General features: G+C 35.1%; 1 protein-coding gene and 2 pseudogenes across 3 annotated transcripts; 2 read left to right on the forward strand and 1 right to left on the reverse strand.

The window, feature by feature from the left end:
- The first annotated feature begins 3,011 nt into the window (after positions 1 to 3,011).
- LOC143541322 (uncharacterized) lies at positions 3,012 to 6,447 on the forward strand (annotated as a pseudogene). The gene is made up of 4 exons (XR_013136743.1): positions 3,012 to 3,042; positions 3,132 to 3,213; positions 5,017 to 5,925; positions 6,043 to 6,447. The product of XR_013136743.1 is annotated as an uncharacterized LOC143541322 (transcript).
- An 11,043-nt stretch (positions 6,448 to 17,490) lies between these two features.
- LOC143541318 (signal peptidase complex subunit 3A-like) lies at positions 17,491 to 19,649 on the forward strand. Its single transcript, XM_077034170.1, has 6 exons — positions 17,491 to 17,636; positions 17,700 to 17,747; positions 18,406 to 18,468; positions 18,565 to 18,618; positions 18,684 to 18,770; positions 19,400 to 19,649. Exons 1-6 carry the CDS (start codon positions 17,511 to 17,513, stop codon positions 19,523 to 19,525), a joined length of 504 nt encoding a protein of 167 aa, XP_076890285.1. The 5' UTR covers positions 17,491 to 17,510; the 3' UTR covers positions 19,526 to 19,649.
- An 11,043-nt stretch (positions 19,650 to 30,692) lies between these two features.
- Positions 30,693 to 33,868, reverse strand: LOC143541319 (eukaryotic translation initiation factor 3 subunit H-like; annotated as a pseudogene). The gene is made up of 11 exons (XR_013136742.1): positions 33,833 to 33,868; positions 33,320 to 33,436; positions 33,140 to 33,243; positions 32,550 to 32,617; positions 32,347 to 32,480; positions 32,202 to 32,250; positions 31,602 to 31,673; positions 31,397 to 31,498; positions 31,242 to 31,309; positions 30,994 to 31,145; positions 30,693 to 30,919 (listed from the first exon to the last, which is right to left on the reverse strand). The product of XR_013136742.1 is annotated as a eukaryotic translation initiation factor 3 subunit H-like (transcript).
- Between the last annotated feature and the right edge of the window lie 38,221 nt (positions 33,869 to 72,089).

Genomic DNA, 72,089 nt, shown 5'->3' on the forward strand with positions numbered 1-72,089 from the left:
AAAAATTACAGAATTTTTTATGCACCGAGTCGACTTTTTACACATGTGTAACGGACGTAAAAGTTAGTGTAATCACTTACATATTTATTCTCTCTCCTAAGTTAACTTTTTTGCCAAATTTAATCTCAACCACATATGCCAATCAATTTAATTAAATGTGTGGCCTAGAATTGTGTTCTTAAAACTCAACATGGTTCTCGAAATATCCCTCCCCTATATAAATATATATATAGGGGTGGGTTCTAGTGAAAACTCCTCTTAAAGAGAAAACTTAAAAATTTCTAAAAAACTATTTTTAACTTTTTTAAAAAAAAAATTTTGAAGTTTCTTTTTTTTCATTATTCTTATATGTTGTTATTGGTTACAAAAAAAAAACCTTGTCGGTAACCTCGTTGGTATAGTGCGCATTTGTAATAGTGTGTTTTGCATATATGCAAAAGTGTTTGTATTGCATAGAATACAACACTATTGCACATATTTGATACACACTATTGTATATATGCAATATAAGACTAATACACACATCGAATACACATTAGTACGTATGTGTAATACAACATTAACGCACATGTGCACCACATCGACTTTTATTTTATTATTATTATTTTTTTCATATAATACAACTATACTACACATATACAATACACAAATATTGAATATATACAATAAAACACTATTAAACTCAAAAATACATAGTAGTACACATGTGTAATACAACGGTATCGCACAGTAATGCGTATGTGCATTACAGCAGTTTTTTTTATTTTTTTTATTTTTTTTATATTTTTCGAGTGAAATATAAGAAAATATAAGAATAATGGCTAGACAGAATTTTGAAAATATTTTTTTATTTTTAATTAAAAATAATTCTTTAGGAGTTTTTAGTTTTCCCTCTAAATGTGAGTTTTCTCTTGATCCTCTCCCTATATATATATAGGGTTTAATAATAATAATACAAGACTTTTAATAATAATAAAGATATAATAATACCATGGATACAAGGACTTGGTCAAACCCGAACCCGTGATCCGACTCGTCTAACAACCCGTGACCCGCCTCAAGTAAAAGAATATGAGATGAAGATGAGCCAAACACACGAACCTGAACTTGCTTAAAGAAACGTTGCCTCGTAGACGCGTTAAGAACGTAAACCGATAATAATGAAATGAGTATATATATATGTGTGTGTGTGTGTGTGTGTGTGATAATAAACATCCTTAAGAATGCAAATTAATAAAGCCGGTTCGTTAATAAAATAAATTTAAGCATAATAAACTAACACGATCGGTTAATACATGTCGGTTCGGTTAACTCAAAAGTTAACCCCGTTAACTTAAGAAATGAATGACAAGAGATTATAGAGGATTAATACATGTATATTATTAAGCAGTTAGCCACGCACAACTCAAGGGAATTACTATCAACGGTGAACATAACAGGATCCGGGTGAGTTCTAGCCCCTTTCTCTGTGACGTTTTTCGGGGCTGTGTGCATACTCCTATGTGAAAGTTAATACACTTGTCCTAAGTGAAAGTGTATGATATGTGTATAATTATATATTGAATGTTGTATGAATGTGCGTATATAAATATTATTATTATATATGCAATTGAAAGATGTGTAGTATGCACGTATGATAGGAAACGTATGAAGTAAACGGATGGACGACTGATGGGACATGTATGGTTGTATGGTTAAGCGAGACAAAGGGACCAGACCCTATTAATATCTGGGATAGAAGGGACTAGACCCTAATAATATCTAAGATTGTGATAGAGGTATCAGACCCTAATAATATCTGAGATTGCGATAAATGGACTCGACCCTAATAATATCTGGGATAGTAGGGACCAGACCCTAATAATATCTGAAATTAGAGGGACCGACCCTATTAATATCTGGGACAGAAGGGATCAGACCCTTGAAAATATTTGAGATTGAGAGACCAAACCCTAATAATATCCGAGATAGTAGAGGTAGCATAGTTTACGGTATACCCTAGGAAAATAGGAAAGAAAGTGTGTAAATACGTATGTATGCACGTAAAGTATATATAAATGAGTATAGCAAGTAAAGTACGAAATACGTATCTCCGGACGCGTATAAGTATGGACGTGAATGTATTGTATGTTAATTGATTAACTAGAACTCACTCAGCGTAGCTGACTTTTAGTATGTACGCAGGTGAGTAGGATGAGACAAGTCGCACGGGGGAACACGTGGCAAATAAAAGAAGACTGGCATCGAAGAAAATAAGAGTCACGTGCTATTTATATTTATATTAAGACTTATGTTATTTCAGTTTAAAGATAAGTATTTATGTTATGTATGAATGGTTGACTTTATTTCCGCGAAATGTTTTAATTAACTATGTTTTCCGAATTATGTGAATGAGTAAATCCAACCAGCATGAAAGTAGGGCCCCCGGGGCCGGGGCCTTAAATTTACAATGACCGGAAATTTTTTCGTGATTTAAAAATATCCCTTCGCCACATGGTTTTATATCCGCATTTCAATATTTGATTTCTCGCCTTTAAAATATTTTTTTGGCTTACTATTTATGTTTATGAATTTGTGCTGATACCACTTATACTAACTGAATTTGTGTTGATTCGCACTTCGCAGCTGTAACGCCGATTTTTTTGGTTCTACATATGATATAATTTATTGTATTTTGGAATTGACGGGTTTATTTCTTTTGTTTAGTTTCAATGCCGTAACTTGATACAAACTGACTTCTCGTCAATTTGCAACGAGTTTATAGTTTAACTTTTTCTAGTTATGTGTTTTTGTTCAATTTAACGGCCTGTCACAAAACACAGGTCCTAAATCCTAGTTTAATATTTATTTATGGGTAACAAATATATACAATAAAATTTTCATTGATGGAAAAGAATTAATATTCTGCGGGGCCCACTTCAATGGCTTTATATTAAGCCGAGATTTGTTTATTTAATTTCGCATCCATCTCCGCTTTTTAAGTTTTCAAAATCCCTCCGAATGACCAACAAGATGAACAAGCAAGACTCCATGAAGCTTCAGGTACATAGTTAACGTCAACTTCCGACTATTATTGACCTCTGTTTAAGTCATATTATATATTACTAACCACTATTATGATTTTGATGCAGACCTGTGTCCTTAAAGTGAATGCTCCGTGCGCATGTGATGGCTGTAAGCAGAAAATCAAAACCGTCCTGAAAAAAATCGACGGTTAGTTATTAATTCATCTCTCCTTTTTATTATTATTATTATTATTATTATTATTATTATTATTATTTTTATTTTACTATGTTTTCTGTCACTTGAATGACTTGATTTATGTGTTAGTTAAGGATTTGTTTGTTAATAACCTAGTCGAAGAAAATTACTCGTGTTTAAACTAGGGTTTGATGATTTTGTAGTCGAATGTGGTAAAGAAAATTGGGTTAATTGGATGAATTCACTAAAATTACATGATTACAATTTACATGCTTAGAGGCAAACCGGGGTCAGAACTTTTTTTTTTCTTTAGGGTAAATTTATTTGTTTTCGTTCGAAAATTGTTACATATGGTATAAATTTACTCGTTTTCATCTTAAAATTTTGATTATTAATTTATAGTATTAGACCTGTGCTCGGTGGGGGTGACTGTTGAAAGAAATAACGACCTCCAAATTTTTACAGTGAAAAAAGTTGACTTAGAATATGTGCATAGTTTTAACAATGTATACATAGTTGCTTAGATGACTTGTAACGTAGCTTCGCTTCGAATGAAACTCACATCAAAACATAATAAAAATAAAAATTTCACAGTGATATATTTTTAATTTTGTAAAACATCATGTTTTGAAAGCTATAAAAATAATAAACAAACGGGTAAAACATATGATCGGGACACGGGTGCGGTTGAGGAAAGAATTATATGAAATATATTTGAAAAAACTATAGGATTTCAATGGTTTTTTTCCTTTTAAGTGGAAGATGATAATTTTATAAAATATTTTGCTGATTGTAATATTATTTAGTTGTTTTTAATAACCTTTGACTACGAAAATTACTTCGTGTTCAGAGTAGATTTTAATGATTTTTTTTGTTTTAATTTGTGAAGATATTTTGGTAAATTGGATAAATAATTTAAAATTGAAATAGTATATGGAGAATCTTAAAGTTTTGATGTGACAAATCTTGGTCCGTGGACCGATCTTGCCGCTGCGACACGCTCCTGACATGATCATCTCGATCTACTACTTGCACTTTAATATTAGTATATGTACTTTATTTCTCTACTCTTTTGTATTTTTCTTGTTTATAATCCTACAAACAAATTATAATTTACTGGATAATATTTACTCCATGAACAAATTGTACTTTCCGTCTAAAAGGGTATTTTCTAAACGTTGATATCGGGTTTAACCGTCTAGGTCATGCAAATCGACATGATTGGTCAATTTTTTGGTATTTAACGGTTTGATTCACGGTTTAAAATTTGAACTTTAGGTCTACCTTTATGATTTAACTTTTAAACAATTGGAATATGCAGTTGTGTAATCATCTGTTATTTTTTAAAGTATAAAATGTATATTAATGATTTGAAAATGAGAACTATTTAACTTTTTTATGCAACAAACGGACAAATTATCTTCTTTTTGTTCATCTTAATGTTTTTTATTCTTTGGAGAACACAGCGCAAAAGACAAATGCTATTAGGTGGACAATAAAGTAGTACTAAAACAAAATAGATTGGGGACGGAGGAATGAAAGCGATCGCTAGTTCGAAAGTGGAACCAAAATGTTTGCTTTTAGGCAAAACAAGACTATTGCTTTAGTTCTTTTTTCTCTTTTAACTTTTGACCATTTGACCACATTTTTTCATCAACAAAATTAGTGTAATTATTTTAAACTTATGTTTTATATTATTTATTATAGGGTTTTCATGTAATAAGAAAAAACAATAAGTTATTTTAGTATAGTTAATTAATTGTTGATGCATAAATAAAAAATTTAAACTAATGCTTTGAAATTAAATTTTTTCAGGGGTGGAAAAAACAAACATTGATCTTGAGCAAGCGAAGGTCACTGTTTATGGGAATGCAGATCCACTCACACTTATAAAGAAGCTTAACAAGTCTGGTAAACATGCTGAACTATGGGGCCCACAGAAAGGCGGTGGCAGTGGTGGTGGCGATGGAGGGAAAGGTAACAAACAAACGCAAGCAACAAATAATAAAGGGCTCAAGGATTTTAATCCATCTAACAAGAATCAGAAATATGCGAAATTTGATTTAGTGATTGATGGTGGTGGTGGTGGTGAACGATTTAACGATGAGGATGGTGATAGTTCTGATGGGAATGATCATAAAAAGCCCAATAAAATGATGACGGGTCCGGGTGTGGGCGGGTATGGGCTCGGTGGGCCAGATGGAATGATGAATGGGAAGAATGGACCAAGTGGAGGGTTTGATTTGCCAGTGCAGTTGAAGGGAAAGGGTGGAAATAATGATGCTAAAAAAGGAAATGGCGGGAAAAAGGGTGGCAACGGCAGTGATGATGGAGGAAAAGGTGGTAAGAAGAGTAAAGGCGGAGGCGGGTAGTGGTGGTTTTTTTGGAGGTATGATTTGTAAGGCGCTTTTTGGTGGTGGTAAAAAGAAACAAGGTGTCTCAAATCCTAAGGGCAGCAAGAAAGGTGGCGGTGGGGAAATGAAGGATGGCGGGTTGGACAAGAAAGGAGGTGGAAAACCCGAGGGTAAATTTAGTAGCGATAAGCAAAATGAGTTTTTTGAGTTCAGCAAGCCAGGAAACGGTGGTGGTCGTGGTGGGCGGAATATGGGCCACAATGGTGGCAATGGTGGCTGGAACAATAATCAAATGGGTGGTAATCCAATGATGGCCCAAATGGGAAACTACCCAATGGGCCAAATGGGTGGTCATCCAATGGGCCGAATGGGAGGTTATCCAATCCAAATAGGTGGTAATCCAATGATGGCCCAAATGGGAAACTACCCAATGGGTGGTCATCCAATGGACCGAATGGGTGGTTATCCAATGCAAATGGGTGGTTACCCAATGGGCCAAATGGCAATGACCCCGATGGGATACCGCAGTCAAGGGATGGATAACGGTAGTGTCTACAACCAACAACAATGTCAACAACAGTATCATCAACAGCAACACATGCAGTCAATGATGATGATGAATCAACCCAAGGTGAATATGTGCCCTCAAATGATGTATGGTCAGCCGCGGCCTTCAGCCTATGGACCGCCAATGGGACCACCCATGAATGATGGTATGACGCATATGTTTAGCGATGAGAACACCGATGGGTGTAGCATCATGTAAGGTCTAGGAGTATTTCTATGCGTTTTAGTTAATTTCAGTTTATAGGAGGTAGGAAGGGTATTTTAGTTTATGCTATGCTGATATTTATTTATGTTTGGAAGATAAAAAGTTTTGTCTAATGAAGATTTCATGTTATTGGTTAAGAAAATAATAACCAAATTGAATGCATGGAGCTCTTTATAACTCAAAAGTACCAAAGAATATTGGCACAATATGTGTTAAATATTTATTTATAAGATAAAACCAAGCTTACACATGTAAGGTTTATCCTTGTAATTTCAAGGAAGTAGGGTATGCATACCATCAGGTCTAACTGGTTCGGCTATCAAAGTAACAACTTGGGACACTTAATGGGGCCAATTTTGACATTGCTTGAATAGAGGTACACAAATCGGGTTTTTCTAATACCCGGGTTCGGGTATGATCGTTTACTTACAGAATCCGGGTAGGGTACGGGTATTGAAGAGAAAAAGCAACCCTGTATACTTGGGGAGGATAATTGGGTTCGGGTATAGCCAGGCATATACTTTAAAAATTCATGTATTCTATCGGGTATTAAAAAATTCGTATTGGGTATAGGCTATAATCGAGTATGGTTTCAGGTGTAGGTATTGAGCTCAAAATGCATACCCTATCCACACCATATGGGTAGGGTAAGGTTGGTTTCGGTTTCGGATAAAAATACTCGGGTATATAAAAACCGGTTCCAGGTACTTTTTTTCGGGTGTGATTTCAGATAAAAGCTTTTTATGCACCTCTAGCTTGAACTTCCCATCAAACAAAAAGGAACTTCAATTTCAATAGACAATCACAACAGGTGTAGTATTTTTACAAAATTAATAATATCTTGTGTTTATTTATTTATTTTTTAGTTTATTAGGTTGTTTGTTTATTGTTTATTGGAAAATTAGATTTAATAATCCAAACTATCAATAATTGGCCAATATTAATTCTAACTAACAATATGACTAATGGTAATCTCAACTTTCAGTTTTATTACCAAATAACAATCTCAATCTAAAAAGACCATTAACTTTGTTAAATTTTGATAGTGTGATGTGGCTGTGACTTGCATTTTTTTTTAAATATATTTGGATACAAATCATCATTGTACTAAGTATATTCCACCAATAGCAAAGCTATGGTAGGGTCTGAGGATGGTAAGATGTAGACAGCCTTACCTCTACCCCGTAGGAATAGAGAGGCTGCTTCCGGTGAGACCTCCGGCTCGATAGTAGTTTTGCATCAAGCCTTGGACATAAGGCACATAACAGTCAACCATCGGCACACCGGTCGATTGATGCATGTACCCTTGTCTTTTGGCTATCAACGCCACCACATGATGCCTGATTAACCTTCCGCCACTTTTAAGGTTATTTTCACGATATTAGTAAAATAACGTCAAAATTAGTGCAATTTCACTTTTGCCCACCCCGAAGGTTCACACATCATCATCATCATCATCATCGTACTCAGTATATCCCACCAATAGCAATGCTATGGTAGGGTCTGAGGAGGGTAAGATGTAGACAGCCTTACCTCTATCCCTATGGGATAGAGAGGCTGCTTCCGGTGAGACCCCCGGCTCGATAGTAGTTTTGCATCAAGCCTTGGACATAAGGCACATAGCACTCAATCATCGGGACACCGGCTGATCGGTGCATGTGCCCTTGTCTTTCGGCTATCAACGCCACCACATGATGCCTGATTAACCTTCCGCCACTTTTAACGTTATTTTCACGAGATTAGTAAAATAACGTTAAAATTAGTGCAATTTTACTTTTGCCCACCCGAGGGTTCACACATATATACATTATATGCGCGCACCGCAAGCAGGGCGTCGAAGGTTCACACATATATACATTATATGCGCGCACCGCAAGCAGGGCGTTTATTACATGAATGATCCTTTGATTTACACAAATTAGAGATTGGATACATTGTTTTCCTTTATTACACCTTTAGACACGAAACAACCAACATATTTAATATGAGCTCCCAACAGGGTTACCTTCTCTCTTTTTTTAATTGTACGGAAATGACAATATTACCCTTACACTTTAAAAATATAAGAAATAAAAGTACACACCCCCCTCCCCACTCCATCTTCTTTCTCTAGCGAGCTCGGTTACCATTTTAGGGTCTTTTTCGGTTTCGGGTCGGTCTCGAGTTTACTCGAGTCGGTCCGGTTAGTCTCTTATACACACCCCTAGACGTTACACGAAATTTTCTCTGTACTAAGTTAATAGAAACAAACTAGGGTTATAGTCTTTTAAGTTTTATAATTATCACTTGTTATTACTATTTAAACATTGATACTATTTCCACCTTTTAGTATATTAAATGAATTGATACATTCGTTTAAAATAATTAATTTTCCACTTTTAATATTTTAAATCAATTATAACATTGGTTTAATATCATTAATATTAACAATATAATTATGCCCTATTATACACATGCAATGTAACATCGATATTTCCAATTGAACAATCGTGTACCAACAAAGCCTGAAGACATAACAATATAATTATGCCCTATTATACACATGCAATGTAACATCGATATTTCCAATTGAACAATCGTGTACCAACAAAGCATGAAGACATAATAGAGCTACATAAATGTACTTCAAAAGAGTTTGATAACATTAATACCAACTTCTGGTATCTAAGTTTAACCAAGCTACAGCATTATTATAAAAGAAGTCAAATACGAGAAAAAGTAGTTAAATAGAGGTTATGAAGACAACCAGACGAGAAAGACCATCTCATAAAAGAATAGAAATAAACTAAGGTAGCGTTTGTTATGCAGGAATGACAGTGAGAATGGAATAATTTATTGCGTAGAAATGAAAAAAGTGGTATTTGGTTGCTCAATAGAATGGAATCACCAATTACACATGGAATCTTATTCTATCAAAATCATTCCTTCCCACCCCCTTCTTTTTTTTCATTCCATTCCTCCTTCACCCTACATTCTTAACAACGCCACCACCTAACAACAACCATCACCACTACCATCGGCACCATCAACACTTCCGCCGCCACCACCACCACCACCAGCATTACCACCGCTGCCAACAACGCTTTCGTAACCACCGTAACCATTGTCACCACCGCTGCCTGACCATCACCGCCACCACCACTGTCGTTGCCTGCCCACCACCACTGTACCATTGCCATCACTACCAGTGCTAACACTGCCTGACCATCTCCACCCCTGCCACCTGACCGCCACCACCATCGCCATTTTTGTCGCTGGAGCTACCATCGTCGCTATTGTAGTTTTTTTTTGTAAAAAGTATTTTGAGATATGAGTGTTTTTATTATTTGTATTTCATTCCTACAATTATATTTTGGATACCAAACAACAAAAAGTAATAATTCATTTTATTCATATGGGTTAACCAAGCAAGACAAAGGAATGGTAATGATCCATTTCATTCCCTTTTCCATTCCATTCCTTCTCCCATTTCATTCCCCCTTCATCCCATTACCTCCAACCAAGCATACCCTTAAGTTATAACAATTTTCAAATCCATTATCCTGATGTAATGAATTTCGTCAATAACTTATATGAAGGATTTGTTTCTCTTTTAAAAAAAGTAAAGATTTATTTCCAACTTTAATTTGTTAGACACATTGATTTGTATCATTATAATATAATAATAGGGGAAATTTCCAAAATAGCCATTTTTAGAGAGAAAAGTCTGAAAATAACCCTTTTTTCCTGATAATTTTCTAGAATTTGAACTTGGGAGACGCATTGGGAAAAATAAATATTGTGAGGGATGTAACACCCCGGCTTAAAGCGGAAACGCTCGAGTGTGACGTACAGATTGTTCAAACACACGTGACACTATTTGGTGACAATAATAACATTAATTCATTTAAAGCATCATGTAACACAATGTTTGAAAGTAACAATACAAATCCAAATTACAATCAAAATAATAATTTTGTTTATTAAATAACTTAAATATTCTAAGTGTCTTCTCGTCTTCAACCTCTAACAATAGTACCTGTAAAATATATATAAAATATGGTCAACTAACTTAATAGTTGGTGAGTTTCCCACAAGTTTGAATAAATACATAAAAACCTTGCAATTCCATTAAACTTGTGATAATTAAACTACTTCGCATGCAATGTCATTTCCAGTTGGCAACAGCCAACGTACTTGGATCGGGGGTCCCTTTTCCACTCATAACAAAATGGTCCTGAATGCAAAGGGGGCGTATGATCATACTTATTGAGGCAACCACTTGCTGAGCACATAATCAAGTAAGCACATATAACACACAAGTCCACGATATGAATTGCAGTTTAATAGCCGAGTATAAAATCGATTTGCGTTTAATAGGATATATATGCTACCCCCAAAAGTAAAAGCGTTAAAAAGGGGGGTGTGAGGAACTCACCATAAAGATTGAAACGAAAGGGATATGAGTAACTTGAAAGCGTTGAAAATGACCACAACCGAACACGTCACGTAAGCCGAAGCAAGGGATCCGCACTAACTAAATTGAGTAAAAACGAGACTTAATCGGTAATCGTACGGGGTTGGTTATTGCATACCTTGTAAGGTGTTATTTTATATTATTTTTTATATTTTTGATTATTTTATTATTGTTTAAGCTTTAACGAAAGGTTGGTTGTTAATATTAATTAAGCACTTTAATGGCAAGAAAACGAAGTTTATATGCTCGCAAAACTTGAACTATTGTTTACAAGTCGAAAAATATAATTTTTGTTTTAACGAAATGATTTTTAATATATTAAAGTTTACGTCGAAATCAATATACGATTTTTAGTTACGGCTTACGAGAATGAAAAACTTGGTTTCTAAGTGTAAAATGGTGAGATATAATTTATAGTTATTTTACATAATTTTTATTTAATTTAAAAAGACTTTTATGATTTTTAATTGATTAAGAATTAATTAATATTAATAAATTGAATTTAATTAATACAAAAAAAGTATTACTGACCCGGGTTTCGAACCCGGGTCTTGGAGTTATGATCCTCGTGTTCAACCAGCTACTCTAGACTGCATATTCGTTTATGGTTTAGTTCTTAATATTTAAATATAATGACTGTTTCAAAAGAATTTTATTAGTAATAATATTAACAAAGCCGGTTTATTAAACCAAAAAATGAGCATGACCCGGGTTTCGAACCCGGGTCTCATGGTTGCGAGGAAATGAGTTTAACCAGTTGAACTAGAAGGATATTCGTTTAAGAGTTAAGAATCATTATACATATATAATACTTCAGGTTCATCTTCTTCACATGAAGAACAAAAACCCTAATAATTTAATTGACTAAATCCGTTCAATGTTTGGTGAAATTAGTTAAGGGTTTTTAATCATTGATGCAACGACATTAACAAGCATATATTAATTACCTTATAGGGTTTTGTTTTGACGGAGAAGATGAACTCGCCGGAAAAGTTAAGAAGTCTCCCAATTACAGAATCCGTGTATTAGAGGGGGTTTGAGAAGTGTGAGCGAGTTGTTTAGGAGTTTAGGCATCTATTTATACTAGGTGTAGGAACGTCTACACGTTTAATTCGTTAATGGTGATTCCGTGATTTCCGGCGATGATTACGGGGTGTTTTACGGCAAGGAATCACAATTAATTAGTCGGTTAATGCTTTAGGTCAACGGAGAAACATGTTTATATAAATATTTGGTTAAAAAATAATGTTGGGTGGTGTTTGGGTCACCTCCGGCGACGATTCTGGCGGCCGGAGGGTGGCCGGAAAAACGGGGGTCGGGGGGGGGGGGGGGGGAGGCGGGTAGGGTTTTATGATTTAAATAAAAGTTTCAGTTTAGTCCCTGGAGATTCAGAAATGTTTTAAATGGAAATGCAATATCTTTAAGTTAATAATAGTTTCCGATGTTTACACTTTTGGCTTTAAACTTTATAACCGAATTATATGACATTTGGTTTTGGATTGTTTACGCGTTTAACCCATACAGCTCGATTACTTTAAGGTTCGGAAATTTATAAACACTTGAATAACTAAGAACATCGAATATTGAACAATAAATGTTGGAAATACTTTATTAATGATAAATAATACAACGAAATGACCCATTGGGTCAGGTTTACAAATACAAATACGAATCGGAAAATGACGAATGTCACAAGGGATGTCACACCCCGACCAATGAAGGCGGAAACGTCGAGGAGCGACATGATTGCTCATTGCACAATGACACTATAAAGTTACAATATTTAAACAACTCATTTAAATCCATATCATCATAAATAACACAACAATTGTTCATACAAAATGCCAAATAGATAGATAAACAAATAACTTGTTCTTTTATTTTCTAATATCCTAAAGCCAAGATAATAAGTTTCTTCAAGTAATCCAATCAAGCTAACATCAAACCTGTAACATTGTATAAAACAGAGTTTGTCAACATGAAGGTTGGTGAGCAATTTTCATAGTTTTGGACAATAAGTATATAGTATGAAATCCACAACTAGTATATGAAAACAATAAATAATAGCAACAATTTAGATAATAAAACCGTCAATAAGAATACATTGACGACAATAATGAAATCGTCAATAAGAATACATTGACGACACCTTTCTATATGGGGATACCATATATACTCGGAATTAACGTATGATCATACTTTGATGAGGCTACCCGCCTTAGCATTCAAGAATTTGCACATAATCATGTAAAGCATATAACACCAAATCGAGCATTTATTTAAGTAAACATATACAATACATGTTGTGGTTTATGACTCAAGTATAAATCATTTGAATTTGAATAAGTATGCAATGTCACCCCCAAAACGAAAGATGGAAAACGGGGGATGAAAAAGTACTCACATTAACAAGTAACTTGAAAGATAGTGTCGTGAATAATTGGAGAGATCGGTTTAACGAGCAAGACCTATATTAAACGGGTCTTGTGTTAGTAGGTAGTCTTGGAAGGGTTTAAAATAAAATACATGACAAATAAAGTAAATGAATAAAGTTTAGGATTCAAAATGTAAATATTTGAGAAATTAAAGAAACGAGTTTTGTAAAATAAGTTTACTCGAAACCGGGTCTCGGTATTCTATTCATTAGTTTTTTTCTTTTTTTACTCAACTTATGTTAAGTAATAATGTGGGTTAAAATGCGATATTGCAAAACCCTTGGTTATAAGAATACCCAAAACAAGGTTTAAACGAGTGTTCGGGTTTGTCGGTTCGAGACTTGATAATTGACCAAGCTCACAGTTAACTTCCCAAGATAATAAATGTTATGAGATAACTCAATAAAATCAAAATAGACTTAACCAAGTATGTAGTTCTATTGTGAAGAACCTTAACGTTCGTTAAGCGAGTATACGACCTTATCGGTTCGAACTTGTTATAAGATCAAGTTGGTTACCGACATGCCAAGTATGTTTAGAAACTAACTAAAATTGATTTAAAATATAATCTTGAAGAAAAATATGAGTTTTGGTGGCTAAAAACACACTTGTGTGTCTTAAGCGAGTGAACTCGGTTTAGTTCGGTTTTTGGTTCGGTCCTTGACTCGGAATAAGACCGAGGATGTTTACCACATACCCAATTACCATGGAACTTGTAAAATAACTTATAAATAATAATACTCAAGTTTTACATTCAAAAATTTAACAATAAAGCTTTTAAACAAAAGTTCGGTTTTTGGTTCGGTCCTTGACTCGGAATAAGACCGAGGATGGTTACCACATACCCAATTACCATGGAACTTGTAAAATAACTTATAAATAATAATACTCAAGTTTTACATTCAAAAAGTTAACAATAATGCTTTTAAACAAAAGTTCGGTTTTTGGTTCGGTTCTCAACTCGGGATGAAACCGAGGCTAGTCACCACATACCCAATACCATGGAACTTGACAAATATGAACAATAAACTAAAATATGTAGAAGTTAAGCAAGTATAACAAGTTATATGGTTAGATTTTTTAAATATATAAACAAGGACTACAAAGTCCTCCATGTAACCTTGCCTTACTAGCCCGACATTTCAACCGGCCGAGACCGGAGAAATGAAAGACCGAAGGTAAACAAGGAGTGTATATTATATATATGTTATAACATCAAGCTTTAACTATTGAGAAGTTAGTTAAAATGAAAGATTAGCTTATGAAGAACAACCTTAGAATTCAAGAATTTGAGAGAGAAATGAAGAAATGAGCAAGCACAAATGAAGAAGATGGGTGTGTGTATATAGGGTAAGTTGAATGGGTCTTTCATAAAGGGTGTTTCATGAAAATGGGTTGGTTATAGACCCAAGCAGCACAAACTACAAATGGGTCATTCAAGTCTCCATTTTGGTAGTTTTAGTCCCTGGAGTTCGTTTTGAGTGTTTTCGGAGAATTTTAAGAACCGAAAAGGGTGTTTTTTTTAATCCAACAACTATAAAACAAATATTTAACATACAATTCATCATTTTGATAATATCGAAAGGTTCGGGATACAAAACGGGTCGGGTTTACATTAAGAATACAAGTATAAAATAACCCGAAATTGACAAATGTCACAAGGGAGCAGGCCAAAGATTTAAAGAAATGTTGGGAACAGACCAAAGATTTAAAGAAATGTAAGGAGCAAACCAAATCTTGGATAATATTGAAGGTAAAGTCCAAATTATTTTGAAATATTGAAGGAAAAGTTCAATTTTTTTCTAAACTTTTCTTCTCAAAATACAGTCTCTCAAAACTATTTTATTATGTTTCCTAGCTGGCCCGTACATATTTTCAGATTCTAGGAAAAGAGCTTTTTAAAATTCGTCTTGAGAGACGCATTTTAAAGGCATTTGTTCTTAGGAGCCGAGATTTTTGTCTTTCATCAAAATAATCTTCTTCTTCCAACCTTCATGTTACACACACACACAATTATACATACATACATATACATACATACACACACATGTGTGTATATATATACATATATATTTCGTATATATATATTTGTATATACATACATACATATATATATATATATGCCTACATATATACATATGTATATTTACATAGGCATATATATATGTATATATGTATATAGAGGTGGGTTCTAGTGAAACTCCTCTTAAAGAGAAAATTTAAAAACTCCTAAAAATTTCTAGAAAACTATTTTTAACTTTTTTTAAAATTTTTTTTGAAGTTTCTTTTTTTTTTCCATTATTCTTATATGTTGTTATTGGTTCCAAAAAAAATAACTTTGTCGGTAACATCGTCGGTATAGTGCACATGTGTAATGGTGTGCATTGCATATATGCAAAAGTGTTTGTATTGCATAGAATACAACACTATTGCACATATTTGATACGCACCATTGTATATATGCAATATAAGACTAATACACACATCGAATACACATTAGTACGTATGTGTAATACAACATTAACGCACATGTGCACCACATCGACTTTTATTTTATTATTTTTTTTCCATATAATACAACACTACTACACGTATACAATACACAAATATTGAATATATGCAATAAAACACTATTAAACTCAAAAATACATAGTAATACACATGTGTAATACAACGGTATCGCATAGTAATACGTATGTGCATTACAGCGGGTTTTTTTTTATTTTTTTTTATATTTTTCGAGTGAAATATAAGAAAATATAAGAATAATGGCTAAAACAGAATTTTGAAAATATTTTTTTATTTTTAATTATAAATAATTCTTTAGGAGTTTTTAAGTTTTCTGTCTAAAGGTGAGTTTTCTCTTATATATATATGTATGTATATATATGTATGTATGTATATATATGTATGTATATATATATATGTATGTATGTATGTATAATATATGTATGGGGTAGGGTTATGGTAAAAAGAAGTAGTTTCCTAGGAATAGTAGAAATAAATCATAGCCATTGGATCATGTTAATCAATGGTTGAGATTTAAAATTACCAAAAACCGGCACACTTTACTAGAATTACTCTTTCACCTTTATAACCAACATAATTTCCTAGAATTATTCTTTCACCATAGGTTATAATGCTACATGTCAAAAATCTATTGGTTCTTACCATTCCTAAGAAACTCCTTATTCTTATTTGAACCATTTTCTATATGTATGTATGTATGTATGTATATATATATATGTATGTATGTATGCATTTGTATATATATATATATAGGGGAAGTATAGAATGAAAACTCATTTGAGTTGTGAAAATCCTATGTAACATCGTTTTTTTTGCACACGTAATATATGTTGTAACATTTAATACAAAACATAGAAAAATAAAAAAAAAATTTGTTTTGCTATTTTTTAACATTTTTTTACAAAATTTTATTTATGTTTACAGGAGAGATAAAAAGTTATATTTATATTTATATTTTTTATTAACTTTAATTGTGGACCAAAAGATTTAAATTTTAATTAAAAACATATTGTTGAGAATGGGTTTCTAAAATTTTCACAACTCAAATGGGTTTTTATTTTAACCTAACCCTATATATATATACACACACACACACATAAAAAAAATATATATATATTTATGTGTGTGTGTGTGTGTATATATGATGAAGAAATATTTAATGATTGATGAAGAACAAAATACCTTAAAAAATTATACGATCTGGACGCACAAGGAAGGAAACACAAAAATCTCGTCTCCTAAGAATAAATGCCTATGAAATGCGTCTCTCAAAATGAATTTTAAAAAGCTATTTTTCCTAGAATTTAAAAATATGTACGGGCCAGATAGGAAACCTAATAAAACAGTTTTGGGAGACCGTATTTTGAAAATAAAAGTTTAGAAAAAAATTGAACTTTTCCTTCAATATTTCAAAATAATTTAAGACTTTACTTTCAATATTATTCAAGATTTGGTTTGCTCCCTACATTTCTTTAAATCTTTTGTCTGCTCTCTTATAATATTTATCTTTTCTCAATGTGTCTCGCAAGTTCAAATTATAGAAAATTATTAGAAAAAAAAAGGGATTTTAAGACATCTCCCTCTAAAAACGGATATTTTAGAAATTTTCCCTACAAAATAATATCATATCAATGTAGCAATATCAAATATTATTATTATTATTATTATTATTATTATTATTATTATTACACCCATACCGTGTTAAAAGGGGGCGAGGTAGAAGGAAGAGAAGAAAGAAAGAAAGAAAGAAAGAAAGAGGAAAAATGCATTGGGTAAGTTACAGAGCGAATGCTCTCCTCACTTTCTCTCTCACCGTTCTCGCTTTCATTTGTGCCATCGCTTCTCTCACCGACAATTTCAACTCTCCTTCTCCAACCGCCACCGTTCAGGTTCTCTCATATGGATTTCCATTCTTATATCTTTCACTGACCCCTTTTTCTTTTGCTTTGTAGATCCTGAATGTTAATCGCTTTCAGAAGAGACCTAACGGAGACGATGAGGTAACTTATTCCTTCCCTCTAGGGTTTATGTTTGACTAAGTTTAATTCAATTGATTCTCATCTGTACTTGGAATCTGTTGATTTCGATTACTCACTCACTGTATTTGGATTATATTATATACTATACAATTCAGATATTCACTTTATTATTAGCTTTTCAATTTTACTTGCCCTAACCGAAACCAAACGGAATCCAATTAGAATTATGTCGGTTTTAACTGATTTGTTCCGTTCGGATAATTGATTATTATGCAGCTTATTTGATTGAATTCGCTTCAGTTTTCCAAATTACTAATTAGCAAAATTTGTCTAACGGAAAACCAAGCCGAAAACTGGATTCACAATTTGGATAAAGTTAGGAACCGAACCGAAAACCGAGTTCACAATTAGTTTTTTTTTCCTGCTTTTCACACCTTTGTATATGGTCAACTTGGAGACGTATAAATCACAGTCAGTCATCTTATCACGATCAGTCATCCCTGATTGATAGGATTATTATGTTAGTTTTGATGATTAACCAGTGCAAGATCAATGACTACAAGTATGCTCATTCTTGCATTTTAACCTGACGCTGTACACTCTCAAAAACTAGTTATTTGCAGGTTTATTACCTTTAATACATTGAAATTTAACAATAATAAATCTTTCATTTATGCAGGTTGCATTGACATTAGATATAGCAGCAGACCTACAGTCACTTTTCACATGGAATACAAAGCAGGTGTTATAAACTATTCTCTTTTCCTTGATCATCTGCAATATAATGATGTTTGTAGTAACCCTATTTAATTACGTTTAAAATGATTTTTGCCTGTAGGTTTTTGTATTTTTAGCTGCTGAATATAGCACTCCAAAGAATTCCCTGAATCAGGTATAATTAATGTTGATCTTGTATTCATATTTCTTTGATGACTGATGCAAAATAATATTTTACAGGTGTCGTTGTGGGATGGTATCATACCCACTAGAGATAATGCAAAGTTTTCTATAAAAGCTTATAACAAATACAAGTTCATTGACCAGGTAAATTTCTTTTTTGAAATAGGCTTGTAAATGAACCGAACGAACACAATTACATGAACAACAAACAGAGCATGTTTGCGTTCGTTCGTTTAACTTTTACCCAACAGACGATAGAACATGGAACAGCTAAATGAACAGGTTTTTTTTTTTTTCTGTTTGTGTTCGTTTGTTAAGAAAATGAATGTGTTTGTGTTTGTTTGTTAACTATATAAACGAACGGTTCACGAAAGTAAAGGAACAAACATAACTAAGCTAATTAAAGGTAAATGCGAACAACAATGTATTGGGCCTAAAAAGTTATTAAAGCTAGTAAATTGTAATGGAGGCCAAAAAATTTAAATGAATATACTAAAATGAACGTAATAGAACAAACTTAAACAGACGTAAACTATCGAACATAAATGAATGTAACTGACGTAAATAAACCAATTTTAATGAACGAACACTCATGAATGCATGTCTTAATGTTCGATCGTTTATTAAATAATTGAACATAAATGAACTTCCCGTCGAACGGTTCACTGAATATTTGGTTTGTTTACAAGCCTACTTTTAAACCATCATCTGTTAAAGCTTAATCATGATTGCTAGTTTTATATGTTTAATTGTTTTATATTAATATTATGCAGGGAAGCAACCTTAGAGGTAGAGATTTTAACTTGACTTTGCACTGGCATGTGATGCCAAAAACTGGCAAGATGTTTGCAGACAAACTAGTTTTGCCCGGTTTCCGGCTGCCTGAGTCATACAGGTGATAGATAACATATGATTTGAGAATAGCTTTGGCACTCTAAACAGAACTAGTGTTTTTCTTGTTTTTTTTAAACTGGAAACGTGTAATCTCGTATTTTAAACTTGTGAAATTTTAATCAACTGGACATGATTGATTATGTGTTTTGTTCCTATTTACCTTTTGCCCTGATTATGTATCTAGATCTTATAAAATTAACCAGACAAAACCCCTAGAATTAGGGTACATGGAATATGCACCTAGTAACAACTACCCAAAAAAAGGGTATCACAGTACTTGCATGAGATTGGAGCTCATAAGCTTCTGTCAAAAGATTGGAGCTGACTGGACCACTTGTCGTTCACACCACCCCACCGTTGAATTCACCCCGTTGTCGTTCGCGCCGCTGAATTCATCCATTCACGAGCAAAACCATCATTTTTCTCCGTTCGCTTGGGCGAGCTGGCTGAATTCATTCGTTTGCGGCGACCGCTGAAGCGTGGCCATTATGGTGTGCGTGAGCCAGGTGGCTGAATTATGTGATACATACACAATTACCAAAAAACGATCTTAGAGTATTTACATTCCATAACTACATACACAATTACCAAAAAACGATCTTAGAGTATTTACATTCCATAACTCTGTAATTTAACTAAAAATTATATTTTCTTAAATTTGTTTCGCTTTATAAAAACCTAGTACATCTTATTCCTCACAAATCATTCAATTAAATAATACTTATTTATTCTTCAGTTTATTATTATTTCTTTTTTTTTTCTACTTACATCCACCTAAACAAAATATTTGAAAAACATGCAAGATGAAAAATAACAAAAAAAATTTGAGGGTTGGTTTGGTTTCCTATAAAATTATATGGAGGATTGAAGAAACACTAACCGGACCCCGGGCAGGTTACTGGTAACCTGGGGGTTAGATAGATGTTTCCCACGAGGGGTTAGACCCTTGGAAGATGGTTCTTCTGATAACCTGCAAAACAGACACCGTGAGCTCGTCACTGAGAAGGGGGGGTTCCTCCTTGTGACCACCCTCCGGCGTGAGAATCAGACTAGATTGCTCTTTAAATATAAAAGTATATTAAGAGATTGCTAGAGCAGATATCAGGTATAATATGATGATAATGTAGTAAGATATGATAAGATGAGATGGTCATACCATTTGTGGTATTTATAGCCGAAGGTAGGTTTCCAAGGAGGTATGGCCGGCTGCAACAGTGTTCCTGTTCCACCAACAGTAGCCTACACACGTGTCCTGCTGGTAGTTGGTGGGTAGGTAGCGGCTGATAGTGACCAGACCTGCTGTATACTATTCCTTTCCCACCCACTGCCGGCTACGCACGTGGTATGACAAGAGTTGGTGAGTAGGCAGCGGCTAATAGTGACATACAGTGTAGGAGCATGCTGCTCGCCATACTGTTGTCCATCAGATCTTTTTCCCATACCTCGTCAGGTACAGTACAGAAGATCTTCCTGTATCGTACGGACTGGCTTATTTGGGCGGGAGTATTCCCCCTCCCGCCCTTATGCGGGATTGTTCCCGGCTTCGCTCATTCCTTCAGGTGACACTGAATGGTTGAGAGCTAAGTGCCTTGTGCGTGTAGCCTTGCTGCGCGGGTGGCCTTCCCTAATGGCTTGTATCCGAGGCTGCGGGGACAGGCGGAGTCCTTCACCATTGGGAGGCATTTCCTGCGGGACCAGCTTGCGTACTGCGCGTAAGGACGTCACGTCTCTGAGCATGGTTGGTCCTGCGGATCCAGTTGGTTTCTGCACAGACGTCCCTGTTTAAGGTGAGTCTTGCGGGTCCAACTGGGCTCTGCTGGGACCTACCTCTTCAAGTCCCCCCAGTCCAATGTTCTTCTCATGCGTGTTTAATAAAGTGAGGTGAACTTTTGGACTTAAGCAAAGGGTTTTGAAAAAGGTTTTTTAAGGTTTTCCATGGGGATTCTTCCCGCGGAAGTCCTTGTCACTTGCAGAAATTCCCGAGTTTCCTGCTTGGTCTTTGGGTATGATGCGGGCAGGTCTGTAACCTCCTCGCAAGTCAGGAGCGTTGAGTCCCACTTGTGTGGATTCTCCATGAGGTTTTGGTAGTTTTGAACATAGTGATCAATTATGTTAAAACCACCAATTCCATCCTGGAGCTTCAAACAACGTAGTTCTCGACGTTCCCGCTATGCGGGGATGTTATTTCCGTTTCCGCAAGCATTGCCCAGAAGATCCTTCTTGGTTTCAATTCCCACCGGAGCGCTAGGTATGTGAAGGGTTTTGCCTTAACACTGTACCTGCGCTCGTCTTACGGTTACTTTACTTCCAAGGTATTCCTGGCGTCAATTCCCTGCGGGTGCTAGGTATGTGAAGGGTTTTGCCTTTACACTGTACCCGCACCCGTCTTATAGTTACTTGGTTGCCGAGGTACTTGGCTTCAATTCCCTGCGGGTGCTAGGTATGTGAAGGGTTTTGCCTTAACACTGTACCCGCATCCGTCTTACGGTTACTTGTTCGCCAAGGTTTTCTTGGCTTCAATTCCCTGCGGGTGCTAGGTATGTGAAGGGTTTTGCCTTTACACTGTACCCGCATCCGTCTTACGGTTACTTGTTCGCCAAGGTTTTCTTGGCTTCAATTCCCTGCGGGTGCTAGGTATGTGAAGGGTTTTGCCTTAACACTGTACCCGCATCCGTCTTACGGTTACTTGTTCGCCAAGGTAAGGGGGTATTTTCCCGCTTACTTTTTAATATTTTTAAATTTTGAATTTTGAAATTCGAAAGGTTGGTGGAAAGATAGGAACAGTCCAAGCCTCTGAAACGTCGTGCGACAGTTTCTTCTGACTGTGTCAGGACGTGCAGGAAGTTATGGTGACGTGACATTATATGGTCATTCCAGGCGCTTTTTACGGCGCGTGGGCGCGATTTTTCGGGCGCGTGGCCGCGAAATTACTGGCACACGTCCTGTCAACAGCTGTTGCCAGCCTGCTTTTTGCCACGTGTCATAGTTTCATTGCACCTTCGATTTCTCTCTCCTCCGCATTAAATTCACCGCATTAATTTCGATTAGTATATAAAGGGGGAGAGGCCTCTTTGTAATCCACACTTTCACCTTTCTTCTTCTTCTTAGTGATTTCCGGCAAATACTCCCCTTTTCAGGCAAGCATTTTCCCGAAATCACTTTCTTCTTTCTGCAAAATGTCTTCCCATGATGCTGAAGCTGTAGCCGACGATAGGAGTACTGCTGGCGAGTGCCAGTGTGCTCTACCTGTCGATCAGTACCAGTATATCGTCAGGAAATTCATGCTTGAGTCTCTTGAGCCTGAGTTTCCTGAATCCCACCAGACTGTGTACGATGCCCCCAGTGGCAAGATCGGGGTATATGCTGCATTCTTTGTTTATGGGAACCTTAGGTTCCCATTGACAAAGTTTGTGTACCGTGTCCTGGAGAGGCACGGTGTGCACCTGACCGAGGTGCATCCGATGGCGATTGCCAAGGTCCGGCACTTCGAGTGGGTGTGCCGGATTCTGGGTATTGAGCCCTACGTGGACCGCCTGATGACCTTCTATACTTGGAGGTGCGTCCAGGGGTGGTACACCCTGACAACCCGTATTAAGGGTTTGAAGATCTGCGTGACCGAGCGCAGTCTCCGATCGTGGAAGCGGGAGTTCTTCTACATCTCTGCCCGCGCCATCCCCATTGCCATGAAGTTTAAGAAGGGTCAAGCGCTTCCGAGCCTTCACGCTTCCAGTTACCAGGAGGCGGAATGGTTCGCGAAGATATCCCGGGTCCAATCTCCGGTTTACCGGTTTGCGGAGTCCGGGATGGTGATGCTGGGGATGAGCCGGGTATGGAAGGAGGCGTCTCGGTTTCCCATCCTTCTCGAATACGGTTTGAACTCTATTCCTTATGGTATGTCTTGTCTTTCTTGCTGATATTAGTTTGTCTTCTAACTGTTTCTTTTCTTTCAGAGGGGAATGACTTGGAGTCGCTCCTGTACCCGCGGGAAGCTGACGGTCCCGTGCGGGTGGGCACTCGTGCTTTAGACGAGAATGAGTTGCCCATCCTGGAGCAAACGGCGGATCGGTTTGTGGAGGTCTATCCGCCGGGCCAAGAGATCCTGAGCCACCGGCAGCCAGGTAAGGCGATATTCTATCCTCAACCCCTCAATGCTGTACCTACTGCTGGATTTCCTTACATCCTGTCTTCTTCTGAGGAATCCGCAGATGGTCCTCCGCTGGTGCGGAAGAAGAAGGCTGCCGGCGGGAAAGGGAAGGAGAAGGTGGCCTCCACAGCTGATCCGGTGCTTCTATCTGACACCGAGTCAGATAGTGAAGAGGTGGCGGGGAACCCCGGTGGTGAGAAGACCACTGCTCCGGAGGCTACGACTGTTACCTCCGGAGAACCAACGACGACGGTGACCGGCGTCAAGAGACCGGCCCCATCGGGCTTGTCCCCGCCCGTCCGTACGTTCAGGCTCAAGAAAACCCGTAAGTACAAACATCCTTATCTTTGTAGATTTTACTAAATTTATTTAAACACTTATCTTCTTGTGCAGGCGTGGATGTTGACGCATTCCAGGGTGAAGTACCGAGTAGTACCTCTCCGCCGATGACGGTAGGCTTTGTCAGCCTACCTGAGGCGTCGACCCAGGCGCCTGCGCCTGGTCCCGCTGGTTCAGTTGCTCGCTCTGAGCCGACTGTTCCAGCCGAGTTTACGCCACCGCCGGCCGTGAGTGCGATTTTTACGGCGTCCTTCACCGAGCCGGCGGTTACGATTGCTGCGGATTCTGCGGGCAGCGACTGCGGCGGCTGCCACCATGCCCCCGCCACCGGCACCGACGGCCGGCTCATCAGGTACGCATGGGAGTACTCGCCAATCCTTGCCACCTTCCCATCTGCCTGACCTTTTGGATGGGTTTCCTTTGGGTTCAGGTGATGGGTTCGGCGGCTATCGGCCTGTTATAGACCCTACAGGTGCGTAGGGTTCCTTTGGCCCTTTTTCACTTTTATTTTTATCATCTTTTCCTAACTGCTTTTTTGTTTTTTGCAGTGTCGGATTCCAATGAAGTGTATGTTCCGCGATGGAACATACGCCGAGGAACAACCCTTCGTACCCCTGTGGAGTGCGTGGAATGGGCTCGCCACGCTGCTCCCCATGGTGCGTTGGGGGAAGCCATGGCTAGCTACCAGGAGGGTAGGCTAACCAATGAGCTTCGGGTTCTCCAAGCCCGGATGCAGCCGCGCGTCGAGCTGCTTTGTCGTGAAAACGACAAGTTGAAAGCAGCTCGCGCCAAGGACGTATCTCAGGCGCGGGCTCTTCGGGAGGAGAACCAATGGTTGGCCGCAGCTGCTGCGGAGAAGGAGAAGGCCTTCAAGGCCCTCGAGGTTGAAGTTCAAGCGCGACTCGAGGCCCGCTCCAAGGCTGCCCAAGCTGTTAACGAACAGCTTCGGCTGGCTAAGGAGACTGCGAGGAACGCAACTGAGAGGGCCACCAAGGCTGAGGCCGTTGCTGAGCCTTTACGCGTGGAGAACGAGGAGCTCAAGGCCAAATTAGAGGCTCTCCAACGTGCTCATGATGCCTTGGCCATGGAAGATGCCAAGAAGCTCCAAGAGATCCTGGACCAGAGGGGCGTGCTTGACCACACCGAGCGGAAGCTTAAGGGCGTTGAAGAGGCTGCTGCAAAGGAAGTGCAACTTGCCAACCTCAATAAAAGCGAAGCCGAACGCGCCTGCACCCAAGCCCTGGTTGCCAAGGAATGGCTTCTTCGAGAAGCGTTGCCTCAGGTATTTTAGCTTTACGTCTTCACGCTTTCCTTTGTACATAGAAAAGGTGTTTGACACTTGTATTTTCTTTGTAGGTTGTGCATCGGGTCTTCTCAGAGACATCCTACGACGATGCTATGAGTGCAGCCCTCAATGCTTCTCACGAGGATGGGGAACGGGCTGGCTTCCTGCTTGGTCTAGGGTTCGTTGAGAAAGGCTTCCCGCCTTCCAACTTCCCTTTGTACAATGTTGATACTGAAGCCATATATGACCAGGCAGTAAATCAATACGCCGTCTTCCCGCATCCAGTGGTGGAGAAGGTGAACCAAGTAGTTGCTGCTGATGATGGGTTAGCTGTCCTTAAAGCCTTCCTCGAACCGCCTCGTTCTTCTGATGGAGCGGGTCCAAGTGAAGGCGGCCCTGAGGCTTGATCCTGAAGATCCCTTCCCATTGCTAGGATAGTCTTGTACGGATGTATTTATTTTTCTTTTCGTAGGCGGGTAGTTACCCGGCCATTCTTGTAATAATTCATTTGTGAAATATTAATCTTTTTGCGTATGAGATTGTTATTTCCTTCTTTGGGTTCCTTCCTTTATAAACTTATGACTTGCATACTTAGTTTAAATTAGCAATTTTCCAAGTGTTTAGAATAAGTTAACCTGTTGAACGTGGTTGATAATGGGTTAAAGTTTTGCTTCCTCTTTCGTGATTGTGCGGGTAGAACCGTCACTTGCACTTAGTAGGATGGCTAAACTTTAACCTTCATCTGACCTGCGTGTAGGTTTTCCTCATCTTTTGAGGATAAGTTAACCTTTGAACGTGGTTGATAATAGGTGTGAAGTTTTGCTTCCTCTTTCGTGATTGTGCGGGTAGAACCGTTACTTGCACTTAGTAGGATGGCAAAACTTTACCCTTATCTGACCTGCGTGTAGGTTTTCCTCATCCTTTGAGGATAAGTTAACCTTTGAACGTGGTTGATAATAGGTGTGAAGTTTTGCTTCCTCTTTCGTGATTGTGCGGGTAGAACCGTCACTTGTACTTAGTAGGATGGCAAAACTTTACCCTTATCTGACCTGCGTGTAGGTTTTCCTCATCCTTTTTAAGAATTGTTTTGAACCGTTCGACGCGCGGTTGTCAATAGGTTAGTGTTCAGTTTCCTTTAATGATTCATGCGGATAGACCGGCACTTTCATTTAATGGGATAATTGAACTCTTCCCCTTCAACTGACCTGCGTGAAGGTTTGCCACGTTATTGGGTTCGTGCGGGTAGGACCGCCTTCCCACGCAACGACTTCACGTAATGTGTGCCGTCACCAGTGTTGCATAGTTTAACCGTTCGACGCGCGGTTGTTGATAGGTTTTTATTCAGTTTCCTCGTTATGATTGGTGCGGATAGACCAGAACTTTCATTTTTGGGTGCTGAACTTTTTTCCCCTTCAACTGACCTGCGTGAAGGTTTATCACGTTATTGGGTTCGTGCGGGTAGGACCGCCTTCCCACGCAATGACTTCACGTAATTATGCGGTGAAAACCGGCATATTAGTGTTCAGAAAAGTATAAATGTAAAATCATCAGCTTCGATGTTCTTAAAGAGAATCATTTCCATTAGAAGTGGCTCTTGGCCTTTTCTTTACAAATTGGAATTGATTTACATGCAAACTGTGTGAATGAGCTCCCTTCCACGTTGGGATGGGAGTGCCATCGAGCCGATACGCACCTGGTTCGGGATCTCGTTCTTTACGCAGCATGTAGTCTCGATATTGAAGCTGGAATTTTGATTCGTGTTTTCCCCAGCTGGGGTTCTACACGCACCCGCCTGCTCAGCCTTTATTGCGCCACGAGGTGCGCGAGCGTCCCATCTCTGACGAATGCTTCAACCATGTCTTTTACGTCTGTGCATTCTTCAGTGTTGTGGCCTTTTGTCTTGTGAAAGTCACAGTATTTGCTCCGATCAGCATCGTGACGATGTCGGATTATTGGAGGCTTTGGCCACGGGAGCTCTTCAGTGGCGAATATCTCAGTGACGCTTTTGCTGAGTGGCGTCCATCTGGAGTTCCGGTGCGGCTGTGCATTATCCCTTCCGCCCAATCGATGTTGCAAGCCGGATGAGGTGTCAAAGTTTACCCTTGACTGCCAAATGCCTTGCTTCCGCTTTTTATTTAGTCGGGCGGTGAGGACGTTGTCTTCTCTCGTCTTCTGAGTGTAGAGGTTTGTGCTCTGTGGGAGATCTCTACCCAGTTGCGTCTCCGTTTCCGCATAGCGTTTTGCTGCTGTCATGATGGCATCCCATGTGGATGGCATGCCATCTTTACCCGTTAGGGTGCGGATGAGCTCTGGGTCATGCGCGCCCTGGATGAAGGCAGCGCGAACAAGATCTTCGCTGATATTGCCCAAACTTAGCTTCTTTGAGTTGAAACGAGTGATGAAGTTTGGCAGAGATTCATCTTCTTCTCGTATGCATTTGAGGATTGTCCATTGCTCCTCGGTATACTTTCGTTGCTGGCTGAAGTGTTGGCTAAACTTCTGCTGGAAGTCTGCCCAGTCGTAGATGTGGTTGACCGGTAGACGATCAAACCAAGCTCTAGCAGCCCCAACAAGCGTCATTTGGAACATGTAGCACCACGTGGGTTCCGTCCAATTGCTGACGGTTGCCCCCGCTATGAACCTGTTCAAATGATCGTCTGGATCGGATATACCGTCATATGTGCCTATGTTAGGCATTTGTTTGGCACTCTTTGGGGCGATTGCTTCCGCAATGTCCCTTGCAAACTTGGACGTTCCTGCATTTGCAATGTTTGGTCTGAACGTTTTGGAGAAGTCTCGTGGACTTCCACCTGTGCTTTTTGGTTTGAAGGCTTGTCCAAAATGCCTTTTCGGTTGGGATTCCATTTCCTTACGCTTCCCTTTTGCCCTATGGCGAGGGTTCGCGTCGGAGTCGGATTCCTCCGAGTCATCCAAGTAATCTTCGAATTCGTCAGCCTGTTGGACGGAACGCAGGCGTTCGTCCAACTCAGCCTGGAATTCCTTTTGTCGTGCCTCCGCCCATGTCTTGACTTCATCGAGAGTTTGGCAGGGGAGTCTTCGTCTCTCAAGCTGGGTATCAGTGGATCCCAATAGGCGATCATTTACTGCACTTGCCCCAGCTTGAGTAACTGGGGTAGTGTTCGTAAAATTTACTTCACTTGTCCCGGCTTGGGTAACCGGGGTAGTGTTTGTAAAAACTGTGTTACCGGTGTTCACCCCAGTAGCTGGGGTTGTGGTTACCGGAATTTCTCTAACCATCTTTTGTAGAAAGTTTGAAAAAACTGGAGAGATAAAGTTCTAGCTTTATGCACGGATGGCGCCAATGAAGAAACACTAACCGGACCCCGGGCAGGTTACTGGTAACCTGGGGGTTAGATAGATGTTTCCCACGAGGGGTTAGACCCTTGGAAGATGGTTCTTCTGATAACCTGCAAAACAGACACCGTGAGCTCGTCACTGAGAAGGGGGGGTTCCTCCTTGTGACCACCCTCCGGCGTGAGAATCAGACTAGATTGCTCTTTAAATATAAAAGTATATTAAGAGATTGCTAGAGCAGATATCAGGTATAATATGATGATAATGTAGTAAGATATGATAAGATGAGATGGTCATACCATTTGTGGTATTTATAGCCGAAGGTAGGTTTCCAAGGAGGTATGGCCGGCTGCAACAGTGTTCCTGTTCCACCAACAGTAGCCTACACACGTGTCCTGCTGGTAGTTGGTGGGTAGGTAGCGGCTGATAGTGACCAGACCTGCTGTATACTATTCCTTTCCCACCCACTGCCGGCTACGCACGTGGTATGACAAGAGTTGGTGAGTAGGCAGCGGCTAATAGTGACATACAGTGTAGGAGCATGCTGCTCGCCATACTGTTGTCCATAAGCTGTCGTATCTTTAGTCAGATCTTTTTCCCATACCTCGTCAGGTACAGTACAGAAGATCTTCCTGTATCGTACGGACTGGCTTATTTGGGCGGGAGTATTCCCCCTCCCGCCCTTGTGCGGGATTGTTCCCGGCTTCGCTCATTCCTTCAGGTGACACTGAATGGTTGAGAGCTAAGTGCCTTGTGCGTGTAGCCTTGCTGCGCGGGTGGCCTTCCCTAATGGCTTGTATCCGAGGCTGCGGGGACAGGCGGAGTCCTTCACCATTGGGAGGCATTTCCTGCGGGACCAGCTTGCGTACTGCGCGTAAGGACGTCACGTCTCTGAGCATGGTTGGTCCTGCGGATCCAGTTGGTTTCTGCGCATACGTCCCTGTTTAAGGTGAGTCTTGCGGGTCCAACTGGGCTCTGCTGGGACTTACCTCTTCATACACAATTACCAAAAAACGATCTTAGAGTATTTACATTCCATAACTCTGTAATTTAACTAAAAATTATATTTTCTTAAATTTGTTTCGCTTTATAAAAACCTAGTACATCTTATTCCTCACAAATCATTCAATTAAATAATACTTATTTATTCTTCAGTTTATTATTATTTCTTTTTTTTTTTCTACTTACATCCACCTAAACAAAATATTTGAAAAACATGCAAGATGAAAAATAACAATAAAAATTTGAGGGTTGGTTTGGTTTCCTATAAAATTATATGGAGGATGGAGATAGAGGACTAAAAGCATCAGCATCCTCGGTCATATTCTACCCTTACCCTTGTATAACTAAAAATCATATTTATCTTTGCCTCGTTTTTATATATTTTTAAATTTGATGATGATGAATAGTAGGTCTTTTATAATTCAGGGTTAGAGAAGTAAAATATATAATTCAGGGTTTCAGAAGTAAAATTGTGAAAGAGATGTGTATCTGGATAAGAATGTTCTATATTTTAAAGATAGGGGGAAAAGGTTTAATGGATGGGTTGTGAAAGCTCTAAAGATGGCATGTAAAGATGCTTTCTACAGTTTTTGGCCATTTTCTATAAAATTTAGGAGATAGGGTATGGCAAGTGAAACCCGTTTACCCATTTTGAAAGCTGAACATATTGTAGGTTATATATTCTTAAAATGATATAATAATCGATAATTTGAAGTTGTAAAACTCATGTTTAAAATTTTAAAACTATAATATTGTTATGTAGCATAGGTATTTCATCTTTCAAGTTGGGTTTTGTTCCGAGTTCAAAATTAGGTTCCTGATGCTGACAATCATCATCATCATCATCATCATCATCATCATCGTACTCAGTATATCCCACCAATAGCAATGCTATGGTAGGGTCTGAGGAGGGTAAGATGTAGACAGCCTTACCCGCTATGATGCTGACAATCATAGCGGGTAATTTTAATTGTATATGATTATATACATGTATACCCGATAGTTAATGTGAAATCGATATTTGTAACGAGTACAACACATATTGAGCACAGTTTAATAATCATATACAGGGCAAGGATCATCTCAAAACTCTGATCTTATAAAAACAAGCTTATCAAACCAAACAAAATGTTACCCGGTAGTCTTTACACCAAAATTATCCTACCATACCAATAACAAAAACAGATAAAACGGGCCAACGCACCCAATATCACAAGTCTATAGAACGCATGACAATATTTCATGGTGCCTCATCATCAGTTTTCATGTAATGCCTTCATCAAATACAATTTGCTGAAACTCTGCCCTGCAAAACTGCATTCCCCACACATACATATTAAGCTTTATTAAAACAATAACATGTTATACAAAATTCTGCAAAAACATGCCTGTTGATTTGATTGCAATAGTTGGAAACTTGACTTGTTATCAGATAACTCTCCAATCGGGAAGGCTCGGGAAGCGGCTTAAAGACAGGGTTTGACGGGTCCTCCTCAGGCAACGTTCCTCACCAGCCGCTTTGCGTGCCATATTTTCAGCCCTAAATAAATACACCAAAAACCCAAACAATAATCAAATACAAAAGGATGAATAAAATTATAACACATTATTTACACATGTGCAGATAATCAGATACCTTCTCTTTTGAAGCCATGTTTGCTGCTGCGCTTGCTGACGTGACAGATTGCGATAATAAAATTGAAACTGAAAAAACCAAAACTCAACTGTGATTAATATTATAATAAATTAATAAGACAACTGTGTGAATAGCATATAAAAAAAGAAGCAAACCTTTTGCTGTTCCATTGAGAGCTCATCCATGCATGCAATCAAAAACTCCATATTCCTTTCCATGACGGGATTTGTTGATAATTGCAGCCTATCGTAATCAGACTATTAACATATAAAAAAGCACAATTAGTTAATTACACTTAGTTTGTATAATATTACGAGATAATGAAAACCGTAAAAGTTCTTTAAAACGAATATTAACTACCTGGTTGACTGGCGAATCAGCTTCCAGCTCGGTCATAAATGCACTGATAAGCACTGAATTAGAAACCTTGATCTGTTAAATGTGAAAATCATTGAAAACAGAATACACACGTTAGCAAAATGATTAAACGAAAACCTAGTTTATAATATTAGCAATTTTGTATTAGAAATAAACCTGTAAACAAATCGAACACTCAGTAAACCATTTGTGAACGTTTGATGGGATGTTCGGTTATGTTCGTTTGTGTTTGTTAGTTTACATTTGTTTTAAGTTAGTTCGTTTATATACAATTAAACGCATCAGTCTCGTTACAATTTAATCTAGATTTATACTTTTTAGGCCCCAACAGATTGAAGTTAACACTTAGTTATAATTAGTGTTTGCTCAATTATGTGCATTTGCATTCGTTTAGCTATGTTGAGTTATCTTTGTTAGTTTATGTTCATGAAGTCATTAACCATTTGCTTATAATATTAACGAACAAACATGAACAACAAAACTATGCTAGTTTTAGTTGTTCGTGTTCAATCGTTTGTTCGGTTCAAGTTATGTCCAGTTTGTGTTCGTTCGGTTTATTTACAAGCCCAATAAGAAACATACAGGAATCTCCTCAAAGGTATCGACCCATGTAAGATTTTTCTCTCTCAACCTAAACAACAAAAGAAGAGAACAAAGTGAGATTAAACTTGCAATTTATACAAAACAGATAATAAAGAAGTAACAAAACTGCAGTTTAGTAAATTACTTCTCTCCATTAAATTCATTGTTTCGGTAAAGTTCCATGAATGAATCAGAAAGCTTCAAAGCCTTCAAGGCCAGGGCACCTTGGTTGGACTTTGAAGGATCATAGATAATGCACACACATCGTTTAATATTCTCCTATAATCAAAATTTTAAAGTTATGTAATAAATATCAAATAGCACAATAAAATTAAATATATATGTTACCTGGTAATTCATGAAAGTCTCAAATCAGTTCCACAGTCTGATAAACACCCAGTAAAGTTGATTGGTACCTGAACAAGATTAAAAATGAAGAATTTAAAAACTCAATTTTTAGTTTATTTATAGGTCTACAATTGTCATTCAACACACGAGCTGATTAAACATGATGACAATTGTAGACCTATAAATAAACTGACCGTTCAGCAGTAAATTCTTCTATTTAATAAGCTAACGAGCATGAACGCAGGTCTCATTCATTATATATTTATATTCATGAACGTCCGTTTGTTCATTGATGAATTCATTAAAATTTTCTGGGTCCATTACAACTTAGTCTGATTTTAGTGACTCTTTAAGCCCAACACATTTTAACTGATGTTAGCTCAGTTATGTCCGTCCATCTATGTCCGTCCTATTATACTGTTAACAAATGAACATGCTAATTTTGTTAACAAACAGGATCAAGAAAACTCGGTTCATTCACTTGCTTGTGTCCAACCGTTTGTTAGATTAAAGTTAAACAGACATCTTCTGTTCAGTTTATTTACAAGCCTAGACAATTGCATGACTTTGAATAATGCATATTGACTCACCATCCGACGGTGTTATTGTCAACATTAACTTCCCTAAGACATTTCATCATGTCAAGTTGATAGTTAGCACCATCTGCCTCAATCTCCTCATCATCCTCCCGAATCTGCCCGTTAATTATTAAGGATAATAATAATAATAATAGAAAAATAAAATTTAAAAATAGGAGAACAATGACATACAGGAAAGGGGAAGCAATTGCTAACTTCAAGAACACTGCCAACATCTAAGCCGAGAAGTTGTCCGGTGACCAGTGCGTTTGAAAACTCTGTGCAGTGTTTGATGATCTTCAATACCACCTGTTCATGACATCAAATTACCGTTTAAAAACACATAAAAATGATAATAATTAGCAGAATGTGATATATGGCGTTAATGTAGAAAAATATCAGAAATTGGTCAAGGACGAATAATTGAGATATCGGGTATTGCAGTGGGATATTGGTAATTATACCACCATGCAAAATTTATATATATATATCAATATAACCTAATAATTCAGTATATTATGGTACCATTAGCAAAAGAGTAACAATTGTAGCAAGTAGAAATTGATAAAGACTTAAAACAAACTGACAAATAAGAGGCTGGTTGTATAGTTGTTAATTAAAAATATTAGGAATTGAACAAAAGAAACAAACAGAAAGAAATTAACGAAAGAAAGGAATAAAAAAGGTCCTAAGAATAATAATTACCAGTCCTTCGATCTGAACAACTCTAAGAGGCGGAGCAACGGCCTCCTCGGTGGCGGCCACTTGCAAGAACGAACGTGGTGCTGCTGTTGTTGCCAACAATTACATACAGATTAAGATCGATTTGAGTTGAAAATTGAAAATTAAAGGAAAGGATGGATATACGATTGTTGTTGTGAGGAGGAATCAGGAAGGAGATTGCCGCACTGATGAAGAAGAAGCTGTTATTGGATGGATGTATGGCGGAAACAAACAAAGAAACCCTAATCCAAGACTCTGTTACTATGTAATTATATTTGCAAGCATGGTCCCTCTGCTTTTCATTTTTTCACTTCTTTTTTATTGAAAATATAAGAATCAAGTAACTAATATATTAAAGGAAAAACCAATTTCTCCACTTGTCCTTCTCCCCACCTAATGTTTCATATCATCCACTTTCCATGCTTATAATTTCCACATAATTAATCAATTAATTTTAATGCTAATGCTGACTAACATTTAAACCAATATATAACACAAGCATTGTTCAAACTTAAGAATTAAAGTTTTGAATTCATAAGTTAATATTTACTTTGACTTTGTTACATCTAATCTAATCTATACATCTTGTGGTTTTGTAGAAAACATGTAAAGAATTCTTATGATAGCTATATATATATATATATATATATGACGTTTGAAAGTTTTTCCACCGGTGTGTAACACAGGCCACTATCCTAGTATTACATTATTATTAGTACTAGTTTTTAATTAATACCATAAACATCCCTCATCAATATTTCTAAACTCATATCCAACCATATATCACTTTGTTAAAAACATATATTTAACAAAACAAATCCTAAAAACTGGAAGAATAAATCAAATAGTAAATTATTCGGTTTTTTTTTTCTTTTTTTTTTTCAATTTTGAAAGTGGATTTTGAGTTAATGTTAAGAAAGAAAAGGCCCGCCATATAACATTTCCTTGTTTGGTTTCAGCCGATTAACATTTAAATTTAAGTTTCGACAGTTCTGCTATATAAACTTTTACCTTCCATTGAAATCTATAGTATAAAAAAATCAAAGAAAATCAAAAACCAGCAGTCTCTAGGTTCTGTCGATTTTATTTATTTTCATTTGTGTTCGTGAACACATTCAATTCCTTAACGAACGAACACGAACATAAAATCTTGTTCGGTAAGTATTCATGAACACATTATTTCCTTAACAAACGAACATGAACAAAGGCCTTGTTCATATTCTTTCGATTCATTTACAGCCTTATCGATGATTATAGATTATTAGCCAAAGAGAGAACATGAGGCAAGGGTTGGTCACTTGGTTGGTTAATTTATTTATTTTGTTGCTTCTTTCGAATATTTTAATTAAAGATGCAAAATGTTATTTTAAATGAATTTCATTTCCATGAGATGCATTTATTTTATTATGGACATTAAAAAAAGGGTTTATTGAATTTTAATAATCCCTATCGACTGGTATTGGTCGATAATAATCCCTATTTATTTTATCATCACCGGCGGTCCCAAATATTATTAATATTAACGGTCGACCACTTCAATGTTCAAGTGCTCAATGACGCAGTCTCGTCTAATTCACCTTCACCTCTCTAATTCTCCAATTTCTTCAATCTGTAATCCCAATCCCAATGTCCATCTGAACCAACTTAACTCCCGTAAATCCACAATCACATGTGCCAGAACCAACAGCAACAAAGGCACCTTCCTCTTCCTCAGATCCAAACAATCAAACAAAGCCCTTATTCAATTAGCCCGTTTCGCAGCCTCCAATCTCCACTACGTCTTACCCTTACCACCGCCACTCGATTCCGTAATCCGACAGTTCGGCAACGGCGGCGGCGGCGGCGGCGGTCGTTCCGGCGGGTTTGGGTGGGGCGGATTTGACGGCGGAGGGAGAAAGAGGAGAGTCAACAAAAAGTCAAAATTAGGGTTTTGGGTGTTTGCTGTAGTGGTTTGCTGTTTAGGGTTTTGGTGGTTGAATTTGAATTTGGGGAAAGTGGAATTGAAGGGTGAGGTGGGGTTGGGGGTGATGTTTTGTTTATCGATGTTTTTGGTTTTGGTTCGGAGCGGGTTTGTGCCGGAATGGGTGTTGGGGTTTTGCGGTGGTGGCTTTGTTGCGGGTTTAGCATTTGAGAAGAAAGATGAGTTGCAGAAGTTGTTTGGAATTGGATCAAAGGCGATGGGGGTTTCGAGAAGACGAAGAGGTCGTAGAGCTATATGAAGATCAAGTAAAAAAGGTTTTTTTTCGTATTGATATTGTTTATATTTCTTGATGAATTGTTTTTTTTTTTTACAGTTTTGTTGTTTTTGCAATGAGGTATGATCAACAACAGGGTTTTTTTTCGAGAAAGAGTTTGATTTAGTTTGCAATATGTTGTTAGTGCGGCTTTGTTTGTGATTCATCTTGCTTAACATCTGCTTTGTATGCCCAGAAAATGCATTTGGTGGGACTGTTTATTTGTTTATTTTGTTTTGATAGATCAGATTAGAGGTTCGGAGTGTTTGAAATTTGAATCGAAACCAACTGTTGGTGGTTATGCGCTTCTTTGAGTTAAGAAAGGCCAAAAGGATGGACAACCACAATGTTTACATCTTGTATAAAAAATATGAATGTTTACCATGATCGAACTGGCGAGTTTTATATGTTTTCTTGTTGGTTCATTGCTGCTGATATCATTTCATAGATTATGCAATGGTAGTTCAAGATTAGGTGTTGATTCTCATTCATTATGATTTCCAGCTTTCCACTATTTGTATACCATGTGGGGCATTGGATATGGCATGGTTCCATCACATGAATGATGCCAACAAATTTTCGCTCTATATATCACACGTAGACGGCCACTCATTTTATACTAAACCAATTTTATGTGGAGAGTATGCACCTATTGTTTTAATTGTAACACATAAGATAGTTATGGTGACGGTATGCAACTGTATCTGCCTTCTAGCCTATCTCACTCTCGCTATGTCTTCCTACCATGACGCATAAGTTTTTGTGAACTTACGTAAATTGTTTTGAGTTAACATTCTCCCACTATATGATGGGGGCTTGTTCAATCTCTACCTGCAAACTATTCAAAGAAATTCCTCAACGATCATCACAGCAACTCATGCTCATATTATAACTTTAATCCATATTGAGTTTTGAATTTCACACGCATCTTTCTTTCTGTTGACTCATACAGACAGTTAACTTGTAAGTAATAGTGGAATATGATTTCCAGCAGAGGATGGTTTTTAATGTTGCTGCATAGTTTATCATGTGTATCATCTGTTAGTTTTCCAGATACTGATTACCCATCAGCCGGAAATCTTGATTGCTGTTCTAGCTCGGTTTCTTCGACTCCAAAGTTATTATAACAAGTACTTTTTGCATGGGGGCAAGAAGCATTCACTGGTGTAATACTCGTCAGGATTATGCTCAATAAATTGTTTGTAAGTTGAGGCAACTTCGAGAAATGATAAGAAGCCACCATCTTTGTCAACCGAACATGTATGCTGCCGGTTTCTTCTTTCTGAGATGCAAATGGCAACACACAGTTTTGTTGAATCAATGATCATAGGCAAAGGTGGATTTCGTAAGGTATATAGAGGTGCCATTGATGATGGTGCAACAACGGTTGCAATCAAGTGTTTGGATTCAAGATCTAAACAAGGTGCCACTGAGTTTTGGACAGAAGTCAAGATGCTTTCCAGGTTTTGACACAGCCATCTGGTTTCTTATGGGATACTGTGATGAGTTTGATGAGATGATGGTTGTGTACGAGCAGGCCCGGCCCAGAGGGGTGGGCAAAGAGGGCAACGACCCAAGGCCTACCGGTTTTGAGGCCCATAAAACTTTGATGTGATATATGTATATATATATATATATATGATGTAAACCATGTAGTTCAATAACTTTAATTTGGTTAAACTAGTTAAAAATTAATATTAGAGCCTTGTGCTAAACTAGTTAAAAATTAATATTAAAGTTAAAAATTAACTTTAATTTAATGGAGATCTGTCATGATTTTTGTTTTAATTTAATTCTTGAAATTATTGTTTTTTGATTTAAGAAAAAATGAGTAAAAACCATTAAAGTATAACAGTTATGAGATAAATATACCTTAGATCTCCATTGTCTCTGAACCTTAGTGACGAGTGACCAATCCAATCATTATCTTCATATGGCCTCCTGCCTTGACGGAAATAAAAATGACTCCAGGATTTCAGGTTTCATAACAAGACTCAGAGATGTTGACAAAAGGAAATATTTTATTTCATAACTGTCCTTTCCGAAAGAAGAACTTCTGGATTTTTACATCATTTTCCCCTAAGGGAAAGCCCCCCCCAAAAAAAATCAAAACTCTGCCCAAGCTCATTACTTGCCCCAGGTCCTTAATATTTTAAGGACTCTCGGAGACGGCCCTATGTACGTATATATTTGGTGGAAATCTAGCACGACCTTGCATGATGTCAACAGATTAAGTCAAAAAACCCCTCTTTTATGGATGGAGGGTTAGAATATATATATATATATATATATATATATAGGATCAGGATCATATGAGAACTTTTTGGGAATTGAGAACTATGAGAACTATTTTGGACCCACAAAAAAACCCAAAAATAAAAAAAATCATAAAACAAAAAAAACACAAAAATAAAAAAAGTAAAAAAACCGAAGTTCTTATTTATCATCCCGGTTTCAAAAAAAAAACGTAAAAAAAATTCTCGGTTTAGCTAAATTATACATATACATATATGTATAATATGTACATATATGTACGCACATGTTTTTTTCCTATACATATATGTATAATTTAAGGTAAATGATAATGTACATATGTGTACATTACATAACTAAAGATTAAATGAAAGTATACATATGTGTATAGGTATAATACGAATTAAGAAGAAAAAAAAATCGTTTTTTTTTATTATACATGTATGTATAATATGTACACACATATTTTTTCCTATACACATATGTATAATTTAAGGTAAATGATAATGTACATATGTGTATATTACGTAACTAGAGATTAAATGAAAGTATACATATGTGTATAGGTATAATACAAATTAAAAAGAAAAAAAAAATTTCGGTTTTTTTTAATGAAACCGGAATGAAATATAAGAATTTTGGTTTTTTTACTTTTTTAAAATTTTCGGTTTTGTTTGTTTTATAATTTTTTTAATATTTTTAGAGGGTTTTTTTAGTGGTTCAAAATGGTTCTCAAAGTTCTCAATTTACCAATGGTTCTCTTAGGATCCTTACCCTATATATATATATATATATATATATATATATTCAGAATCTATTAATATTATATTTCAAAAAAAACAACCAAACGATTTACGATTAAAATAAAAATATCAAATGATCAACTACATTTCTTTTCCTTATTTGTAACATGTCAACAACAAAAGACCTCAAAAGTATGATCGTTGGAGCATAAATCAAGAGATTCTTCATTTCTTTATTTGTTATACTTCCTTATTGAAGGATAGAACCTATTTCTATTTATTTGTCATTATTTTCCATTTGTAAACACAACAATGTATGAACAATAAATACTTTGTGCATTCTATCTACTATTATAATAAACAAAAATAATGATTCAATAACATATCCTCTAATTAGTCTAATATTTTGACAAGCGACACCCCTATCTTTTCATATTTAATTCTTAATTATTTTATTAATATAAATCATTTAAAACCTTCCATAACTTATCCCTTTATCCCTATCACTTATTTAATTTTAACAAAAAGAAATGTTTCTTAATGATTTTCTTTTATAATATTTGTTTTAAAATTTTAATATAACATTCCATTGTTTTTTACAATTTAACGATTTATATAAAATAATAGTCTTAATAATTTCAGATTAAAAAGTGATTGCTTTAAATTTCATACTTAATCTTATTTTTATTTTAAACTATAAACAACATTTTAATTTTGAAAACCATTCATGATTTTTAAAATCTTTCGCTTTCCAACTATAATTATAACTTCAATTATATTCCAATAATAATAATAATAATAACATGGTCAAAAGCTTAGAAACTAACTTTTATATAATCTTACTATCCTATGTGTTTTATTAACATTTGTTTATTTCACATGAAAAAACAAATGTTTAAATGTTTTAAGTTTTGGATAACCATCCAACAACGGTGATTTTCATTGTCAGTCATGCAATATCTTTAATGAAAAATACATTTAAATAAATATCTTTAAATAAATAAATATTGTTTATAAATATCTTTAATGAAAAATACATGTGAATATGACCAAATTACGGTCGCTGTTATCCAAAACCTATATTGGTTTCATATTGTTTGAGATGTTTTGTTGTTTGAAAAAGTGAAGCGGCTTTTTATATTTAAGATAATCTTTTTTATGTTTTGTACTTTTTCATTTTTGTGGATTAACATTGTTTTAAACTCTTAGTATCCGGTGTTTTGATTATATATATATTTTTGAATGTTAAACACAAATATTAATTTATATTGCTTTATAAGATAATATATTTATTTAAACTTCTTGGATTGGTTATTTAAGTATTTGTATGAGTTGTATCAATCTTTTTTAAACACTATTCTTCTTAAAAACATAAATTCTTATATCAAATTAATATTATTACTAAATGATTTATGTTTTTAGTAACAATCTTGTGTTATTAGTAAGAAAAGTTAATTAAATAATTTTTAAACACTATATACAAAAAAAGTTTTTAGAGATTTATATCGCACTTTTTTAGATTAATACTAGAGATGGAGTCAATTTCTAATATTCAATGAAGAGGGTAACTACAAATATTGTATATGAAGAAATTTTTAGAGATTAATGAAAATTTACTATCTAATTTTCTTTTTCTTTTTTTTTTATTTTATGAAAACTTTATTTTATTCAACGCTATAATACATATTCATATTTATCCATCTAATACCAAATTAGTGTAAGTATTTCACATAGTTTTGTTCTTTTGTTAATATAGTTTATCCAACTCGTGTATATACGGGTATTTAACCTAGTTCAAAATAAACAAAAACATTCTGTGCATTCTATTCCAAACAAGCAGAACATTGTTTACGGTCTTAGAATCCAAACAAAAACATTCTGTGCATTCTATTCAATCCTTTCAAATTCTCAATTTCAGACCTATTTTTACCCATAAGAACTCAAACAATTTATCATTCCAGATCGATAAAAACACAACATTCAGTCTTTTCTCATTGGTGTAGTTAATCCATTTGCAATACAAAAGCTTGGTTTATCTTACCTTATCATGTTGCTCTCAGTCATTTCAATCTTTGAAGCTTTCAAGAATTATATGAATGCATCCAATTTCATATTTGGAAAATTTGGTTTTTCTTTGATAAACTTGGTAGAAGTGAACCATTCACCATACAAAAATGATAACAACTTTTTGTTTAAGTCATTATCAGTCATGACCAAATATGTGGTCCTTATCTCATTCACTATGGCCACAAATCTCTACAACACAAAACTCAACATTTCTCCTGGTTTAAACTTGAATATGTCAAGTTGTAGTTTCAGTATGTCCTTCTTGATTTCTATAAGTACAACATTTCCTTCAAACATATCAATCATAGCATCATACATATTTTTTGCATATGTTAGATGTTGCACACTGATATAATGCTAAATATATATAATTCCCGTGTATAGTTTGTATCAGTTTTATTAGTTTTTGTTCGGTTTGTATTTAGAATTTGTATATTACTAACATATTTGAATGATGTAGGTTTTGGAGGTTGATCGTGGTTAAAAAGAGCGAAAAACGAGCTAAAATGACCTAAATCGGAGAACAAACGAACCGGACCGAACCAGGATTGAACCGGGACCAGGCCGGACCGAACCATGATTGAACTGGACCAGACCGAACCGGCCCCTTATTTTTGCACACCACGCTGCGCGACGATGGGTGCAATCCTCATCGCGCGACGCGAGGAGCACTAGTTTCCAGAACTTTCTCACGTTTTACCAGTTTTGGGCCCTGAAAACCTATATAAACACTGATGGTTGGGTAAAAGTTAGTTACTATTATATATTAATTAGTTATATTTAGGTAAATAAATGAATGAACATTGGTACTTCAAGCATTGTTATGTGTTTTCAGGACATTGGAAGTTAAGGAGCTTAAACAAGCTAATTCATAGCCATCCAAATGAAGGTTAAGCAAGCCTCGAGATGATGGAAGCATGGGGAAACATGTAATGAGGGTTAAGAAGGATTCGGGAAAGGATTGGATGAGAAACCTGAAGCCGAAGTGAAAACTGAACAAGATGGGTTACCAAGAAAGTGTCTTTTAGTAAAACGGGCATATCTCGGCCTAAAAAATGAGTTACGGAATCCATAATATATGAATTTCAGGTTTCTCAACGAGACAAATCTAAATATGAAGTTTCTTTGATTCTTCGCATGACGCGAAGATGCTGGACATGCAACTTCGCATGACGCGAACCGATTTAAAACCGAAAAAATCTAGGTTTTGCCATATATAAACCCATTAACCTCACCATTCGGTTTATCACGACTTCCAAAGGCAAAAGAGGCTGCTTAGGGCGATTTTCCACCATTCCAAGGATTCCGATAAGTTCCGGGTTTACATGTTCATCAAAGATAAGTGTTTTGATATTATGATCATGTTCGGCTAAGTTCCCGTGTTCATTCTAGGCCAGGGTTTGTGCACTTTAACTTCTGATCAGATTCATTGTGCGTAAGGATTAAGAGTTTGATTGAGTTTATGATTTGATCTTGCTTGTTTATTGCTTTGATTGTTTAAACAATTTATGTCATTGATTATTACTTGTTGCATAACTTGTTTGGTTGTGTTCATCAACACTTAGGGTTAGGCTCTTGTGTCATTGAACTAGTAATCATCGGTCTTTGCAAATTAATTGGTTTTCATAACATAAATTGGTAATTGGGTAGACTAAGTTCAATTGTGTCAACAATTCGGGTAGGGTATCGATTGTCATCACAATCAAACTAATAGGTCTAGCAATTACTGCGCAATCAAGTCAGTTGAATCTGTGATTAAGTTAGATGTCACATTACCCGAACCTAGAGTGAATACTTTTCATTAATATTATTTACAAATCTTTTTAAATAATCGTTTAGTTTTAATTTATCTTTTAAAAATCGCTTGACATCGTCTGTCCACCTTAGTTTAATAATTAATTTAGTAATATTAAATTAGCACTTTCCTTGAGTTCCTGTGGAGACGACCTTACTTACCCGTACTTATTATAGGTATTTAAGTCTTTTAAAATTAATTGTTTGAGTAGACCGCAATAGCCTACGTCAAACACCTCTAAGCTTAACCCTAAGAAAAACCTGCAAACCAGAGCCGAATTTGGAGTTTCCCGGAGCTTAGGATTGCATATTTTGACGGGTTTGAAGATAAGGAATCAGCCGGTGAAGTGCTCCTCGATCAAGAACGAAGACTAAAGGTCTTATCACCTATTTTCTTCCGATTACATTTTTTTTTACCATGATTTCCTTTATTACTATTGTGTTTGATTTTGCCGGTGAAGTGCTCCTCGATCAAGAACGAAGATTAGACATATTATGAACCTTTGTTGACGTTTGATTTTGATTTGGGATTTATTTTACTTTATGGTTTTATGAATGAATTCGGGAACCCTACTTTTATGTTGGTTGGATTTACTCATTCACATAATTCGGAAAATCAGAGTTAATTAAAACATTTTGTGGAATAAAAGTCAACCATCCATACATAACTTAATACTTTGTCTTAAACGGAAATGACATAAGTCTTAAACATTAAATATAAACAACACGTGACACTTCTTTTCTTCGATGCCAGTCTTCGTTTATTTGCCACGTGTCTCCCTCTAAGCAACCCGCCTCATTCTACTCACCTGCGTGCATACTAAAAGTCAGCTACGCTGAGTGAGTTCTAGTTAATCAATTAACATAGAATACCTTCATATTCATACTTATACGCGTCCGGAGATACGTATTTCGTATTTCTCTTGCTATTACTCATTCATATATACTTTACGTACATACATACGTATTTACACACTTTCTTTCCTACTTTCCTATGGTATACCGTAAACTATCCTACTTCTACTATCTCGGATATTATTAGGGTCTGGTCCCTCTATCTCAGATATTTTCAGGGTCTGGTCCCTTTCATCCCAGATATTAATAGGGTCCGGTCCCTCTAATCTCATATATTATTAGGGTTTAGTCCTTCCAATCTCAGATATTATTAGGGTCTGGTCCCTCCTACCTCGATCTCACATATTATTTGGGTCTGGCCCCTTTTATCTCAGATATTATTAGGGTCCGGTCCCTCCTATCTCAAATATTATTGGGATCTGGTCCCTTTGCCTCGCATAACCATACAACCATGCGTGTCTCGTCAATCGTCCCTATATTTATTTCATGCGTTTCCTATCCTTAAATTGCATATGTAATTATATACGCACATTCATACAACATGTAATAATAACATTCAATAAATAATCATACACATATCACTTAGGATAAGTGTATTAACTATCACATAGGAGTATGCACACAGCCCCGAAAAAACGTCACAGAGAAAGGGACTAGAACTCACCTGTAAACGATTCCTCTCCGAATTAATAGTAATTCCTTTCTTCAACTGTGCCCGACTAACTGTTAATAACATACACATATTAATCTCTATTTTTGTTTGCTATTTATTCTCTAAAGTTAACGGGTTTAAATTTTAAGTTAATTGAACCGACATGTAACCTTCTTTAACTGATCTTATTTGTTTAATACACTTGACTTTATTTATTGTTAATATATATTTATATTATACTCTCTTCATTATTATTAATTCATGTTCTCAACGCATTTGCGAGTTAACGTTTTCTTAAGCGAGTTCGGGTTTATACTTAACTCCATTAATAATTTCATTTCTTTAACGAGCAGGTTCTTGTGTTTGGCTCACCGTCAACTCACATTCCTTACTTGAGGCGGGTCACGGGTTGTTAGACGAGTCGGGTCTCGGGTTCGGGTTTTTGTTTAAGTCTTTGAATTCATTTTGTTCTTTTATAAGTATTATGCATTATTATTATTATTATGTTTAAGTCTTTGAATTCATTTTGTTCTTTTATAAGTATTATGCATTATTATTATTATGAAGTTACCTTTATACCCCCACTTGCCGTACTATATATAAACCGTACCCCTACCTTTCATCCTCTTTCTTATCTTCTACCTTCTCTTCTTTCTTTCTTTCTTTCTTCTTCCCACTCCAGTAACAGCGACCATCGCCGCCACCTCGCGTCTTTCCGGCAGCCGTGGTAATGAGAAGAAGGGCCGGGTTGAGCTGGGTCTGGGTTAATTGAGTCGCGTGGAGCTTGATTCGCACATGGTTCGGGTTGCATCAAATCGATTCGCATGGGATCAATTTGTTCAGAAACAATTCGCATGGAACCTATTCGCTCAGCATCTATTCGCACAACGATTCGCATAAAAAAAATTCGCACGATTCCATTCGCATACAAAGAATTCGCACGGATGCGAATCGGATCTTGAAAACGATTCACACGAGGAACAGGTCACGCGAATGGCTAAATCGATTCGCACAACATTCCATTCGCTTGAAAGAATTCGCACAAATCCATTCGCGCGAATGGATTTTTCGAGTTGCATCGGGTTCCGTGCTCGCTTTCTGATTGCCGGAGCCGGGATTGTCTCCGGAACTCAGATCCAGGCCATAACTCGGCCGTTTGTGACCATCGTGAAGAACAAGAGACACCTTAGGTCCAGTGGTTCGAGTTACAGGCTACCGAGTCGTTTGGGACCCGGGTCTCGTTGAGCCCGTTTACACCAATTATTGTTTGTATTATTTATTTTCTTGGCCAAATCCCTTATTATGGTTACTGTTACCAAATTTAATTGAATCTTGTTTATATCGAGTTCGTTTATGTTCGTCTTTTAAGCTCGATTGTTCATTTGTTATTAATTCTAACGAAAAGAGAACGAATTAAAAAAAAACGAATATAATGTTTTACCTCTTTGGTGTGATTGAACTAAATCTTGAATAAACGGAGAGAACTTGTAACGTCTCGTTTTTTTTAAGATTAAGTAAATAATGCGAGTTTGTTTTAGTCTCATGTCGTGTAACGTCGTTTATATTTAAATAATAATAGTAGGAAAGGATAAGGTTAACAAGCTTATTGGACTTAAGGATGATTATGGGCCTAAAAGCCTTTGAGCTTGCCTATTTAAACCCCTAAAACCCTAATTCCACTCGTCATTTCATCATCATTCTCCAATGATCACCCACACCAACCCATACACACACAAGCCCTAAAACCCCAATTCCACTCATCATTTCATCATCATTCTCCAACGATCACCCACACCCACCCATACACACACAAGCCCCCTCTACCTCTCGTGCGACTCGATTAGAAACCACTCGCGTGACTCGTCTGAGAAAATCCATTCGCGCGACTTGTTTCTCGTGTGATTAGAACTCATGCGACTCAAACACATGTGAATCAAACTCGTGCGACTCGTCCTCGTCTGATTGGGTCTTGTGTGACGAGTTCCCTTGTGCGGCCTTTTTCTATGCGAGTTGATTAGAGTAGGCTCAGCTCCACCCTATACTCTGCTGTGCTGACACCATCGTGGCCTAAGGTAAGGAAGCCGGAGGTGGCCGGAGAAGGAGAAGGAGGGGGCGGCCGGAAAAAGGATAGGGATGGTGGGGTGGGTCTAGATATAAATAGGTAGGGTTGGGAGGGCTACTTTGGTAAATTGTTAATAATAATAATAATAATAAATCTATGATAATAATAACAACAACAATAATAATTATTATAATATGGCATAATAGCAATAAGAGTATTATAGGGATGTGAGGACTAAAACGAGACCCGAACTCGAGACCCGACTCGTTTAGAATCCGTAACCCGAATTATACTAGGCCGCTGACTTATGGGACCCGTTCATAAGTACTCAAATATAAGGGCTTGTATATAGTGAATGAATCATAAGAACATGAAAACTGAACAAATAAAGATATAGACTTAACTCGAGAAGTAATTCTATTAGAAACCCGTCAACTTATGAAGCTCGTAAAGATGCTTGAAGGTATGAGTTCGTTACGTAAGTAGTTGACTTATAAAAGATATATTTATGGATATGAGAACTTAAAACAAGCAAGAGCCAAATATGAACCCGACACGAACCTAAACTTGCTTAAAGAAACGTTAACTCTTAAACGCGTTGAGAACATAAACTAACAATAATGAAATGAGTATTATACACACACACACACACACACACATATATATATGATAATAATAAAGATCCTTAAGAATGCAAATTAATGAAGTCGATTCGTTAACAAAATGAGGATAAGTATGTTAAACTAATATGATTGGTTTAAGGAGGTTACATGTTTAGTTCGGTTAACTTAAAAGTAACCCCGTTAACTTAAGAAAATAAATAGCAAACAAATATAGAGATTAATACGTATACGTTATTAACAGTTAGTCGAGCACAATTGAAGAGAGGCATTACGATTAACTCGGAAAGGAATCGTCTACAGGTGAGTTCTAGCCCCCTTTTCCTTTAAACGTTTTTGGGGCTGTATGCATACTCGTATGTGAAAGAATAGATATATGTAATTTTAATTAATGATATATATCTTATAAGGACGTGTTTATATATTAATTTATTAATATATAATTGAATGTTTGAATGGTAGTTAATATAATAGAAGGAGTTAGGGAGCAAACTCTACTAATGCTTGCGTAGAATGTTATATGAATATCAATGAGTATGAATGTTATGTATAGAAGAGTGTGTATGTGTTCATGCGTAGAGCCTTCGGGCCTCATGCATGCACAATAAGTTAGGATGACAAATCCCTCTAACTTTATATGGCTCGGTTATGAGCAAGAATAGACGGCTCGGCTATGAGCAAGAATAGGAGGCTCGGCTATGAGCAAGAATAGGAGGCTCGGTTATGAGCAAGAATAGGAGGCTCGATTATGAGCAAGGAAAGATGGCTTGGTTATGAGCAAGAATAGGAGGCTCGGTTATGAGCAAGCGTATATGAAGATAGTTATGAAATGATTGATAGACAGACATAGAGAAAGTAAACAAAGATTATAAATATTATGCTATGCATAAATGTATGAAAGATGTGATGTATTTACAAACCGTATGTTATGAACAGCAAAGAAACGTTAGAAATCACTCAGCGTATAACTGACTTTTAGTATGCATGCAGATATTGTGATGACGTGGCAAGCTTGAGGCGCGTACGAGGCTATCCATATAGAAGAATAGATAGAGAAGAAAGTTGTTAAGTAAAAGTTTTAAATTTCCGCTGCAATTTGTATAGACTTCCGCTGTAACAAACTACGTTTATGAGTAAATCCAACGCTAAAGTAGGGCACCCGGTCTTGGGGCTTTACAAGTTGGTATTAAAGCGAAAGTTTGAGAGATTTAAGCATCCTTACATGCTTAGACTCAAACAGAGAATGGGACCAAAGAAGAAAGAGAGAAAGGGTTGGATTTACTCATTCACATAATTCGGAAAATCAGAGTTAATTAAAACATTTCGCGGAATAAAAGTCAACCATCCTTACATAACTTAAATACTTTGTCTTATACGAAAATAACATAAGTCTTAAACAATAAATATAAATAGCACGCGACTCTTCTTGTCTTCGATTCCAGTCTTCATTTATTTGCCACGTGCCCCATTCTAAGCAACCTGCCTCATTCTACTCACCTGCATGCATACTAAAAGTCAACTACGCTGAGTGAGTTCTAGTTAATTAACATGCATTGCATCCACTTACTTATTAATACGCGTCCGAAGATACGTATTAATTACTTACCTGTTCTTCTAACATTCATACATACATACATACATACATTCATACAATCTTCCATACTTTATTTGACTTTCTTTAATTAATACATACATGTCCCTTCTATATTTTAAAGGCCTTTCGCCCTATAACCTTCGCAGATATTATTAGGGTCCGCAACACTTTATTCTTCGCAGATATTATTAGGGTCCGCAACCCTTTATTCTTCGCATATATTAGTAGGGTCCGCAACCCTTTATTCTTCGCAGATGTTGGAGGGTTCGAAACATAGTAAATGTTACAATTGGTAACCGTAAGTTAAGGTTAAATGTTTTTTCACATACATCTAACTCTGTGGTAATGAATGCTTTATGGTGGACATTGTTGGCTAGTGCATTCCTCTATGTAATTCCATTATATATGAAGATGGCACCACAAAGACCTGTTTTTCATGTGATATGCTACACGTGGAAACGATCGAGGAGTTAGAAGAAGAAAAGAGGTTGAGGTCATGGCAACCTAGAAAGGTAGACCACCATTGACCCATCAAGTAGAGAGATTACTCAATAGCATTAAGACTAAATTGAAGCCATCACTAGAAGAGCCACCTAAGGTTAAGTTGAAGGAATTACCAAAGAATCTCAAATATGATTTTGTTGGTGAAAATGCACCTTATCAGTCATAATTGCATCAAATATAACCAAGGAGCAAGAGCATAAGTGGAAGAAGGTTTTGATTCTCACAAGTTGGCAATTGGGTGGACGGTTGCCGATTTGAAAGGTTTTAGTCCCTCCATCGTCATGCACAAGTCTAGTGCGGACCCAAATGTCACACCATCTCATGATGCACAGAGGAGTTTGAATCCCAACAAGAGGGAAGTTGTCAAGAAAGAAAGAAATTTTGAATTGGTTGGATGCCGGCACCATCTACCCAATTTCATATAGCAGGTGGATAAGTTCAACACAAACCATGCTCGAAAAGGTGTGCATCCAAGTCGTTAAGAATGACTCATTTGAGGAGGTAATTACCCAACCATTAACCAGTATTGAAACTACCTCAATATACCATTTTCCCTGACCGTTTATAAATCAAATTATGGATAAATTAGCAGCTTAGAAATATTATTATGTTCTTCATGGTTATTTGGATTATAATCATTGCTAATCATCTCGACGATTAACAAAAGACCACGTTTGCGTTCCTTACAATACTTTCACATTAAGTCGAACGCACTTTGGATTATGTAATGTCTATACCACCTTTCAAAGGCGTATGATAAACATATTTTCATACATGGTTGGGAGTCTTTGAAAACCTTCATGGATGATTCCTCTATTTTTAGCCCATCTTTTGATTCATGTTTGTGTCAAACTGTCAATTAGAAAAAGTGTTGAAAAGATGTGTCGAGACAAAATTGGTATTGAGTTGGGAAAGGATTAATTTTATGGTCCAAGAAGGGATGGTGTTGGACCATGTGATTTCAACTCGTGTCTACCCTCTAACCATATATGCATGGATCCACACAAACGTATATATATCTTGAGAGCCAACAACGACTAAAGTTTTTTGAGATTTATATCCCATGTAAACTTTATTTTGTTAAATGACTCATTTTAAGTGTTTGTAAAGATTGAGTGTATTCACCTTTTTTAGTGGGTCAATCTATAGTTGATCTCTGCCTTTGAATGATTATTTCAAACCTATAGTTCGAAATAATAGTTTAATCAATTATCTAAATTGTTGTACAATCTAACTTAAAATACTTTATATCGTGTTTTATAGTTTCAAACCTTGAATAGAGCATTTGTTTGATTTTATGGTTTAAAGCATAATTTTAGACCTTTAGTCTTTATCCTTTGGATGATGATATTTCTTCCTTATAAGGGGGCGTTTAGGTGAGCTTTTAAAACTTGATTATTTAGTAAAGTGTGTTTGGCAAAGCTCCTCTAAAAGCTTCAAATTGGAGCTTTTCAAAAGTTGCTTTTGCTTTTCAAATAGCAAATAAGCAACAAAGCATTTTTAAAAGCTCATCCAAACACCCCTCAGAAATCATCAAAATTCCATGTTTCAGCCTCTAGAAAAAATCGTACTTATAAAACTATATGTTTCTAGAAGAAATTCAAAGTCTTTTATATAAATCCTTCAATTTTAAAGCTTCAATGTTTGATTATACTTCTGATTAGGGTCTAAACTATGTACCGAATTTTCTTAACCATAACCCCTTAACTTAAATGCGGGTATTTGGAATACTTTTGTTACACTTTAGGTGCCGAAGAATGATATGTCAGGATTCTGGAACAACATAGAGACTCCTCATAGCACAAACTTCGAGGGATTGGAATAACGGCTTGGAACCATATCGTGGCATGCTTTACAAGGTTTGCGGACAACTTCCAAGATTATGGCAGTGAGGTGGGATGTGTGAATGCTTCAATTGGCCTAGTTGAGGCCGCTATTTATAGCCAAGGTCTCGTACCAAGGATGGACCATCGGGGATCGGCAGTGGTTCATCAGGGCACCATTTGTTGCGTCACCCGAAACATGTTGAAACCTATCAGAAGTGGATAACTTGTTACGACATGACATCCATCAAAATTCGTATTTATAATACGACCCGTTTGTATTTAATACTCTTTGGTCGTTTATCTAACAATATAATTTATTGTCGTGATGCGTTTTGGTATGTTAAAAGCATAATAAAAGTCCTGATTATTCGTTTATGTTCGTTAAGTGCATTGGTTAGTCCTTGGTTAGTGTTGCAGTGTTTTAAATACCGGTTCATACCAGCCGGTTGAACCGGTTAGACCGGCTTTCGCATATTAGGCCGGTATTTTGAGCCCGGTATTTTTGGACGGTTTGCTAAACATCAAACCGGCGGTTTTTTCTAAAAATATCGGTTTAAACCTAAAAATATCGGTTTAAACCGGTTTAAAGCCCAAGCGATTTTTGATATTTTGTGGCCTATATTTTTAAAAAATTACTTTTAACCTAGCGATTAACATTGAACTAGTATACTTTTGGATTATTTTTTAAAAAACAAGTACTGTTGTATTATTTTTTAATTATAGATTAACTTTTGGATTATATATTATGATGGAATTATATGTTTTTGGGTTATTTTTTGAGTTGAAGTTGCAATTATATCAAAATACATATCCCGGTTGAACATTCCGGTGCAACACAATTCAACCGGTTATACCATTTTTTAGCTCAATCCAGTGTGAGTAAAAACCGGTTTTTAAAACAACACTGTTGCTAGTTAGTAGAGTTAAATTCAATTACTCATTTGAATATCAGGGGCTCAATTGTGATTTTTGTTTCTTCTTTCTCCTTCCCTGGTTCGTACGCTAACCCAACCCCATCATTATTTCTTCTTTTTCTTTCTTTTTTTTTTTATCAATTAATCAGCCCATAATAAATTACAAATCGGTCTGATGTCCATCAAATTCAAGCCTAAACCGATCTCAGCTAGTTCAAACAATAATATATATATATATAGAGGTGAGATCCAGAGAGAACTTCTCTTAAAAAGAGAATTACAGAACTAATAAAAATTAATTTTAACTTTTTTTTAAAAACTATTTTACGATTTTTTTTCTTTCCTTCTTCTAATAAGATGATATTGTTCCTAAAAAAAACTGTCGATGTAATACATATGTGCACTAATGTGTATTACATATATACAATAGTGTTTTATTGCATATAATACAACATAATTGCATTATACAATACACACTATTGAATATATGTAAATACAACACTAATAATTGTACTCAAAACATACTATCGCACATACGTAATACAACATTAATGCACATACGCACTATATTGATTTTTTTGTATTTTTGGATACAATAAAACACTATTGCACTAAGACAATATAAAAAATTACATATATGCTATTCAACACTATTGCACATATCAAAATACACACTAGTGCACATATGCAATAAAAAAAGTCAATGTATTGCATATGTGCACTAAAACAAGTTTTTTTATTATTTTATTTATTTATTTTTTATTTTTTTCGAGTGAATGGTAACAAAATATAAGAATAATGTCCAAAACGAAAATTTAAAAATATTTTTTTAATTAAATTAAAAATATTTCTTTATTAATTCTCTAGTTCTCTCTTAAAAAATCTTAAGAAAGAGTTCTCTCTTAATCCTCTCCCCCCCCCTCTCTCTCTCTCTCTATATATATATATGTACTAGATTTTATCCCCCGTATTACGGGGACTGTTTTACATTATTCGTTTTTAATATTTATATATTTATTTATTTATATTTGGATTTTAATTTTATTTATTGTAAGAAAGTTATAATTAATATACTTGAGGTTTGAGATGAAATGGTTTCAAATAAATGATATGTTATAATCCGGTTTAAAAGCTATCTGGGTTTGGTGATACCCATTACCCGTTTATTTTCTTTATTATAAAATTGTTTATAATTATAAATAATATCTTTTTTTAAAATAAAATAGGATATTAATTTTTAGTATATTCCTATTTTATAGGATTTCCATATCAAATATTTGATAAGATTAGTTTTTAATTTAATAAGATGTTATAATCCGTTTAAGAGCTATCTGGGTTTGGTGAGATCCATACCCATGAATTTAGGTTAAATCAATGAGAGGCCTCCATTTAAAAATCAAAAAATCTGGTGGATTCCATAAAAAGAATGAGTGACCACATCGCGACACATAGGATTTTTGGGTTTTCTTTGATATATATTATAGATATTAATTAAAAAACAACTTTTGTACGCAGTAACTGTTGTACTCTTGGCTTTAACTGTTGTACTCTTGGCTGATTTAGTTGTATAAATTTCATGTGATGACACCTGGATCAGAAGCTGAGTCATGAGTGATTGATTATTCTCATAAGCTGAGTCATGAGGGACTTTCTCTGTTACTTGCATCCCACTGTTTCATATACATCCTTGTGCTCTCTTCTTTATCAACAGATCGTTTTTGGCCACGATCGTCTTCAACCTCTGTAACCACCATGGTCATCACCACCGTCGTGTTCAACATCCCAACTACCGTTGTCGGGTTCCATTTGGAAACCCTAGGTGGCGGAGGTGGTCTAATGTCATCACCACCTTCGTGTTTCAGACCCCATCTATGCTGCCGGGTTCCATTTGGAAGCTCGTAGGTGGCGGTGGTGGTCCGATGGCCTTTTGGTGGGGAGACAGTCGGAAGGGGTGGGTGTGGTGACAGCGGGGGCCCGGTGGAGGTGGCATGGTGGTGTTTGCATCCAGTGGCGGAGCCAGGAATTTTTTCCTTTGGGTTCGAGATTTTTCGATGTTTGAATTTTCTACGACGTCAAAGTTTTCAAGCCCAGACGAGTCGAGTCAGGTCGGATAAATAGAAAGCAATATCACTATCATTAGAAAAGAGAATTGTCAACATTAAATACAATATAAAGACATTTTAAATTAAAAAAAGTTATTATGTGTAATAATTATTTCATACACGTTTTCATGTTTAAAAAACGTTTCTTAACATTTTCAATCACGACTTTCAACATTGCTTTTACCCGTATTGGATTTGATTATTTGAAAATCAAAATAAAAGAAAGATGAATGGACGCAACGGTATAACTTAAACATTAAGTTGTGGGGTCGAAAATATATCTTAGACTTAGACTTTTGAATTCAAGAGACCTTACCAAATAGAAGTAATGTTACTCTAACATAATGGACTAACATTAATATAATCAGTGGCTAAACGAAAAGGTTTTAACCGGGTTCACAATTAATTTTATAGATTTCACTTGTATCGTAAAGAAAAGTTCAATTTAAAGAATCTAAAATATTCTTGAACTTATAGTTCACTCACTAGATTAATGACCTGGATAAATTAAAAATAATCAAAGGGGATGTACAAGAAAGATTAAAACTTAAAAGTATAATGTTGGGCTGGGTAATGGCCCAAAGCCTAAACTAATTTAACCATAAATTCTGGAAGGATAGCACGTGTCTTTCTTCTTCTTTCTCACATCACCTGCATATATAAAACTCATTCACATCACCTGCAAATTCCTAAACACAGCGAGTACGTTTGTTTTTTCTACTTCTTTCATTTTTTCAACTGGGTTCGTTTGTCGAAAAAGCATGGGTTCGCTCGTTAATTCGATATTATAGGTTATATGTAAAATTTCGACCGGGTTCGGACGAACCCGGTGGCCAAGTTGTAGCTCCGCCACTGATGTTGGTGGAATATCATTCCTTTGTTTCACTAAAGATTGATACCATTGGATAGCTCTATCTTCAAAATGAATAGTTGCCAATCGAACCCTGGTTGCATCTGGTACTTTGTCTAACTAAAAGAATTGTTCAGCCTTGTATAACCATGCAGTCAAATTATCCCCATCAAATCTTGGGAAATCGATTCTGGTTAGTCGGGTAAAATACTGGTAATTAGCATTATCACCAGAATATGCAACCGAACTTCCTCCTCCAGTTGATTTGTTATGTTGACCATTGAGGGAGTTGGCTAAATCTTTGATTGCTTCCTTTATTGCTAACAGTGATTATGCTTGTTCTCTTCTGATTTCAGCAATTGATCGCTCTTGATCCTTTTTTGCATCGACAATTGATTGAAAACACTCCTTTAATTGTTGAAGAACTTGTAGATCTCCCTTGATCCGATACTTCTGTTTCTGAACTATTACGATCTTCTGGATTCGCTTGACGATTAGAATATGTTCGTCTCATCTTGTTGATGATGATTACGAAACGTGGAATTGAAATGAACGACGAATATAAATTAGGTAACATTGAACGGAATTTGGTGGAATTGATCGAACAATTGGTCAATTGGAATTGAAATGAAACGAAATCGAAAAGAATTGGGTTAAATTGATCAAACAATCAATCAGTTTCGGTCGAATTGAAATGAATCGGAAAGAATTTGATTGAAGTATCAATCGAATTGGATTACATATTACCGAGGATGGGTGCTCTAATACCAATGATGCAATCTACACTTTAATCAGATTTGCAATTGAATATTGATGATTGAAGATCAGAGATTGATGAATCAATCACAGATTACAAAAGGAAATCAAGAAAAGAATTGATCTCGGACAGTGTAATCAAAGATTAGAGACAGAGAGAATTAGGGAAAAGAGAGAATTAGGGACAGTGTAATCAAAATTAGACACTAGTTCACTAACTGATCTAACAAACTTGATATTCTCTGTTGACTTATCACTTGCATTAAGTCAACATTTGATTTTGATTAGTAATTCGTATTAATCTGCAGTAGTTAGGCAGTTGATGGAGGTTTCGTACGGTTTTGATTGCTCCCCCACATCCCTATTTCTATGATAAATCAACAACAATTTCTGATCAATCGTTGTCTAGGTTTCTATTTCTATGATTTTGGTAAAATAGGATGAACATTCGAGTTTGTTATTCAAGAAAAAATTGTCGATGTTGATGAAGGAGATAAGAATGATGTTGATTTCTGTTGCTTTACACATAGATAGATGATTCTACATATTCCTTCCTTTTCACAGGGCACAGCAATCACAATTGCACGAATTGATCTTCGCTCTCATCTAATTTTGTACTAATTCACTAATTTTGCATCCCTCCAAAATTAACCTTCAATTGACGCAGGTAATTTAGTTTTGATGTGCATGCTTGATGTGGCCCAACATGGTGTGAACTTAAAGAAGCACTGAAGGTAAGGTTTGGAAATCTTTTTGATGATCCAATGTCAGAACTGAAAAATTTTAAGCAGACTGGTAGTGCTGAAGAGTATCATGATGCATTTGATTCCCTTGTTTGTAGATTACAATTACCACCTGAATATGCTTTAAGTTGTTTCTTGGCTGGGTTAGAAAAAGATATACAATTACATGTTAGGATGTTTAACCCTAAGACAGTACAAGAGGCTTATGGGTTGGTAAAATTATAAGAAGCCACTAAAAATGTTAAGAAAACTAAAATAGGTGGTAAAACCAACAATATAGGAGAACGGTTATTACCTTATGTTAAGCCTATATCAGTTGTTCCTCCTAGAATGGATGATAAAGGTGGTCATAGGAGAACTCTTACTACTGCTGAGTTTGAAGAGAAAAGGTCAAAAGGATTATGTTATGTTTGTGATGAAAAGTATGTTAGAGGTCATATATGTAAAGGGAAAAAAACCTCAACTCTATCACATTGAAGTCAAGATATCTGATGGAGAATGTGAGGAGCAATTAGAAGAGGTGGGTGTAGAATTTGCATAAATTTCGGTTAATGCTTTGGAGGGAAGTGAAGTATATTAATCAATGAGAGTCACCAGTCATGTAGGAAAAACATATATACAAATACTGATGGATACAGGCAGCTCTCACAATTTTGTTGATGAGAATTTAATGAGGAAATTGGGATGCAAAATGAGTTCTAGACCTGCTATGATTGTTAAAGTGGCTGATGGTGGTCAGGTGGTGTGTGATAAGATGGTTACTGGATTTCAATGGAAAATGCAGGGGGTTATATTTGATACTGAGGCTTATGTCATGCCTTTAGGGGGTTGTGATTTGGTTTTATGAGTTAAGTGGTTTACTAATCTTGGTAGTATTCATTTGAATTATCAAGATAAAACTATTGAGTTCAAACATAAGGACAAAAAGTGGTGTTAGGGGGTGGAAATGCTAAGAAATTGGCTAATATGGGTAAAAGTAGTCTTAAGAAGTTGGGTCAACAAAGGGGTGAATTTTCTATGTTGCAAATATAACCAACTCAAACTTCATTAGTTCTTCAAGAAGCTACACAAGATGAAAAACAGAAACAGGGTATTAAAGACCTTATATTAGACTTTAAGGATATCTTTTTAGATTTACCAAACCTGCCTCCTCTTAGAGAAGGTTTTGATCACAAAATTCCATTATCAGAAGGTACCCTTGGTATCAATTCAAGGGCTTATAGATACCATTGATTCAGAAATGTGTTATTGAAAAGATGACCAATGAACTTTTAGACCAAGGTGTGATAAGGCATAGAAACAGTCCATTTGTCTCTCTGGTAGTGTTGGTCAAAAAGAAAGACAGGGGCTGGCGTATGTGTATAGATTATAGGAAGTTGAATCAGGCTACATTCCTGATAGGTTTCCTATACCATTGGTAGAAGAACTAATGGATGAACTCTATGGTACAAGGTATTTTTCTAAGTTGGATCTTAAGTCAGGCTATTATCGAATAAGAATGAGTCCTCAGGATATCCCTAAAATTGCTTTTGAAACTCATAATGGTCATTATGAATTTTTGGTAATGCCTTTTGGGCTTACTAATGCTCCTTCTACCTTTCAGAGCCTAATGAACCATGTTTTAGAGCCCATTTGAGAAAGTTTGTCCTAGTCTTTTTTGATGATATCTTGATATATAGCCCCGATTAGTCAACTCATCTGGAACAATTGAGAACTGTTTTAGTTTTATTAAGAGCTTACAGTTTGGTAGCTAAAGAGTCAAAGTGTGTTTTAGGGGCTAAAGAACTTGAATATATAGGGCATATAATATCTGATAAAGGATCTGATAAAGGGGTGGCCACTAACCCAGCTAAAGTTAAGGCAATTCTGGAATGGCCTAGACCTACTAATTGTAAACAACTTAGAGGATTTTTGGGTCTTACGGGGTATTACAGGAGATTTGTTACAAACTATGGCAGCATAGCTAAACCTTTGACTCAAATATTAAAAAAAGAAGAGGCTTTTGTGTGGTCCGAAGAAGGAATACAAGCTTTCGAGACATTAAAGGCTGCCATGAGTCAACCTCCTGTGTTGATTTTACCACATTTCAATGATACTTTTGTCATTGAAATCGATGCTTCTGGTTATGGTATAGGAGCTGTATTGATGCAAAAAGGTCATCCTATTGCATTCTTGAGTAAAACATTATCTCCTAAGAATCTAATGCTATCCACTTGTGAAAGAGAATTATTGGCTATTATACATGTTGTTCAGAAGTGGCAACCTTATCTTATGAATCGTCATTTTTTGATTAAAACTGATCAGCAGAGTCTAAAACACTTGCTTGATAACAAAATAACCACTCCTTTTCAACAAAGGTTATCCAAGTTAATGGGTTTTAGCTATGATATTGTGTACAAAAAGGGATTTGACCACAAAGTGGCAGATGCTTTATCTAGAGTGGGACATGGGGAATTGTTGCAATTAGTTGTTTCTAATATTCACTCTTCCTTAATGAGCTCTATCCAACATTTATAGTCCACTGATCCTGAGTTAGTATTACTCATTAATGCTTTGAAGCAAAATTCTCTTTCTCAAAAGCATTATACTTGGTCATTGGATCAATTAAGAAGAAAAGGAAGGCTGGTGGTTGGAAATGATGACGATCTTAAACATAAGATTTTGAATTGGATGCATAATTCTCCACAGGTTGGTCATTCAGGTGTTACAGCTACAATTCAGAAGACTACTCGGCTGTTTTATTGGCCAAAAATGAGGAAAGATATTAAATTGCATATCAAGAATTGCCAAGTTTGTCAGCAATGTAAAGTAGATAATGCTGCATATCCAGGATTATTACAACCATTGCCAATTCCTATAGGGGTGTGGGAAGATATTTCATGGACTTTGTGGAGGGTTTACCAAAGTCATGGGACAAAGATGTAATTTTGGTAATGGTTGATAGATTAAGTAAAGCAGCTCACTTTATTTCTTTAACACATCAATTTACTGCTATCATAGTAGCGTAGGTTTACCTTGATAATGTTTACAAGTTGCATGGTTCACCAAAGCCTATTATTACCGATAGAGATAAAATTTTTGTCAGTTTGTTTTAAGAATTAATGGCACTACAAGGCGTTGATCACAAGTTAACTAGTTCATACTATCCTCAAACTGATGGACAAACTGAGGTATTAAATAGATGTTTAGAGGGGTTTTTGAGGTGTATGTGTTTTGATAAACCTAGTGATTAGGCTCATTGGTTACCTTTAGCTGAATTTTGGTACTAACACCACTTTTCAATCAGCCATTAAAAGTACACCTTTTGAGGTTGTTTATGGTCAACCTCCTCCTATTCATGTACCTTATCTGCCAGGTGATAGTAACGTTGAAGGAGTTAACTATCTTTTAACAACTAGAGAAAATTTTATTGCAGTCGTTAAAACCAATTTGCTTAAAGCTCAACACCGAATGAAGCAATTGGCTGATTTACATAGATCTGAACGAAGTTTTGCTGCTAGAGATTGGGTATATTTGAAGTTACAGCCAAGTTACGGTTCGATCGGTGTCCAATCAAAAGTTGTTCGCGAAATACTTTGGACCTTATCCTGTGATTGCTAAGGTGGGCACTGTTGCTTATACTTTGAAGTTACATGTGGATGTCAAATTCATCCGACTGTTCATGTTTCATTGTTGAAAAAGCATTTTGGTCATTTACCAGTTCTAGCTCCTATTACTCAGAATTATACGCCTCAAGAAGAAAAACAGCCTGAAAGTGTTATTGATAAGCGGGTTTTTAAGAAACATAATCGCATATGTATAGAGTGGTTGGTTAAGTGGAAAAAATCTTTACTAGAAGATGCTACATGGGAGAATGCAGATCTTATTTCAAAATGGTTTCCAACATTTGATCCTGGGGGTCAAGGATCTTCTTAAGAGGGGTATCGATACGAATTACTAGTCAAAGTCAAATGTTGACTTAATGCAAGTGATAAGTCAACAGAGAATATCAAGTTTGTTAGATCAGTTAGTGAACTAGTGTATAAAGCGTTAGTATTGTAACTAATTCAGTTTGTCAAGAAATTAATACTAACTCTCTTTTCCCAATGTTCAATTGCAAATATGATTAAAGTGCAGATTGCATCAACTACGTTGTCGATGATGGAAGAAAATTATCACATGAGTAAAAGAAGTTAACTGTTTTCTTATCGGACACCTAATATTAAATCTTGGTTGAATTCAGACGGCTGAGATCAATTTCCACTCTTCTGTAACCTATATATAATTACCCCTGAAGCAATTAAAACTATAAAAAAAAACTATCTGGTAGTGTTTTTTTTTTTTAATTTCAATACAATCTCTCCCCATCTGTAAAAGATGAACCGAACTAAATCTTCAACACAAAACTATTATTTTATTTCAAATACAATATACCAATTTTACTATGAAATCATGAACACTTATTAAATTAAACATAAGCCTTATCCTAAGAACTGTCATACTATTATGAACTTACCATTATCTCGTCCTAAATCAAATTTGGACCTAAAAAAAAAAATTTTTTTAAAAACCACGATATGTTAAATCCCTTGAATGTAGAAACAATTATTTTATTTTAAATATTTTTATTAAGTGTTAGGTTATAATAGTAAGTATGGTTTTTGGAGGAAAGATAAGAAGTAATTTATTGATTTTAGACATGGACGGTTAAGATTAGTTTAGAAAAGAAATCAGTGTAAACCAAAGGGAAGGGCATAATAGTGATAATTTGTTGACTTTCTCTCCCACATGCAAGACACATGTCAAATTCCTCATCATTTTATAACGTCCATAACTCTTTTACAAACATTTTTTTAAATAACAAATTAACCAAAATAACAAGTGTTTTTTTATCTTTTATATGAGTATCATATTGCTATATAAAAATTAAAAAAAGGTTGTTTTTTTACAAATTGTGTTTTACCAAAATTGTGTTTTTCATTGTGTTTTTTCTTCATATCGTTTCTTCCATTGTATTTTTTACATTGTGTTATACATTTATGTTTTTCATTGTATTTTTGTCATTGTGTTTTTTTTTTCATGATGTTTTTTCCATTGTGTTTTTTTCCTGTGGCTGTTTTCTGGTGATTAGTTTATGGGAGAAATCAAGTGTGAAATAAGAGTGAGGGCATAAAAGGAATAACATATTTGTTGACTTTCTTTCTTCACATGAAAGACATGTCAATTTCCCATCATTTTAAAACGTCAATAACTTTTTCATACATGATTTTTTTAATAAAAAAATCACCATAATAACGAATGTTTTTTTTATCTTTAATATAAGTGCCATATTGTTATATAAAAATAAAAAAAATATTGGTGGGTTTTTTTACAAATTGTGTTATACAATTGTATTTTTCAATGTGTTTTTGCCATTGTGTTTATTTTTCTTTTCATAACGTTTTTTCCATTGTGTTTTTCATTGTGCTTTTGCCATTGTGTTTTTTCCGCTGTGTTTATTCAATTGTGTTTTACGTTGTGTTTTTTTTAACAGTGTTCTCCATTGGGTTTATTCGGGTAAGCGTTTTTCGGCGACTTTTCCGGTGAAATTTTTTGGGGTCTATTTTTGATGACTTTCCGGCGACTTTTCCAGGGAAATTTCCGGAGAAATTTCCGATGGCTTTTCCGGGGACTATTTTCGATGATTTTTCAGCGACTTTTCCGGTGAAAAATTCCGATGACTTTTACGGCGAGGTGGTGGCGAGGGGTGACGGTTGTGGTGGCGGTGAGCGGTGGAGTGGTAGTGGTTGTAGGAGACTAGTGAAGATGTAAGCGGGTTTTTGAGATTAATGTAAGTTGATTTTTGGGATTAAAGTAAATGGGTTTTTAATATTGAAGTAGTGGACTAAAATACACTCCTTCCTAAGAAAATAAAATTTCTTATTTGAATCTAAACCTTTTTACTAATATAAGAAATGAGAAAATTACCTTCCTACCCTTGTATCTTAATTTTATGGAATGTCACTTGTCAAATATATATATATATATATATATATATATATATATATATATATATATATATATATATATATGGCAAGGATCCTAAGAGAACCTTTTGCAAATTGAGAACTTTAAGAAATATTTTGAACCATTAAAAAAATCTCTAAAAAATATATAAAAAATTATAAAACAAAAAAACAAAAATTTTAAAAAAGTAAAAAAAAAACAAAATTCTTATATTTTATTCCGGTTTCATAAATTTTTTTTCGTATTATACACATTTGTATAATTTCATTTAATCTCTAGTTACGTAATTTACATATATGTACATTATCATATACCTTAAATTATACGTATGTGTATAAAAAAAAGTACATATATGTACATATTATACATATATGTATAATTTAGCTAAACTAGGATTTTTTTTATGAAACCGAGATGATAAATAAGAATTTTTGATTTTTTACTTTTTCTATTTTTGTGTTTTTTTTTGTTTTATGATTTTTTTATATTTTTGGGTTTTTTGTGGTCCAAAATGGTTCTCAATTTTTAAATAGTTCTTACATAATGTTGATCTTTTATATATATATATATATATATATATATATATATATATATATATTTATTTATTTATTTATATATTTATATATTAGAGGGTTACCCTAAAAACAAATAGTTTCTTAGGAAGACTAGAAATAAATCATAGTCATTGGATCATGTTAATCAAAGGTTGAGATCTAAAATTACCAAAAAACGACATAGTTTCCTAAAATTATTCATTCGCCATAGGTTGTAATGCCACATGTCAAAAATCTATTGTTTCTTACCAATCCTAGGAAACTTCTTATTTTTATTTGAACCATTTTCTATATATATCTTAAATATATATAAACGAAACCTCCCTAAATTCTCTCAAGCCACCATATTGCTTTATTTGTAAATGAAGGCTTCTGATGCATTTGACCCGAATTTACGGGTATGGGTCTCACCAAACCCATATAGCCCCTAAACGGGTTATAACATCTCATTATGTTAAAAATTAATCTCATCAAATATTTTATATGAAAATCCTACTAAAAATTAATATCCGATTTTTTTAAAAGATATTATTTAAAATTTAGAAACATTTTTATAGTAAAAAAAATAAGCGAGTCATGGGTCTCACCAAATCCAGATAACTTTTAAACCGGGTTATAACATCTCATTTATTTGTGAAACCCTTTCATCATCAAATCCTAAGTATACTATTAACTTCCTTACAATAAATAAAATTAAAATCCTAAAAAATATATAAATATTAGAAACGAATAATGTAAAGCAACACCGTAATATGGGGGGAGGGGGTTAAACGCTAGTGTGTGTGTGTGTGTGTATATATATTTATATATATATATATATATATATATCAACAAAACCTTTAAAAGCTCTTTGGTTGATTCCTATGTTCTCTCAAGCCACCAGATTATTTTATTTGTAAATGAAGATTTCTCATGCATTTGACCCGAATTCACGTGTATTGGTTTTACCAAATCCAGATAGCCTTAGATGGGTTATAACATCTAATTATATTAAAAATTAATTTCACCAAATATTTGATATGAATATCCTATAAAATAGGGATATACTAAAAATTAATATCTATTCTTTAATAAAAAATATTATTTATAATTAAGAAACAATTTTGTAGTAAAATAAATAAGCGGGCCATGGGTCTCACCAAACTCATATAACTTTTAAAAGGGTTATAACATCTCATTTATTTGTGTAACCCTTTCATTATCAAACCCTAACTATATTATAAACTTTCTTACAAGAAATAAAATTAAAATCCAAAAAAATACATAAATATTAGAAACAAAAAGTGAAAACAACCCCCCGTAATATGGGGGATAAAACCTAGTGTGTGTGTATGTATATGTATACACACACACACACACACACACATGGGTGCGTTAACGTCACTAATTGCTTAACGTACATTAGATACGCGAAATACGTTCAAGGTTAAACCTTAAAACGTTGAGGCTTAAAACCTAAAACTTTCAGGCAAAAAACCTAAAATGTTCAGGCTTAAATCCTGATACATTCAAGGTTAGAACCCGTCACTCAAAAATCAAAATTGATCGATTGAAGCTTCAAATTGATGATTAATTGGATTAATTTCCAGGTTAATTGATCAATTAGGTTCCCTAATTTCAATTTTAATTCTATCAAAATGCTAAACAAACCTGTGAACAAAATGGAGTGACGTAATGCGTTTTTTCGACGAGTTCGTTGTCGACGCCGATGATGGCGATGGAGAGTGTTGATGGTGTCGGCGAGCAATAGAGGTGGAGATGGGTTGAGCGAAGATCGTTTTTCTGATGATGGTTCACACAGAGGAGATCGTTGGGCATATGAGGTGATTTAGGGTTTCTTAAAATCATGGGTGAATGAAGTCGCGTACCTATTGTATGATAAATGATTAATATGTCGGATCCTTTATATATATATATATATGGTTTGGATCAAATACAAATGAAATTAACGTGCTAATTGTGAGAATCAAGTAGAGTAATTATATATACAGAGTAATTATGTACTTACTCTACAATGTAATTACATAATTACTCTACTTGATTCTCACAATTAGCACGTTAATTTCATATGTACGTTAACCTTCCCTTATATATATATATATATATATATATATATATATATATATATATATATATATATATATATATATATATAGGGTAAGGATCCTAAGAGAACCCTTGGCAAATTGAGAACTTTGAGAACCATTTTGGACCACTAACTTCTAAAAAATATTTAAAAAAATTATAAAACAAAAAAAAAATTAAAAAGTAAAAAAACCAAAATTTTTATATTTCATTCCGGTTTCATTAAAAAAAACTGATTTTTTTTAATTCGTATTATACCTATACACATATATATACTTTCATTTAATCTCTAGTTACGTAATGTACACATATGTACATTATCATTTATCTTAAATTATACATATGTGTACATATATGTACATATTATACATATATGTATAATTTAGCTATACCGAGATTTTTTTTTCTTTTTTTTAGAAACCGGTATGATAAATAAGAACTTTGGTTTTTTTACTTTTTTATTTTTGTGTTTTTTTGTTTTATGATTTTTTTTATTTTTGGGTTTTTTTGTGTTCCAAAATGATTCTTATTGTTCTCATTTTCCAAAAAGTTCTCATATTCCCAAAAAGTTCTCATATGAGCCTGATCCTATATATATATATATGTGTGACAAGGTTCATGTACAAACTAGTCTTAACATGAGAACGTAGGAAACAATACCAATGTATCAAAAATGAGAAAGTAGTAAACAATACCAACCACAATACCAATATACATAAGCAGTGCTATATAATACCAATGAAAAAACCCTAATAACAACAAAAGAATCAAAATTAGCAACAAAATAATAATAGTAAATACCTATAACAACATAAGAAAAAAACCTAATAATAACAACAAAATGTAAATCAATAAATACTTATAACGTCTTATAATCGGAAATCAGTAAATACAAACAAACAATAACAACAAACAATTATAAAAACAAACCTAATAATAACAACAAACTGATTCTCATTATTTTCATGTTAACAATTATTTGTACTTGATCATGAAACTATATATATATATATAGAGAGAGAGAGAGAGAGAGAGAGAGAGAGAAAGAGAGAGAGGGTGAAGAGAAAACTCATTTTTAAATAGAGACTTAGAGAATTAATAAATAAATATTTTTAATTTAATTAAAAAATATATTTTTAAAATTTATTTTCTTTCATCCTTCTTATATGTTGTTACTAGGTTAAAAACCTGGGTAAATAAAATGTTGCATAAAGATGTTGAAATTAATAAAATTTAGTATTAAATAAATATATATTATATTTAAATACTTACATTTGCAATTTACGACTTACAAACATATAGTATGCTAAATCATACAAAATCTTTTTCGACTTCGATCCGAATAGTCTACTGAAAGAAAATCTCACTATCAGTTGTGACATCATCCTTAAATGTGACAACATGCTTAGCTAAAAGGGGCATTTTGTGTTAGTTTGACAGCTCCATGAGTTGACCTATTTAACCCGTTTATTTATTTTGAAACTTAAACCTGAGTGTTTTTTTTATTCCAAAATTCGAAACTTAAAAATTTTAATTGCATATTTTAATACAATCGTTGAACAAAACCTTTCAAAAAGAAAATCGTTGAACAAAAATAAATTAATATATTAATAATTATAATTTAAAAGTATTAAAATAAAATACGTTAAATAATTTTTTTTTGGAAAAATTTTGCAATATTTATATAAATGTTCTTTTCATTTTCATGGATGGAGCTTATAACTTTGTTACAGAACACAAATTTTACCAAAATTTTATGTCTATTTCACCAATCAAACTCATTATATGAACCCATCATTCTCGACAATTGACACACCTAATATTGTGCAGTCCAAAGAAGAGCGGGATTGTCACCGCAACATCTTTGTGTCTTTAGTCTTCCAACTGATCCACAAATGCCATGGAAACTCCAATCAAATGTTGCTATTAATTTGCACGCTATCCGCTTCTACTTTCCATTTAGAGTTTATAGAACTTCAACAATTAATGTTACAATAAAAAAACCAAACAAACAAACGAAATGGTGAATGACACACCAGGAGAGGTCCCTCAACACATATTGTGATCGTCGATATTAATTGTTCATGCAATTCTGATAATTAAACCTCACAATATTCAATTCAGTTTTGCAAAACTTGGTACATATTAAAGAAAGACATTATTTGGTTACAATGAGAAACATAAGAAATCTTAATGCCTATGCAAGTGACTTTCAAATGAGTGATATCACAACTTTCATGTAACAGTAGTTGAGATATTTAAAGCTTTTAGAAATACATGATTATTTAATGTAACAGGTCAATAGATAACGAGTCGTGATTTCTTCAATAATCACAAGTTAAAAAGAAGTTAAACCAGTTGATAACCTTGACCCGCTTACCAAAGTATCATAAGAGTTTGACCCACCCACCGGCTCATTCCAACTGCTATCTCCTCGTCACAAGATCCTATGAAAATGTGGCTGTTGAACATAAATAGTTATACGGTTATGCTAGTTGTAACTATATATTATTACACATGCCTACCAGTAGATGAAGCAATGCCAGAAAGACTACCACAACAGAAGTGAGACTCATCATGACAGTTGAATCATTCGTCCTATCATTGGTCATGAAAGAATTCAAGAAATTAACATAAGTTGCAAAATGTAACTAACTTTCAACTTTTTGTTGTAAAATAAAAAAAAAATGTTTTTACCATACTTGAAAGTTGAAAGTATGTCACATATAGAAGACAACATTTTTACCTACGGGATTTCCAGATGACTACAAGCTTTCATAAACAGAAAAGCTAATAGCAATATTTGGTCCGACACCCTGCATGAATCACAAATAGTTATTAATGTTGTAATCAAGATAACAAAAACATTAATGTAACAATGACCTAAATCTTAAAATGGTTCAAACTTCAACTTCAAAATCCAAATCATTAGCAATTTAGAAGGCTACACGACCTTAAAGTACGTAGTGATTTTTAACATGTTCCCTATTTATCTATTTTTAACCCACTAGACTTGTTAGGAACAATACTAAATCAAAATCACCCTGCTTGTAGTAAACATGTCAAAATTGTTAGTGGTTTAAGGATCATATACTTATGTCCCATCTAGATGTTCTTTGTGTCCGATCAAAAGTCCGCATATATCAATTATCAAAAGTAACTTTCCCTGCATTTTTGTACTAACCCATTAAGGCTGACTAATGTAGATCATAACTTTTTTATGCATAGATGCGACAAAAAACTTACACTGGCAGTAATTAGAGATACGCTTTCCAAGATGGCTGAATTCAGCTTCAAGATCAGTTAAAGTTTTGTTAATTAACAACTGAATACCTGAAATGCAGGACTTAGTCACATCTTCCAAATGCTGATAGTGCAAATCGAGTCATTTATCACCTAAAAATTTCATTCAGAGAGCATGGTTTTAATACTAAAAGATTTTTTTAGCGTATGAAGGCACTAATTATTTTACTTTTAAGACATGGACAAAAAATTGTTTTTAGGTCACAAACATGTTACATACTTAAAACCTTTTGAATATCGAAAGTTTATTTAAAATGCCCAAAGTCTTATTTTATAGATGCATTTAGACTATTTCTAATATATTTTTCAATTTTTCATAATTCCAGATGTACCCTTTCAGAACACCCAAATATCATAATATTAACTGTTCCATTGCAAACAAAATAAATTCTGTTTTTACAATTTTACTGGTAGATTAACAAATAAGAACATAAAAATTTGCTTTCACTAATATTTGAACTAAAGACGCCCTGCTTACTAAGCAGGTGCTCTAACCATTTGAGCTATGAAAGCAAGTTCAGTTACATATACTATCGTATGTGTCCTATTTTTGGATTATGAACCATTTGCCTATGAATGAATGATATTATATCAGTTGAACAAAATATATGCATAGTTCTCAAAACGGATCAAAACATTTATGAGAATATTAATACATGTATTTGGCTGATACTTAACATTACACCAAAGGTTGCTCCAGCAAGGTTCACACTGTCATTAGAATTCACCATTCTTATTCTAGGTTGCTCCTACAAATCAATAAACTTGGATTCTGAATACTAATTATAAAAATAATGACTTTTAGTTACCAACATTTGTGTTTAAAGTGGTCATATAAAGGCCGGAATGGACTCGAACCTAAAAAAAAGATCTCATTTATAATCATTTCTTACCAAAGATAAAATTTGCACAAGATTCCACTGAGCATATATTGTGTGCAACAGAAATTCAACCAATATGCAGAAAGAGCATGTATAAGTTTCTTTTTGCTTTTCAATAAAAAGCCTATGGGTGATGCAAAACTAACATTGCAAATCTCAAAGAAAGTGAACTATACCAAAAAAAACAAAGTACATGTAAAATATTATAAACCTAAGTAAGAAAAAATCTGCACTTACAAACCAAGCAGTTAATGTGGAAAAATATCGGTGGGATATCGGTAATTTTAATATCATGTAAAATTCATATATATAGCAATTTAACACTAATAATTCAGTATAGTCTCATGCCATTAACAAACTAAAATTATGTTAATTGCAAAACACTAGCAATCATAACAAGTAAGAATTGATTAAGACTTAAAAAAATAACATTGAACACTAAAAGTTGATAATTAAGAATTAAAACACTGATATCGGGAATATCGGTTAAATATTAGTCCAGTATTGGTCAAATATCGGTCAATATCGTTGATATTATCGGCACCGGTATTCTAAACCGATATTCTGACTTATATATCGCCAAGGGACCGATAACCGATATATTAGTGATATATCGGTGATAGATCAGCGATATCAACTGCATAGCTTACAAATGTAGATGACATTGCCAGGTTAATACAAATGTCCTTCACATCAGAATAGGTAAAGCTGATAAAATAATAGCATGACTCCATTATCATATTTTATTAATTCTAGTAATCCATGGTATATTAAGCTTAGAATTAGTGAAGGAAACTTAGTTCAGATGCTGTGAGAGAATAATTGAAGCTTACGTGACATGATTCATGAGGACAAGAAACTATACACGGATGTGAAGATGCCCAAAAATTAAACCAGAGTTACATTCCTTTTCCTTTCTGTACTCGTCTAACCCTAGTTTACATGATTGAGGAATCCCGAATCTTTCTACAAACCGTCTGCAACTGCTTGACGGCAAAACAAGCAGCAATTAAACGATGACAAACTTGCGGAAGATAATGAACGATTGAAGAATAACGTGTGCTAATTGATGACTGAATTGAAGATTTTTTCCCAATACCAAATACCAGATGATAAGGATGAGGCGTGGTCGGTTAAAACTGATTTGAAGAGGTTTTCTTAGGCTGTGTGTAATGTGCGAGAAGAGGGAGCGAAGAGGGGCGATTTTTGGAGTAAACACCGCCCCCCCTGGCTAAAAAGGGGGGAAATGTTGGAGGGGTGACAGCTACATCTCGCTGCCTTTTCTTTGGAAAATATTGTTATTTTATTTTATGTGCGTGTATATATATACACACACACGTGTATACAATGCTACAACACTATTACACCTCTAAAACAACGATCTTTTCTCTGCTGATTGGGCGTCACATAGTGAAAATCACCCATAATTTATAGCCCCCACTATACATAACCATAGAAACCGTCCTTAACCTCCGCTTAAAAATCATTCTTCACGTTATGCACTACGATGAATCCGCGTGTTGGAATAATAAGGTTGTGAAAATAATAGGTGGGCTTTTATGTGCATGACATATGTTCAAAAATTACTTTGTTTTATTATAATAGTAGATTTTTTATTAGAAAAAAAATGTAAAAAAAAAACTCGTTGTAATGCACATATGCAATACATTGATTTTTTTTTATTACATATGTGTAATAGTGTGTATTTCATATGTGCAATAGTGTTGAATAGCATATATGCAATTGCTTGTATTGCATATATGCAATAGTGTTATAATCGATGTAGTGCAAATGTGCATTAGTGTTGTATTACATATATGTAATAGTGTGTATGCATATAGACAATAGTCTTATATATGCATATATTTAGTGTGTGTTGTATAATGTAATTGTATTGTGTTATATATAATAAAACACAATTGTATATGTGCAATACACACTATTGCACATATGCACTACATCGACAGTTTTTTAGAAACAATATCACTTATTATAAGGATGAAACTGAACTGTGAGCATCCCTAGTGATTACATCAAGATAGAAGGCAAATGCGCAACAAAATATGCCGCAAGCTCTTTTTGAATCACAAAATCCAATTTTTTAAAAATAGATCTTGAATTCATAACACTGTTATGCATGACCCATTGAAAACCAAAGTGTCAAATGCAAAACTCATAATTGATTTTAAGCCTAACCCTTACATATTAAACTCTATAAAAGAAGTATAATTTGATAAATATATAAATAACATAGAATAACATAACATAACATCACATCACATCACGTCACATCACATAAAAGAAATATAAGTGACAACACATATCACTTGAAGAGTCATTCCTAACTTAAATTTCTCGCTCAAACTATTTTTCTATTTTTAATGAAAACATGTTTATGTCAGTGTAATCAAAACATATTAATCTATCCTTTGATCAAATAACTAATTATCTAAATTTTAATTTATATAGCTTAAATGTTAAAATATAAACTGAGATAAAATGAGAAGAATTTATAAATAATCCTTTTTTGTCCAGGTACGAGAGACAGAACACTTCTTTTTTCGAGCAAACAACGTTTCCCCGCGGCAATCAAGGCTTACGCGGTAACCGCTCTTCATCCGGACAAAGCACTTTCCAAATTGTTGTGGATGGATTATTATCCAATCTTTCAATCGCAACCCCAAAAATGAACGTTTTCTATGCTGCTGTCACAGCACCCGTTAATGGTACCAATACAACTACTGCGTATGCTATAGCACAGTGTGTCGAGACAATAACACCCAGCGGATGCAGAAGTTGCATGCAAGTGGCATATGCCAACATAAGGAGTTGTGCCAGTGATGTTACTGATGGGAGGGCTGT

The sequence above is a fragment of the Bidens hawaiensis genome, unplaced genomic scaffold (assembly GCF_021521415.1).
Source record: "Bidens hawaiensis isolate Kalapana, Puna unplaced genomic scaffold, B.hawaiensis_p1.1 tig00012550_1, whole genome shotgun sequence".
NCBI classification, from domain to species: Eukaryota; Viridiplantae; Streptophyta; class Magnoliopsida; order Asterales; family Asteraceae; genus Bidens; species Bidens hawaiensis.

What these genes read in the sequence shown, in the direction of transcription:
- LOC143541318 (XM_077034170.1), top strand. Translation starts at nt 17,511, where the DNA reads ATGCATTGGGTAAGTTACAGAGCGAATGCTCTCCTCACTTTCTCTCTC. An exon ending in CTCCAACCGCCACCGTTCAG is followed by an intron (nt 17,637 to 17,699) that starts GTTCTCTCATAT and finishes TTTGCTTTGTAG; the next exon opens with ATCCTGAATGTTAATCGCTT. An exon ending in GACCTAACGGAGACGATGAG is followed by an intron (nt 17,748 to 18,405) that starts GTAACTTATTCC and finishes TCATTTATGCAG; the next exon opens with GTTGCATTGACATTAGATAT.